Source organism: Pseudophryne corroboree, chromosome 3 (genome assembly GCF_028390025.1).
Source record: "Pseudophryne corroboree isolate aPseCor3 chromosome 3, aPseCor3.hap2, whole genome shotgun sequence".
Taxonomy (NCBI): domain Eukaryota; kingdom Metazoa; phylum Chordata; class Amphibia; order Anura; family Myobatrachidae; genus Pseudophryne; species Pseudophryne corroboree.
In genome coordinates this window covers 765,984,160-766,056,248 of record NC_086446.1, presented here as the reverse complement: position 1 = coordinate 766,056,248, position 72,089 = coordinate 765,984,160, and the positions used below count along the sequence as shown (strand labels likewise).

Below are 72,089 nucleotides of genomic sequence, written 5' to 3'. Positions count from 1 at the left end.
CAGTACGAGGAAAGGATTTTTGTTAATCCAAGGGCAAGATTCATACCAGTCACACCAATCACACCGTATAACATGGAATATATGAACCAGTTAACAGTATAAAAACAACATAGCTTCAGTTCAAGACCGATGCAACTATAACAACCCTTATTCAAGCAATAACTATATACAAGTATTGCAGAAGTAGTCCGCACTTGGGACGGGCGCCCAGCATCCTCTACGGACTACGAGAAAAAGATTTATCGGTAGGTTTAAAATCATATTTTCTCTTACGTCCTAGAGGATGCTGGGGACTCCGTAAGGATCATGGGGATTATACCAAAGCTCCCAAACGGGCGGGAGAGTGCGGATGACTCTGCAGCACCGATTGAGCAAACAGGAGGTACCCCTCAGCCAGGGTATCAAACTTATAGAACTTTGCAAAGGTGTTTGAACCCGACCAAGTAGCAGCTCGGCACAGCTGTAGTGCCGAGACCCGTCGGGCAGCCGCCCAAGAAGAGCCCACTTTCCTAGTGGAATGGGCCTTGACTGATTTAGGCAACGGCAAACCAGCCGTAGAATGCGCTTGCTGAATCGTGCTACAGATCCAGCGAGCAATAGTCTGCTTTTAAGCAGGGGCACCAATCTTGTTGGTCGCCTACAGGATAAACAGTGCTTCTGTTTTTCTGACTCTAGCCTTTCTGGCTACGTAAATTTTCTAAGCCCTGACCACATCAAGTGACTCGGAATCCTCCAAGTCACGCGTAGCCACAGGCACCCCAATAGGTTGGTTCATATGAAAGGATGAAACCACTTTTGGCAGGAATTGAGGACGGGTCCGCAATTCCGCTCTATCCATATGGAAAATCAGATAGGGGCTTTTATGTGACAAAGCCGCTAATTCCGACACTCGCCTAGCCGAAGCCAAGGCTAATAACATGACCACCTTCCAAGTGAGATATTTCAACTCCACCGTTTTAAGTGGTACAAACCAGTGTGACTTAAGGAACTTAACACCACGTTAAGGTCCCAAGGCTCCACCGGAGGTACAAAAGGAGGCTGAATATGCAGCACTCCCTTCACAAAAGTCTGAACTTCTGGGAGAGAAGCCAATTCTTTTTGAAAATGGATAGGGCCGAAATCTGAACCTTAATGGAGCCTAATTTTAGGCCCAAATCCACTCCAGTTTGTAGGAAGTGAAGGAAACGGCCCAGATGGAATTCTTCCGTAGGAGCATTCCTGGCCTCCTACCAAGAAACATATTTTCGCCATATACGGTGATAATGTTTAGATGTCATGTCCTTCCTAGCCTTTATCAGCGTAGGAATGACCTCATCCGGAATGCCCTTTTTTTTTTTTTGCTAGGATCCGGCGTTCAACCTCCATGCCGTCAAACGCAGCAGCGGTAAGTCTTGGAACAGACATGGGCCCTGTTGCAACAGGTCCTGCCTTAGAGGAAGAGGCCACGGATCTTCTGTAAGCATTTCCTGCAGATCCGGATACCAGGTCCTTGGCCAATCTGGAACAATGAGGATTGTTCTCACTCCTCTTTTTCTTATTATTCTCAACCCTTGGGTATGAGAGGACGAGGAGGAAATACATAGACTGACTGGAACACCCACGGTGTCACTAGGGCATCTACCGCTACTGGCTGAGGGTCTGTTGACCTGGCGCAATAACTCTGCAGCTTTTTGTTGAGGCGGGACGCCATCATGTCTATCTGTGGCAGTCCCCACCGAATTGCAATCTGTGCGAAGACTTCCTGATTAAGTCCCCACTCTCCAGGACGTAGGTCGTGTCTGCTGAGGAAGTCTGCTTCCCAGTTGTCCACTCCCGGAATGAACACTGTTGACAGTGCTCTTACATGATTCTCCGCCCAGCAAAGAATTCTGGTGGCTTCCGCCATCGCCACTCTGCTCCTTGTGCCGCCTTGGCGGTTTACATGAGCTACTGCGGTGACGTTGTCTGACTGGATCAGAACCGGTTGGTCGCGAAGTAAGGTCTCCGCTTGACGTAGGGCGTTGTATATGGCCCTTAGTTCCAAGATGTTGATGTGAAGACAAGTCTCTTGACTTGACCAAAGACCTTGGAAATTTCTTCCCTGTGTGACTGCTCCCCAACCTCGGAGGCTCGCGTCCGTGGTCACCAGGATCCAGTCCTGAATGCCGAACCTGCGGCCCTATAGAAGTTGAGCACTCTGCAGCCACCACAGGAGAGATACCCTGGCCCTGGGGGATAGGGTGATCAACTGATGAATCTGTAGATGTGACCCGGACCACTTGTCCAGTAGGTCCCATTTGAAGTCCTCGCATGGAACTTGCCGAAGGGAATGTTTTTCCCCGAGGACTCGATTGCAGTGATGCACTGACACCTGTCTTGGTCTCAATAGGTCCCTGACTAGAGTCATGAGTTGTTGGGCCTTCTCTATCTGAAGGTAAACCCATTTCTGGTCCATATCCAGAATCATACCCAAGAAGGGTAGACGAGACATAGGAACCAACTGTGACTTCGGGATATTGAGAATCCAGCCGAGTTGCTGTGACACCTTCAGCGAAAGTGACACGCTGTTCAACAACTGCTCTTTTGATCTCGCCCTTATTAGGAGATCGTCCAAGTATGGGATAACTGTGACTCCTTGCTTGCGTAGGAGCACCATTATTTCCGCCAATTACCCTGAAATTGGTAATGACAATACTGTACCGCAATTGTCAGGTACGCCTGATGGGGTGGATAAATGGGAACATGAAGGTATGCAGCCTTTATGTCTAGATACACCATCAAATCCCCCCCTTCCAGGCTGACGATGATCGCTCTGAGCGATTCCACTTTAAATTTGAACCTTTTCCCGTATAGGTTCAGAGATTTTAATTTTAAAATAGGTCTGACCGAACTGTACTGTTTCGGGACTACAGCCAAGGTTGAGTCATATCCCCTTCCTTGTTGAACGAGGGGAACCTTGAGCACCACCTGTTGGAGATACAATGTGTGAATTGTATTTAATATTATCTCCCTTTCTGTGGGAGAAGCCGGTAGGTCCGATAAGGAAAAACCGGCGAGGAGGCACCTTTCGAATTCCAGCTTGTAACCATGAGAAACAATTTTTATTGCCCTGGGATCCACCTGTGAGTGAACTCAGATGTGGCTGAAGAGTCGAAGACGTGCTCCCCCTGGGACGGACTCCCTTAGCGGAGCTCCAGCGTCATGCGGTGGATGTAGTAGAGGCCGGGGAGGACTTCTGTTCCTGGGAACTAGCTGTGCCCTGTGCCCTTACCTCTGGTAAGAAAGGACGCTCCTCGTACTTTCTTGTTATTCTGCGACCGAAAGGACTGCATTTGATAATGTCGTGCTTTCTTAGGCTGTGAGGGAATATAAGGCAAAAGATCAGAATTACCAGCTATAGCTGTGGAGACCAGGTGCGAGAGCCCTTCTCCACACAATTCCTCAGCCTTGTAAGGTAAACCCTCCATATGCCTCTTTTAGTCGGCATCACCTGTCCATTGCATGTTCCACAGGACACGTCTAGCAGAAATCGACATAGCGTTGACTCTAGAACCCAGTAGACTAATGTCTCTTTGGGCATGTCTTATATATAAGACAGCATCTTTTTTCTCTATCGTCCTAAGTGGATGCTGGGGTTCCTGAAAGGACCATGGGGAATAGCGGCTCCGCAGGAGACAGGGCACAAAAAAGTAAAGCTTTACTAGGTCAGGTGGTGTGCACTGGCTCCTCCCCCTATGACCCTCCTCCAGACTCCAGTTAGATTTTGTGCCCGAACGAGAAGGGTGCAATCTAGGTGGCTCTCCTAAAGAGCTGCTTAGAGAAAGTTTAGTTTAGGTTTTTTTCTTTACAGTGAGTCCTGCTGGCAACAGGATCACTGCAACGTGGGACTTAGGGGGAAAGTAGTAAACTCACCTGCATGCAGAGTGGATTTGCTGCTTGGCTACTGGACACCATTAGCTCCAGAGGGATCGAACACAGGCCCAGCCGTGGAGTCCGGTCCCGGAGCCGCGCCGCCGACCCCCTTGCAGATGCTGAAGCGTGAAGAGGTCCGGAAACCGGCGGCTGAAGACTCCTCAGTCTTCATAAGGTAGCGCACAGCACTGCAGCTGTGCGCCATTTTCCTCTCAGCACACTTCACTGGGCAGTCACTGAGGGTGCAGAGCGCTGGGGGGGGGCGCTCTGAGAGGCAAATATAAACCTTATACAAGGCTAAAAATACCTCACATATAGCCCATAGGGGCTATATGGAGATATTTAACCCCTGCCTGACTGGAAAAATAGCGGGAGAAGAACCCGCCGAAAAAGGGGCGGGGCCTATCTCCTCAGCACACGGCGCCATTTTCTGTCACAGCTCCGCTGGTCAGAACGGCTCCCAGGTCTCTCCCCTGCACTGCACTACAGAAACAGGGTAAAACAGAGAGGGGGGGCACATTAATGGCTATATATATATATATATTAAAGCAGCTATAAGGGAGCACTTAATATAAGGATATCCCTTGTATATATAGCGCTTTGTGGTGTGTGCTGGCAGACTCTCCCTCTGTCTCCCCAAAAGGGCTAGTGGGTCCTGTCTTCATTAGAGCATTCCCTGTGAGTTTGCGGTGTGTGTCGGTACGTGGTGTCGACATGTATGAGGACGATATTGGTGTGGAGGCGGAGCAATTGCCAAATATGCAGATGTCACCCCCCAGGGGGTCGACACCAGAATGGATGCCTTTATTTGTGGAATTACGTGATGGTTTATCTTCCCTTAAACAGTCAGTTGAGGACATGAGGCGGCCGGACAATCAATTAATGCCTGTCCAGGCGCCTCAAACACCGTCAGGGGCTGTAAAACGCCCTTTGCCTCAGTCGGTCGACACAGACCCAGACACGGGCACTGATTCCAGTGACGACGGTAGAAATTCAAACGTATTTTCCAGTAGGGCCACACGTTATATGATTTTGGCAATGAAGGAGACGTTACATTTAGCTGATACTACAGATACCGTAAAACAGGGTATTATGTATGGTGTGAAAAAACTACAAACAGTTTTTCCTGAATCAGAAGAATTAAATGACGTGTGTGATGAAGCGTGGGTTGCTCCTGATAAAAAGTTGATAATTTCAAAAAAGTTATTGGCATTATACCCTTTCCCGCCAGAGGTTAGGGCGCGCTGGGAAACACCCCCTAAGGTGGACAAGGCGCTCACACGCTTATCCAAACAAGTGGCGTTACCCTCTCCTGAGACGGCCGCACTTAAGGATCCATCAGATAGAAAGATGGAAGTTATTCAAAAGAATATATACACACATGCAGGTGTTATACTACGACCAGCTATAGCAACTGCCTGGATGTGCAGTGCTGGAGTAGTTTGGTCAGAATCCCTGATTGAAAATATTGATACCCTAGATAGGGACAATGTTTTACTGTCGTTAGAACAAATAAAGGATGCATTTATCTATATGCGTGATGCACAGAGGGATATTTGCACACTGGCATCTCGGGTGAGTGCTATGTCCATTTCAGCCAGAAGAGCCTTATGGACACGACAGTGGACAGGCGATGCGGATTCAAAACGTCACATGGAGGTTTTGCCGTATAAAGGGGAGGAGTTATTTGGAGTTGGTCTATCAGACTTGGTGGCCACGGCTACTGCCGGGAAATCCACTTTTTTACCTCAAGTCACTCCCCAACAGAGAAAGGCACCGACCTTTCAACCGCAGCCTTTTCGCTCCTACAAAAATAAGAGAGCAAAGGGCTTGTCGTACCTGCCACGAGGCAGAGGAAGAGGGAAGAGACACCAACAGGCAGCTCCTTCCCAGGAACAGAAGCCCTCCCCGGCTCCTGCAAAAACCTCAGCATGACGCTGGGGCCTCTCAAGCGGACTCGGGGACAGTGGGGGGCCGTCTCAAAAATTACAGCGCGCAGTGGGCTCACTCGCAGGTAGACCCCTGGATCCTGCAGATAATATCTCAGGGGTACAGGTTGGAATTAGAGACGGATCCTCCTCATCGTTTCCTGAAGTCTGCCTTACCAACCGTCTCTTCCGAAAGGGAGAGGGTGTTGGAAGCCATTCACAAGCTGTACGCTCAGCAGGTGATAGTCAAAGTACCCCTATTACAACAAGGAAAGGGGTATTATTCCACTCTATTTGTGGTACCGAAGCCGGATGGCTCGGTAAGGCCTATTCTAAATCTGAAGTCCTTGAACCTCTACATAAAAAAGTTCAAGTTCAAGATGGAGTCACTCAGAGCAGTGATAGCGAACCTGGAAGAAGGGGACTTTATGGTATCCTTGGACATCAAGGATGCGTATCTACACGTTCCGATTTACCCCGCACACCAGGGGTACCTCAGGTTCATTGTTCAAAACTGTCACTATCAGTTTCAGACGCTGCCGTTCGGATTGTCCACGGCGCCTCGGGTCTTTACCAAGGTAATGGCCGAGATGATGATTCTTCTTCGAAGAAAAGGCGTATTAGTTATCCCATACTTGGACGATCTCCTAATAAGGGCAAGGTCCAGAGAACAGCTGGAGACAGCTTTAGCACTATCTCAAGAGGTGCTAAGACAACACGGGTGGATTCTGAATATTCCAAAATCCCATTTAATCCCGACAACTCGTCTGCTGTTCCTAGGAATGATTCTGGACACGGTTCAGAAAAAGGTTTTCCTTCCAGAGGAAAAAGCCAAGGAGTTATCCGATCTGGTCAGGAACCTCCTAAAACCAGGAAAAGTGTCAGTACATCAATGCACAAGAGTCCTGGGAAAAATGGTGGCTTCTTACGAAGCAATTCCATTCGGCAGATTCCATGCAAGAATATTCCAAAGGGATCTGTTGGACAAATGGTCAGGGTCGCATCTGCAGATGCACCTGCGAATAACCCTGTCACCAAAGACAAGGGTGTCACTTCTGTGGTGGTTGCAGAAGGCTCACCTATTAGAAGGCCGCAGATTCGGCATTCAGGATTGGATCCTGGTGACCACGGACGCCAGCCTGAGAGGCTGGGGAGCAGTCACACAAGGAAGAAACTTCCAGGGAGTATGGACGAGTCTGGAAAAGTCTCTTCACATAAACATTCTGGAACTAAGAGCAATCTACAATGCTCTAAGCCAGGCGGAACTTCTCCTGCAAGGAAAGCCGGTGTTGATTCAGTCGGACAACATCACGGCGGTCGCCCATGTAAACAGGAAGGGCGGCACAAGAAGCAGGAGTGCAATGGCAGAAGCTGCCAAGATTCTTCGCTGGGCGGAGAATCACGTGATAGCACTGTCAGCAGTGTTCATCCCGGGCGTGGACAACTGGGAAGCAGACTTCCTCAGCAGACACGATCTTCATCCGGGAGAGTGGGGTCTACATCCAGAAGTCTTCAACATGTTAATAGACCGTTGGGAAAGACCAATTGTAGACATGATGGCGTCTCGCCTCAACAAGAAACTGGACAAATATTGCGCCAGGTCAAGAGATCCACAGGCAATAGCTGTGGACGCACTGGTAACTCCTTGGGTGTACCAGTCAGTGTATGTGTTTCCTCCTCTGCCGCTCATACCAAAGGTATTGAAGATCATACGGCAAAGAAGAGTAAGAACAATACTAGTGGTTCCGGATTGGCCGAGAAGGACTTGGTATCCGGAACTTCAAGAGATGCTCACGGACGAACCGTGGCCTCTACCTCTGAGAAGGGACCTGCTACAGCAGGGTCCCTGTCTTTTTCAAGACTTACCGCGGCTGCGTTTGACGGCATGGCGGTTGAACGCCAGATCCTAAAAGGGAAAGGCATTCCAGAAGAAGTCATTCCTACCTTGATTAAGGCACGGAAGGAAGTCACCGTGAAACATTATCACCGCATTTGGCGAAAATATGTAGCGTGGTGCGAGGATCGGAGGGTTCCGACGGAGGAATTCCAACTGGGTCGTTTCCTACATTTCCTGCAATCAGGATTATCTATGGGTCTCAAATTGGGATCCATTAAGGTTCAAATTTCGGCCCTGTCAATATTCTTCCAAAAAGAATTGGCCTCTGTCCCTGAGGTCCAGACTTTTGTCAAGGGAGTACTGCATATACAGCCTCCTGTGGTGCCTCCGGTGGCACCGTGGGATCTAAATGTAGTTTTAGATTTCCTCAAATCCCATTGGTTTGAACCATTGAAAAAGGTGGATTTGAAATATCTCACATTGAAAGTGACTATGTTACTAGCCCTGGCCTCTGCCAGGAGAGTATCTGAATTGGCGGCTTTATCTTATAAAAGTCCTTATCTAATCTTCCATTCGGATAGGGCAGAACTGCGGACTCGTCCGCATTTTCTCCCTAAAGTGGTATCAGCATTTCATCTGAACCAACCTATTGTGGTGCCTGCGGCCACTAGCGACTTGGAGGACTCCAAGTTGTTGGACGTTGTCAGAGCCTTAAAAATATACATTGCAAGGACGGCTGGAGTCAGAAAATCTGACTCGCTGTTTATATTGTATGCACCCAACAAGTTGGGCGCACCTGCTTCTAAGCAGTCGATTGCTCGTTGGATTTGTAACACAATTCAACTTGCACATTCTGTGGCAGGCCTGCCACAGCCTAAAACTGTAAAAGCCCACTCCACAAGGAAGGTGGGCTCATCTTGGGCGGCTGCCCGAGGGGTCTCGGCATTACAACTCTGCCGAGCAGCTACGTGGTCGGGGGAGAACACGTTTGTAAAATTTTACAAATTTGATACCCTGGCAAAGGAGGACCTGGAGTTCTCTCATTCGGTGCTGCAGAGTCATCCGCACTCTCCCGCCCGTTTGGGAGCTTTGGTATAATCCCCATGGTCCTTTCAGGAACCCCAGCATCCACTTAGGACGATAGAGAAAATAAGAATTTACTTACCGATAATTCTATTTCTCGGAGTCCGTAGTGGATGCTGGGCGCCCATCCCAAGTGCGGATTATCTGCAATACTTGTACATAGTTATTGTTAACTAATTCGGGTTATTGTTAAGGAGCCATCTTTAAGAGGCCCTTTCTGTTGTCATACTGTTAACTGGGTTTAGATCACAAGTTGTACGGTGTGATTGGTGTGGCTGGTATGAGTCTTACCCGGGATTCAAAATGCCTCCCTTATTGTGTATGCTCGTCCGGGCACAGTACCTAACTGGAGTCTGGAGGAGGGTCATAGGGGGAGGAGCCAGTGCACACCACCTGACCTAGTAAAGCTTTACTTTTTTGTGCCCTGTCTCCTGCGGAGCCGCTATTCCCCATGGTCCTTTCAGGAACCCCAGCATCCACTACGGACTCCGAGAAATAGAATTATCGGTAAGTAAATTCTTATTATTATATATACTAGGGTCAATAACATGGTATCCTTATCTAGGGTTTCAATCTCCACTGATAAGGTATCTGTCCACGCTGCTACAGTGCTATAAACCCATGCCGACACAATCGCCGGTCTGAGTAGTGTACCAGAATGTGTGTAAATGGACTTCAAAGTACTTTTACTGCATGCTATCTGCAGGATCCCTGAGGATAGCTGTTAAGTTAGCGCTACCTTTTGGGTAAACGTGACAATGCCTTGTCCATCCTAGGGGAAGATTCCCATCGTATCCTGGCCCTAGTAGGGAAAGGATACTCCCTGAGAATTCTTTTTGGAAATCTGCAGTTTCTTGTCTGGAGATTCCCGCTCTTTTTCTTCATGAGAGGAGGGAAATTTACCTCAGCTTTCTTCCCCTTAAACATGTGTACCCTCGTGTCAGGGACAGATGAGTCATCAGTGATATGCAAAACATCTTTTATTACAATAATCATATATTGAATACTTTTCTGCCAGTTTTGGCTGTACTTTGCATTATCGTAGTCGACACTGGAGTCAGACTCCGTGTCGATATCAGTGTCTATTATTTTGGATAGTGAGCGTTGTGAGACTCTGAAGGTCTCTGCGACATAGGGACAGACATGGGTAAATTCCCTGTCTGTTCTCTAATCTTTTGTGTAATAAATTTACCTTAGCACTTAATTTCACATATCCAATCAGGTGTCGGCGTTGTCGACGTCGACACCACTCACACACACATTTGCTCCATCTCCTCCTTAGGAGAGCCTTTTACCTCAGACATGTCGACACACACGTACCGACACACCACACACTCAGGGAATGCTCATCTGAAGATAATTCCCCCACAAGGCCCTTTGGAGAGACAGAGAGAGAGTATGCCAGCACACACTCCAGCGCTATATGACCCAGGAAAAAACACAGCAATTTAATGTTTACCCAGTAGCGCTGTTATTATCTGCGCCGAATTATGTGCCCCCCCCCCTCTTCTTTAAAACCCTCTCTTCTACCGTGGTATAAGCAGGGGAGAGTCCGGGGAGCTTCCTCTCAGCGGTGCTGTGGAGAAAAACATGGCGCTGGTGAGTGCTGAGGGAGAAGCCCCGCCCCCTCGATGGCGGGCTTCTGTCCCGCTAAAAGTGTAAAATTGGCGGGGGCTCATGCAGATATACAGTGTCCAGCTGTATATATGCTCTCTTTTGCCAAATAAGAGGTTTATATTGCTGCCCAGGGCGCCCCCCCTGCGTCCTGCACCCTTACAGTGACCGGAGTATGTGAGGTGTGTGAAGCAATGGCGCACAGCTGCCGTGCTGTGCGTTACCTCAGTGAAGATCATGAAGTCTTCTGCCGCATGTGAAGTCTTCTTTTCTTCTCATACTCACCCGGCTTCTATCTTCCGGCTCTGCGAGGGAGACGGCGGCGCGGCTCTGGGACGGACGGCTAGGGTGAGATCCTGCGTACCAATCCCTCTGGAGCTAATGGTGTCCAGTAGCCTAAGAAGCCGGACCTAGCTTCAGAGAGTAGGGCTGCTTCTCTCTCCTCAGTCCCTCGATGCAGGAAGTCTGTTGCCAGCAGAGCTCCCTGAAAATAAAAAACCTAACAAAATACTTTCTGTCAGAAAGCTCAGGAGAGCTCCTGAAAAGCACCCAGTCTCCACTGGGCATAGTATCAAACAACTGAGGTCTGGAGGAGGGGAATAGAGGGAGGAGCCAGTGCACACCCAGGATCTAAAGTCTTTCTTAAAGTGCCCATGTCTCCTGCGGAGCCCGTCTATCCCCATGGTCCTTACGGAGTCCCCAGCATCCTCTAGGACGTAAGAGAAATGAGAGGGATCCCTCCCAGCACCCCTCGCTGCATGCACGTCAGTAGATGCATGCGCAGATAGGACCCTGGGTCATAAACCCGCAAGTCCTTTGTGACTTTATTCATGCATACAGCGTTAGTAACCGCCGATATGCATGCGGTGAGTGGCGGATGCAGATTGATGCATCCCGCCCAATGTCTGGTATGAAAATGATCAATCTGCTGCTGTGCATGGATTGTCTGCCGATGCCTGAAACCTGGATGCACAGGAGGTCACCACTGGCCTTTAAGAACGCCTCCCTAGGACCTCTGCCGCCTGAAGTCCATTCCCACTGCAAGACGGCACTATGACATTCATGATCCATCTTCCCAAGGTATGTTTGGACAGATCATTCCCCTAACCAGGTCCTACAGGAAGGACAAAAAGTTAATCGGCCTTCCTGAATTCCTTTGTTCTGGAAAGGTAAAGTGTTCCGGACAAGTTCCAGGATATGTAATTGTTCTTCTTAGTTTGTTTCTTGCAGTCAGAGGGATGGAAGTGCGATTTCCTGACTGATATGAGAAGTGGAAGCTGCCCGAAATAGAAAAGTAGCATTAGGTCACAACACCACTTTCTCTGTATAAATGTTCAGTAAGGCTCCTTGCACCATGGGACATGTACTGTAAGTCTTAGACTTGACATCCCAACCTAACTGCTGCCAAAATCATCCCTTTCTGTGCGACACACCTGAGGAAGACAACTTGCAAAGTTTTAAAGCGACCAGATGCAAGATCATCCAGTAACAGATTTAGGTACCAAGGTGACACACGAGGCTTGATAAATAGTCTATTAATCTTTATGGCTTGAATACAGTTGAAAAATAGGTCAGATGTCAGTTCAGTGTCCAGATAAGCACTAAGGGGGTCATTCCGAGTTGTTCGCTCGGTAAAAATCTTCGCATCGCATCGATTTTCCGCTTAATGCGCATGCGCAATGTCCGCACTGCGACTGCGCCAAGTAAATTTGCTATGCAGTTAGGATTTTTACTCACGGCTTTTTCTTCGTTCTGGCGATCGTAATGTGATTGACAGGAAATGGGTGTTACTGGGCGGAAACAGGCCGTTTTATGGGCGTGTGGGAAAAAACGCTACCGTTTCCGGAAAAAACGCAGGAGTGGCCGGAGAAACGGGGGAGTGTCTGGGCGAACGCTGGGTGTGTTTGTGACGTCAAACCAGGAACGACAAGCACTAAAATGATCGCAGATGCCGAGTAAGTCTGGAGCTACTCAGAAACTGCTACAAGGTGTGTAATCGCAATATTGCGAATACATCGTTCGCAATTTTAAGATGCTAAGATTCACTCCCAGTAGGCGGCGGCTTAGCATGAGCAAATCTGCTAAAATCCGCTTGCGAGCGAACAACTCGGAATGACCCCCTAAATGCAGACGCATGCACAGTGGGTAATGAGAGCAAGGCCTTTGCTTAGCTAATCTACATAGAGCAGCCCTTCCGTCCTAACAGAGGCCCTCATTCCGAGTTGATCGCTCGCTAGCTGCTTTTAGCAGCAGTGCACACGCTAAGCTGCCGCCCTCTGGGAGTGTATCTTAGCATAGCAGAATTGCTAACGAAAGGTTAGCAGAACTGCTATTAAATATTTCCCTGCAGTTTCTGAGTAGCTCCAGACCTACTCCTAGATTGCGATCACTGCAGACTGTTTGGTTCCTGGTTTGATGTCACAAACACGCCCTGCGTTCGGTCAGCCACTCCCCCAGCCACTGCTGCATTTTCGGCTGACACGCCTGCGTTTTTTAGCACTCTCCCGGAAAACGCTCAATTACCACCCAGAAACACCCACTTCCTGTCAATCACTCACCGATCAACAGAGCAACTGAAAAGCGTTGCCCTGTGTAAAATTGCATAGTTTTGTGTGAAAGTACTTAGCGCGTGCGCCCTGCGGCCCATACGCATGCGCAGAACTGCTGGTTTTTAGCCTGATCGCAATTCTGCTAAAAACGTCAGCGAGCGAACAACTCGGAATGGCCCCCAGAGTTGGCCTGTTTCCCACAGGCCTCACACTTCCCAGCTGATGTGGATGGCACGATTTACATTGAAACGCATTATTGCAGCCCCCCGCTACAAACTGTCGCTTTGAAAAGAAGGGCCATAATGACATGTAGCCATGTCCACCGCTGTAAAATGCTGCCAATTGCCCCACGCCCCCATCACACATATCTGCCCTCTCTGGGACACACCCAGAAAGGGGGGGCATAAAAAGTCTGCAAGTATGGTCTACTCCACCCTGAAGAACTGCATACATAATAATAATAATAATAATAGTACCCAATATAAGGCCATTAACCGGTTTCTTATCTCTCTCCAGATAATACTCACCAACTATAATAATCGCCATGGCAACACAGATCAATCCAGTAACAATCAGCACCTGGGGAGAAATGGTTTTACGTCAGTCACGTAGTATTAGCCGTTATATCAATTGTCCAATAAATGCGCAAAACAATTCTATAACTGAGTCACAAGAACGGTTTTGAAGCCAACGTATGCGTATAGGCTCCAGCTACACATTAGAAACGTCCAAATCTAGGGATGCGTCAGCAATATGGCTTATTTACTAAAGCTCTTTAATCCTTGAACATTGGCCCTCATTCCGAGTTGTTCGCTCGGTAAAAATCTTCGCATCGCAGCGATTTTCCGCTTAATGCGCATGCGCAATGTCCGCACTGCGACTGCGCCAAGTAAATTTGCTATGTAGTTAGGAATTTTACTCACGGCTTTTTCATCGTTCTGGCGATCGTAATGTGATTGACAGGAAATGGGTGTTACTGGGCGGAAACAGGCCGTTTTATGGGCGTGTGGGAAAAAACGCTACCGTTTCCGGAAAAAACGCAGGAGTGGCCGGAGGAACGGAGGAGTGTCTGGGCGAACGCTGGGTGTGTTTGTGACGTCAAACCAGGAACGACAAGCAGTGAAATGATCGCAGATGCCGAGTAAGTCTGAAGCTACTCAGAAACTGCTACGAGGTGTGTAATCGCAATATTGCGAATACATCGTTCGCAATTTTAAGATGCTAAGATTCACTCCCAGTAGGCGGCGGCTTAGCATGAGCAAATCTGCTAAAATTCACTTGCGAGCGAACAACTCGGAATGAGGGCCATTATACACTGTCATTTATTACCTCATGCAATGTTGCTAATTTCCGTCTGTGTTTTTTCAGCAATACATATGCCTATCATTAGTTATCACATGTTATGGTGACTATGTATTAGAGGTGACTATGGCCCTCATTCCGAGTTGTTCGCTCGTTCTTTTTCATCGCATCGCAGTGAAAATCCGCTTAGTACGCATGCGCAATGTTCGCACTGCGACTGCGCCAAGTAACTTTACTATGAAGAAAGTATTTTTACTCACGGCTTTTTCTTCGCTCCGGCGATCGTAATGTGATTGACAGGAAATGGGTGTTACTGGGCAGAAACACGGCGTTTCAGGGGCGTGTGGCTGAAAACGCTACCGTTTCCGGAAAAAACGCAGGAGTGGCCGGGGAAACGGTGGGAGTGCCTGGGCGAACGCTGGGTGTGTTTGTGACGTCAACCAGGAACGACAAGCACTGAACTGATCGCACAGGCAGAGTAAGTCTGGAGCTACTCTGAAACTGCTAAGTAGTTAGTAATCGCAATATTGCGAATACATCGGTCGCAATTTTGCTAAGCTAAGATTCACTCCCAGTAGGCGGCGGCTTAGCGTGTGTAACTCTGCTAAATTCGCCTTGCGACCGATCAACTCGGAATGAGGGCCTATGTATTAGAACACAATTCTGGTACACTCGGAATTAAATAGAACACCCTGAGAGTACTGTAGTTTATGCATGTATCAGTGTCACAGAGGTACTCTGTCCGGTCCAGCGTTTATTCAGTCCCTGACCCAACCTGCTCTCCCCCAGTGATTTCCTATGCCCTGAAAACCGCGCTGTTGGCATGCAGAGGTCTCTGTTTAGAATTGTGCCTCATTTCTAACATGGTACCTCTGCCTCACTGCCGCAGATACAGGCGGTTTTCACACCACCAATGACCAGTCGGATTCTGGTGCAGCTCAGATTGTGACAGTGCTACCCCTACACGATGAGCCACCCTTTCATTTAATCTGTATAGACCTGCACAGAGGCAGATTGGGATGGAAAACCAGCCTGGGAAATTTATGGAAGCAGCCCTAATGGGGGTGCGGTCTGATGAGGGGGTGGGCTCTGTTGAGGGGATGGGATGCCTCCTCATAGGTCTTGACTGTATGCAGTTGAGGCCTTCCCTGCGCCTTTTGCTGCAGTTTTGTCCGAGACCAGGGGCGGATAGGGAACTAAAAGTGGCCCTGTAGCATTATATATTAGTGGCCCGACATAGGCAGCACAAGAGGTGTAACATAGCGTGTAGCCATGGCAACATCACTGGATGACAGAGCAGCTGTGCCGCAGTGATGGAATAACAGAATGAATGGGGACAATGCAGTGTACTGCGTGCGGTAGGCTGCCTGTCACATGTGTGGGCGGGGCCACATGACAACACACAACACAGGCCCCACAGACACGTCAGCCTACCAGGAATCTTCCTGGTGAGCCCTATGGCCAATCCGCCCCTGGACCAACGTCAGGAAACTCTCGGTATGTGGGTCCCAGGCCATTCTCTGGACTCGCTGTCATTGGACTTCTTAGACTCGTCCTCTGTACTTAATAGTGCAGTAAACCTTTTTTTTCTTTTATACCAAACACAGTTTTCTGCCATTGGAATCCCCCGACCCAGTACTGGCTACACTAGAATGGACGTCATGCGGTTAATACTTCAGGATGACATTTATCTTGCCTATCAGTCTGTACTTCGGTCTCACGTTTCTTTTGTGTTACAGACCTTCTTCAACCAGAAATTCCTGCAGCGCTCTGTCGTATTGGGGTAACACGTTCTATCACTACCGGAAACGTCTTCACTCCTGGTGCCGACTTCTACGACTTTGTCTATATTTTGCTTCATGATGCTTACCACCTGTCAGTGCGAGACGAGAGCGAGAATTACTGACATTAAATATGTCTATAATCCAAATCCGAGTAATTCACTGCTGCAGGTATGCAATGGAACTTCTGGTACCAACATGTACATACGTGCAGATGTTCAGGAAACCCTTATGCCACCAAGTCCAGCACTGTAACAAGGCTTTACTACTGCGCCCTCTGCTGGTCACGCCCCGAACCAGGACATCATGTGGAGGGGCGGTGCTGCCAGTTCCAGGAAGTACAGCACTTGCCGGAGCATCCGTGGAGGGGTGGGTGTGGGGGGGGGGGGGGTTTGTGAGGCGAGTTTTCATGGAGCGCTTGAAGGATTGGAGACTAGATACAAATAATAATAAGATACTAAATACAGGGGGAGATGTATAAGAGTCGCTGTGTGCCTCAGCGGTATCTGCGCACGTGCCGCAGATACTGCATCTCAGTATGTGTTACGCCATCATTGTGTGACAAATACCGGGTAGCGATATGTGCCCCCGTCTTTATTGGTGCTCCTTTCTGAAAGTGTGCCGGCAGATGTATGAACGGTCAGTGGCACTGGCCGTCCCCACACTGGGGTAAATTTACTATGGAGGAATTTTTTTTTTTTTAGAACTGGTGATGTTGCTTATAGCAACCAATCAGATTCTACTTAACATTTATCGAGCTGCTTCTAGAAGATAATGGATATAGGGGGTCATTCCAAGTTGTTCGCTCGTTATTTTTTTTCGCCACGGAGCGATTAGTCGCAAACTGCGCATGCGCAATGTACGCAGCGCGCCTACGCCAAGTACATTAGCACAAAAGTTTGGTATTTTACTCACGGCCTAACAAAGTTTTTTAATCGTTCTGCTGATCGTTGTGTGATTGACAGGAAGTGGGTGTTTCTGGGCGGAAACTGGCCGTTTTCTGGGAGTGTGCGGAAAAACGAACGCAGGCGTTTCATGGAAAAACGCGGGAGTGTCTGGAGAAACGGGGGAGTGGCTGGCCGAACGCTGGGCATGTGTGCGACGTCAAACCAGGAACGAAACTGACTGAGCTGATCGCAATCTGTGAGTGGGTCTGGAGCTACTCAGAAACTGCTTGAAAATATTTATTAGCAATTCTGCTAATCTTTCGTTTGCTATTCTGCTAAGATAAGATACACTCCCAGAGGACGGTGGCCTAGCGTGTGCAATGCTGCTAAAAGCAGCTAGCGAGCGAACAACTCGGAATCACCCCCATAATCTGATTGGTTGCTATGTACAAGTTCTAAAAAACTCCCACCTTAGTAAATTAACCCCACTGTCCCTGGCTGTGGTGGCTGCTGGGCTCTGGGCTGTGCACGGGAGATCTTGCGAGATCTTGTGCACATCAGGAATTGGCTGATGCGCTGCAGGGTCTGGCGGGGATAGCTGGATGGGGGTTTCACGCCGGCAGACAAGACGTTAATACATCTCATCAGCACTGCTTCACCTTGGTATGATCCGTGTCACTATAGTATATCTACTTTGATATAAGCGAAGTGATGTACGTTGGTGTAGTTTGGGTAATAGCCTTGTGTGTGAGTAAAGTATTTTATATTGAATGCGGTAGAATACAGGTAACCAATGGAGGGACTGACAGAGCGGATCTGCAGACGATGAACGTCTAGCGAGGAAGATTAGCCTCGCAGCTGCATTCACAATGGATTGTAGTGGTGAGAGTCTATGGGGGTCATTCCGACCTGATCGCACGTTAGCTATTTTTGCAGCGCTGCGATCAGGTCAAAACTCGGCAAATCTGCGCATGCACCACAATGCGCAGGCGCGTTGTACGGGTACAAAGCGGATCGTTGTTGTGCGATGGATTTTACGAAGAATCCATTCGCACAGCCGATCGCAAGGAGATTGACAGGAAGAGGGCGTTTATGGGTGTCTACTGACCGCTTTCTGGGAGTGTTTGGAAAAATGCAGGCGTGCCCAAGCGTTTGCAGGGCGGGTGTCTGACGTCAATTCCGGGACCAAAAAGACTGAAGTGATCGCAGCGGCTGAGTAAGTCCAGAGCCACTCAGAAACTGCACAAACTGTTTTTGTACCGTTCGGCTGCAAAAGCGTTATCACACTTGCAAAGCAAAAATACACTCCCATATAGGCGGCGACTATCTGATTGCAGCGCTGCAAAAAATAGCTAGCGAGCGATCAACTCGGAATGACCCCCTATGTTTGGTAAGACCAGTAAGGAGACCATTGCAATAATCAACGCGGGAGATAATGAGAGCATGTATTACAGAATTTGCATGATAGCTGATTGCTTGATTTGGGGAATTACTCTACTTTATCTCTCTCCAAGGCTTGATACATCCCGCCCAGTGTCTTTCCTCTGATTTTGCTCTTCTCCTTCTCCTCTTCCAGTTTCATACTTCCCTACTTTCTGTGAATGGAGAGTGGGACCCTGGTCCAAAAATGGGGTGTGGCTTCACAGCTAGGGTGTGTGGCTTGCAATTGCAGTATTTCCCCACTAAACCACGCCCCCTAGCTTTAAAGCCATGCCCCCTTTTCACCCCTGTTTTCACCACTGTGGGTGCATGCCCAGCACCCTGCTCCCAGTACCTCTCCACGGAATAGACGCTGTGCGCACAGCACTTATTCACTGCTACTCTACCAAGCTGCTAAACAGAGCAGCAAGTGACAGGGGGACCTCCCGACTGTGTCGCCTTACCCCCCCCTACAGCGGCCTACAGGTGGGAAGCGCGGACAGTCTCCGAAACACAGAACTGTTGCGTCTAAGTCAAGACAGTTGGGAGGTATGCAATTCTGCCCTCTTGGAGAGGAAAGGATTCTTACATGACTCTCCACTGAGCTCTGATTGCTGGACAACATCAGTAAATGTGAGTGTTGGTGAAAGTTCTAATCATTTTGTTGCTACTCTCTGCTCTCTACCAGTGGTGGCTCCAGGGGAGGGGCTGCAGCACAGTACAAAATTCAAATAGGGGAGTCACGCCAATTGTCAGTGAGTCAGTTTGGGACGACAGTTGGCGGCAGTTGGTGCGGCTCCCCTATTTGAATTTTGTACTGCGCTGCAGCCCCTCCCCTGGAGCCGCAACTGCTCTCCACTATTAAGTCCTTCCGCCACCTGCCAACCCAATCACCTCGTCTATTTGTGCCTGGGTAAGTTCGTTCCTGTGATTGCTGGTGACACTGGCGCTCGGATCGGTCGGGCCAGAACCAGAGACGTCCTCAGGAGCGGTATCGGGGGACCTGTGGGAAAGCGGAGAGAGAGGAACCTGAGTTACCGATGTTATATACCTCAAATCTAGGAACTGATTTTGGGAAGTGGCTATGTGAATTTTCGGGCCTGATTCCGAGTGGGACCCACGCAGGGGTAACTTTACTAAGGTGGGAGTTCTATTTAAGATGGGATGTTGCATAGCTACCAGATTCTCATTAATCTAGCACCTTCTAGAACAGGGATGGGAAACCTTTGGCCCTCCAGCTGTTGTTGAACTACATATCCCAGCATGCCCTGCAACAGTTTTAGCATGGCCAAATAGCAAAACCTTTTCAGGGCATGCTGGTATGTGTAGTTCAACAACAGCTTTAGGGCCAAAGGTTCCCCACCCCTGTTCTAGAAGATAATACCTGGAATCTGATTGGTTTACTCCCATCTTAGTAAATTTACCCCGTAGATTCCCGATTATACTGACTCTAAAGTAACGTACTAACTTACTCTGAATCAGGGCCTTAGTGCACAGGAGACTGCGAGCTCTTCCCAGTAATAAAGGGGAGAACAGAGATTAGCATTTGGGTCCTTCCTGCTGCATTTTAGTTCTGGTGTCATTTTATATTTGGATGGATCCTAAAGTAATAACGAATACAAACACACAGCACAAAATAGGTGTGAGACAGTGGCGTATCTGTAACGGGTGCAGCATGTGCAGTGGACACAGGCCAGCCGGGGTTCAGGGGTGGCCCACGCCGCACATCCTGCACCTATTTTTTTAAATACTCACCTCTCTAGAGTTCCCCGCCGGCGGTAGCATCTCTCCTCAAATCTCCGGTAAGTGGCGCTGAGTCCATTTTTCCAGCGATTTGCGCATGCACAGTAAGAAAATCTCGGGGGAAATATCCGCCGCGCCATTTCCCCGGATATTTGCGCATGCACAATAGAGTTTGCGCACCCTCTAGTGCTCAGACTCTATTACTCTGCCGGGCGTCTGCTGCAGAGGAGGGGGCCCCCGCCGGAGGAGGTTGGACACAGGCCTCCCCCTCTGTTAAGACGCCCGTGCTGCGAGAAAAACATTTAACGAGGAAGAATATGGCAAAGAAAGATAAATATTATCAATAATGATACAGAACAGTAAGACGTATGACGATGGGGTGAGGAAGGGGGATGCATGGGAAGGTAGGGGCTCTCCAGTGGCCCCTAGTGGATGAAGGAGAAACAGAAATATTCTATGCCCTGCAATGATAAGTGCACATGCAGTGTTACTGTAACTCAGGATGGTAACACATTTAATTAAAAAGTTTTCCTTTAAAAGTTGTCATTGAGGTCATAAAGTTCTACCAATCAATTAGAGATTAGCTTTCATTCATTTTAAGCGACAGAATTACATTGCTGATTGGATACTAGAGACTTGCTGTAAATTTGTATCTCAGTAATTAACTCGCAATTTTAGATCTGTATCATAGATTCCCAGGTTTTCATTGCTGCGGAGATCATAATGTGATTGTATTAGGACAGGAGGAAAGGTATCAAAGTTTGGAGAGAGATAAAGTACCAGCCAATCCGCTTCGGAGTCATTTTTCAAACACAGCCTGAAAAATGACAGGTGATTGGATAATATTTATCTCTCTCCAAGCGTTGGTACATCTCCCCCACCGCCTTACGACTCCAATGAATGCTTAAGCAACGTGTGATTTGCCAAGCGGTGTCGAACTACAAGTACCAGCATGATAGAACCAATGAGAGCATGACACCTGCAGAGATACCGGTTCCCTAAAGCAGTGGTTCTCAACAGCGATCCTCAAGTACCCCAACAGTTCATGTTTTCCAGGTCTCCTCACAGGATTGCACGTGAAATAATTTGCTCCACCTGTGGGTCTTTTATAATGTGTCAGTGAGTAATGAATACACCTGGTCAACTGCTAGGTGACCTGGAAAACATGAACTGTTGGGGGTACTTGAGGACCGAGGTTGAGAACCAGTGCTCTACAGTAGAACATGCATACCTCCCAACATGACCCTCTCCAGGAGGGACACAATGCTCTGCTTCTGGACTTCCCTCTTAAGTTGTAATTGCCCTCACCTGTGCTGGAACACCTTTCTTATCCATTAACCTGTTCAACACAGGTGCCGGCGATCATACATTAAGAGAAAATCCAGGAGCAGAGCATTGTGTCCCTCCTGGAGAGGGTCATGCTGGGAGGTATGGAACATGTAATAAATTACACAGCACCGCATGAGAAAAAGCCTGGTCAAGCTGGTAACAATGTATTTCTGCATCCCTGCCGCTGGATTGTGCTGTGTAGTGATGCTGTGCTATATGTAGCCGCACAATGTATAACTCACATATCTTCAGCTGTTCCTGCAGATTATCTCCACCTCTCTCTGCAGCAGTTTATATACAGTACCAGGACTTGGCACAGCCCCAACTGCAGCACCAGTGACGTCAGGAATCCAGCAGGGACAAGTGCATCAGAGATTCTCATCATCTCACCAGAGTGCAAGATTAAAGTACCGTGCTGCGGCCACTTCCCACCTTCTGTTGGGCCTGAAAAACTGATGTCACCGAGACCTGTTTTGACTCCTGCATTAATCATGTATATTATTACAAGCTGTAACGCTTTTTCAGAATCCACTTGTAGCCATCTAACTTCAACCTGCATGGGGCGCTGTAGCTTGCATCGAGGTTTACATGTCGGTCTATGCCTCTACATAGACCCACGCGTAAACCGCAGCATGCTTTTTATCCTGATTCTGAGTTGGGAGCAATTTTTTTTAAAAGACGGTGACTTTGTATCTGGAACCAGCCATGTTGCAATGCATGGGGTGCACATCCGTTTATTGATTTTGCACGCAGGGTAAATACTGGCTGCAGTAGGTTAAATGGACCCACAGAGGAATATTGGGGGTATACAAGACCAATTTATTGTCAAGCAATGACTATTCCAACCTCATTTACCAGCAGGAGTGGTACTTAGGGAACTCCAGGGCCTATTTCAGAGATGGACAGAAATGAATTGCTGATTATAAAGGAGGAACATGCAGGAGATGTCGCAGTAGAAGAGACACCGCCTGAATGCAGGTGCGATACCAGCACTGAGACCGACGTTGCAAGCTGGAATCCAACATGGCGACCATTAGATGCAGGCTTATGCAGCTGGCCCACAGAAGCGGAGGCTGCAAGGCCAGGAAGTCTGCATGGTGACACATAGACCCTGGGCTCTCCCCTCCCAGAAAATTGAGGTAACACATCCGTTTCCAGGAACGTCTAAAAAAACTGAAAAATAAGATTTTACTTACCGGTAAATCTATTTCTCGTAGTCCGTAGTGGATGCTGGGGACTCCGTAAGGACCATGGGGATAGACGGGCTCCGCAGGAGACATGGGCACTTTAAGAAAGAATTTAGGTTCTGGTGTGCTCTGGCTCCTCCCTCTATGCCCCTCCTCCAGACCTCAGTTAGAGAAACTGTGCCCAGAAGAGCTGACAGTACAAGATTCATACCAGCCACACCAATCACACCGTATAACTTGTGATAAACTTACCCAGTTAACAGTATGAACAACAACAGAGCATCAGGTCAACCCTGATGCAACCATAACATAACCCTTATTGAAGCAATAACTATATACAATTATTGCAGAAGAATTCCGCACTTGGGACGGGCGCCCAGTATCCACTACAAACTACGAGAAATAGATTTACCGGTAAGTAAAATCTTATTTTCTCTAACGTCCTAGTGGATGCTGGGGACTCCGTAAGGACCATGGGGATTATACCAAAGCTCCCAAACGGGCGGGAGAGTGCGGATGACTCTGCAGCACCGATTGAGCAAACACAAGGTCCTCCTCAGCCAGGGTATCAAACTTGTAGAACCTTGCAAAAGTGTTTGAACCTGACCAAGTAGCCACTCGGCAAAGCTGTAATGCCGAGACCCCTCGGGCAGCCGCCCAAGAAGAGCCCACCTTCCTAGTGGAATGGGCCTTAACTGATCTTGGCAGCGGCAATCCAGCCGCAGAATGAGCCTGCTGAATCGTGTTACAGATCCAGCGAGCAATAGTTTGCTTTGAAGCAGGAGCACCAAGCTTGTTGGAAGCATACAGGATAAACAAAGATTCTGTTTTCCTGACCCTAGCCGTTCTGGCTACATAAACCTTCAAAGCCCTGACCACATCAAGCGACTCGGAATCCTCCAAGTCACGAGTAGCCACAGGCACCACAATAGGTTGTTTATATGAAAGGATGAAACCACTTTCGGCAGAAATTGTGGACGGGTCCGCAATTCTGCTCTATCCGCATGGAAAACCAGATAGGGGCTTTTATGTGACAAAGCCGCCAACTCTGACACACGCCTAGCCGAAGCCAAGGCTAATAGCATGACCACCTTCCTCGTGAGATATTTCAACTCCACCGTTTTCAGTGGTTCAAACCAGTGGGATTTCAGGAAACTCAATACCACGTTAAGATCCCAAGGTGCCACTGGAGGCACAAAAGGGGGCTGAATATGCAGCACTCCCTTTACAACGTCTGAACTTCAGGTAGAGAAGCCAACTCCTTTTGAAAGAAAATGGATAGGGCCGAAATCTGGACCTTAATGGAACCCAATTTTAGACCCAAATTCACTCCTGATTGTAGGAAGTGAAGGAAACGGCCCAGCTGGAAATCCTCCGTAGGGGCATTCCTGGTCTCACACCAAGCAACATATTTTCGCCATATACGGTGATAATGTTGAGCTGTCACGTCCTTCCTAGCCTTTATCAGCTTAGGAATGACCTCATCCGGAATGCCTTTCTCTGCTAGGATCCGGCGTTCAACCGCCATGCCGTCAAACGCAGCAGCGGTAAGTCTTGGAACAGACAGGGCCCCTGTTGCAACAAGTCGTGTCTTAGAGGAAGAGGCCACGGATCCTCTGTGAGCATTTCTTGCAGATCTGGATACCAAGTCCTTCGTGGCCAATCTGGAACAATGAGTATTGTTTCACTCCTCTTTTTCTTATTATTCTCAGCACCTTGGGTATGAGAGGAAGAGGAGGGAATACATAGACCGACTGGAACACCCACGGTGTCACCAGGGCGTCTACAGCTATCGCCTGAGGGTCTCTTGACCTGGCGCAATACCTCTGTAGCTTTTTGTTGAGGCGGGATGCCATCATGTCCACCTGTGGCAGTTCCCACCGACTTGTAATCTGTGCGAAGACTTCCTGATGAAGTCCCCACTCTCCCGGGTGGAGGTCGTGTCTGCTGAGGAAGTCTGCTTCCCAGTTGTCCACTCCCGGGATGAACACTGCTGACAGTGCGCTTACGTGATTTTCCGCCCAGCGAAGAATTCTGGTGGCTTCCGCCATCGCCACCCTGCTCCTTGTGCCGCCTTGTCGGTTTACATGAGCCACTGCGGTGATGTTGTCTGACTGAATCAGAACCGGTTGGTCGCGAAGCAGGGTCTCCGCTTGACGTAGGGCGTTGTATATGGCCCTTAGTTCCAGGATGTTGATGTGAAGGCAAGTCTCCTGACTTGACCACAGACCCTGGAAATTTCTTCCCTGTGTGACTGCTCCCCACCCTCAGAGGCTTGCATCCGTGGTCACCAGGACCCAGTCCTGAATGTCGAATCTGCGGCCCTCGAGAAGGTGAGCACTCTGCAGCCACCACAGAAGAGACACCCTGGCCCCCTGGGGGATAGGGTTATTAACCGATGCATCTGAAGATGTGATCCGGACCACTTGTCCAGTAAGTCCCATTGAAAGGTCCTCGCATGGAACCTGCCGAAGGGAATGGCCTCGTATGATGCCACCATCTTTCCCAGGACTCGAGTGCAGTGATGCACTGACACCTGTTTTGGTTTTAATAGGTTCCTGACCAGTGTCATGAGTTCCTGAGCTTTCTCCATCGGGAGATAAACCCTTTTCTGGTCTGTGTCTAGAATCATGCCTAGGAAAGGCAGACGAGTCGTAGGAACCAACTGCGACTTTGGAATATTTAGAATCCAGCCGTGTTGCCGACACACTTCCAGAGAAAGTGCTATGCTGACCAGCAACTGCTCTCTTGATCTCGCTTTTATGATGAGATCGTCCAAGTATGGGATAATTGTGACCCCTTGCTTCCGCAGGAGCACCATCATTTCCGCCATTACCTTGGTAAATATTCTCGGAGCCGTGGAGAGACCAAACGGCAACGTCTGAAATTGGTAATGACAATCCTGTACCATAAATCTGAGGTACGCCTGATGAGGTGGATAAATGGGGACATGAAGGTATGCATCCTTTATGTCCAGAGACACCATAAAATCCCCCCCTTCCAGGCTTGCGATGACCGCTCTCAGCGATTCCATCTTGAACTTGAACCTTTTCAGGTACATGTTCAGGGATTTTAAATTCAATATGGGTCTGACCGAACCGTCCGGTTTCAGGACTACAAACATGGTCGAATAATAACCCCTTCCTTGTTGAAGGAGGGGAACCTTGACCACCACCTGTTGAAGATACAATTTGTGAATTGCAGTTAACACTATTTCCCTCTCGTGGGGGGAAGCTGGCAGGGCCGATTTGAGGTATCGGTGAGGGGGCATCTCCTCGAATTCCAGCTTGTATCCCTGAGACACAATATCTATTGCCCAGGGATCCAACTGGGAGTGAACCCACTTGTGGCTGAAATATCGAAGACGTGCCCCCACCGGGCCTAGCTCCGCCTGTGGAGCCCCAGCGTCATGCGGTGGATTTTGTGGAAGCAGGGGGGGACTTCTGTTCCTGGGAACTAGCTGTGTTGTGCAGCTTCTTTCCTCTGCCCCTGCCTCTGGCAAGAAAGGACGCACCTCGGACTTTCTTGTTTTTCTGTGATCGAAAGGACTGCATTTGATAATACGGTGCTCTCTTAGGCTGTGAGGAAACATATGGCAAAAATTTTTACTTTCCAGCAGTAGCTGTGGAGACCAGGTCCGAGAGACCCTCCCCAAACAATTCCTCACCCGTGTAAGGTAAAACCTCCATATGCCTTTTTGAGTCGGCATCACCTGTCCATTGCCGAGTCCACATGACCCTTCTGGCAGAAATTGACATAGCATTTATTCTAGAACCCAGTAGACTAATGTCTCTTTGAGCATCTCTCATATATAGGACAGCGTCTTTAATATGCCCCAAGGTCAACAATATAGTATCCTTGTCTAAGGTATCAATTTCCTCAGATAAGGTATCCATCCATGCTGCTACAGCACTACACACCCAGGCCGACGCGATCGCCGGCCTCAGCAAGGTACCCGAATGTGTATAAATGGACTTCAGGGTAACCTCCTGTTTGCGATCCGCAGCATCTTTGAGGGTAGCCGTATCCTGTGACGGCAGGGCTACCTTCTTGGATAAGCGTGTTAAAGCTTTGTCCACCTTAGGGGAGGATTCCCAGCGTAACCTGTCCGTTGGCGGGAAAGGATACGCCATAAGAATCCTTTTGGAGATCTGCAGTTTTTTATCTGGAGATTCCCAAGCCTTTTCACATAACTCATTTAGTTCGTGTGAGGGGGGAAAGGTTACCTCCGGCTTCTTTTCCCCATACATATGAACCCTCTTGTCAGGGACTGGGGTTTCCTCTGTGATGTGCAACACATCCTTAATTGCTATAATCATATAACGGATGGATTTAGCCAATTTAGGCTGTAACTTTACATCATCATAATCGACACTGGAGTCAGAATCCATGTCGGTACCTGTGTCAACAATTTGGGATAGTGGGCGCTTCTGAGACCCTGACGGCCTCTGCGACATAGGATCAGGCACGGGTTGAGACCCTGACTGTCCTGAGGCTTCAGCTTTTTCTAACCTTTTATGCAAGGAATTAACATTATCATTTAAAACCTTCCACATATCCATCCAATCAGGTGTCGGCGCCGTCGGCGGAGACACCACATTCATTTGCTCCCGCTCTGCTTCCACATAGCCTTCCTCGTCAAACATGTCGACACAAGCGTACGGACACACCACACACACAGGGAATGCCCTTTTTGAAGACAGTTCCCCCACAAGGCCCTTTGGAGAGACAGAGAGAGAGTATGCCAGCACACACCCCAGCGCTATAAACCCAGGAATAACACAGTAACTTAATGCTAACCCAGTAGCCGCTGTTTATATTGATTTTTGCGCCTAATTATGTGCCCCCCCTCTCTTTTTACCCTCTTCTACCGTGTATCTGCAGGGGAGAGCCTGGGGAGCTTCCTCTCAGCGGAGCTGTGGAGAAAAAATGGCGCTGGTGAGTGCTGAGGAAGAAGACCTGCCCCCTCGACGTCCCGCTTAAATATGCATTTTCTTGGCGGGGGCTCATACATATATACAGTGCCCAACTGTATATATGTTTACTTTTGCCAAAAAGAGGTCCAAATGCTGCCCAGGGCGCCCCCCCCTGCGCCCTGCACCCTTACAGTGACCGGAGTATGTGAGGTGTGTGGGAGCAATGGCGCATAGCTCCAGTGCTGTGCGTTACCTCAGTGAAGAACGGAGTCTTCTGCCGCCGATTTGAAGTCTTCTTGCTTCTCATACTCACCCGGCTCTGCGAGGGGGACGGCGGCGCGGCTCTGGGATCGGACGGCGAGGGTGAGATCCTGCGTACGATCCCTCTGGAGCTAATGGTGTCCAGTAGCCTAAGAAGCAGGACCTAGCTTCAGAGAGTAGGGCTGCTTCTCTCCCATGATGCAGGGAGTCTGTTGCCAGCAGAGCTCCCTGAAAATAAAAAACCTAACAAAATACTTTCTCTCAGCAAACTCAGGAGAGCTCACTGAAAAGCACCCAGCTCGTCTGGGCACAGTATCAAACTGAGGTCTGGAGGAGGGGCATAGAGGGAGGAGCCAGAGCACACCAGAACCTAAATTCTTTCTTAAAGTGCCCATGTCTCCTGCGGAGCCCGTCTATCCCCATGGTCCTTACGGAGTCCCCAGCATCCACTAGGACGTTAGAGAAAATCACTTTACAGGCATTTTTCTGTAGCCCAAAATACTGGAAAGTCTTTAATTTGTTGAAATACACTATTCTTCTACCATATTTAAAATATGCAAAAATCAACCATTTGACACCTTTGAAGTACATCTGGTACTTTGCTTGACGCTACAAACAGACTTCTAATAATGTTCTGCTACCTTATTTGCCATTTTTCGGGGGTTTAGGATGACTTTGCCAATCTTTCCTGCACTTCTCCCAGGTTGCGCACTGTAGAATGTGCTACATCGCCGCAATCCTCGTGAATGGCCATTTACAATTGAATTACAAAAACCGCAAGTGAACGTCATGAAAATGAGTTGCAATGTTAAGGTGCGTAACTGCGCTTCCAAACTCCCGCAACACTGAATTGACCCCCTTGGGTGTCTCCTGGTTTCTGTAGCTTCATACATTTGCTTCTGTTGTCTTTCTACCAATTCAAGGTAGTCTACTGTTCTCCATAAGCCCTCTATCTCAACGGACACCTGTCCATCTTCTGGTTGGCATCCTCAACGTCCCAACATCAGAAACGACACCGTATATCCTGGTTGATTTATGTACGATATTGTTGTACAAACCAATGAGCTCCAGCAACAACAGCCGTCCATGGTTTTGTTACCATTCGTAACGGGGCTGGGTTAGAGCTCTCACATACTCCCATTGCTTTGGGGATGAAAGTGGTTCTGATTGTGTGTTTTAGACAATTGTTGAAGAATTGGCCAGAAAAACAGTTCCCTTGATCGGGCAATACTTTTTGGACAAAACACTCCAGGAATCGGTCAGCAGCAGCGGAGACACTTAAGCTTCTCACTTGGACGTCCACCAGCTACTACAGTAGGTGTCGTGAACGGTCACCAGGAGACACTTATACAGGTAGCACATAGACCTCCAACTACAAAGATATAACGGAGCACTTTTCTACCAACTAAGGCTACTTTGAAAAGAAAGACAGTAACCGAGGACGAAATGAGGTTTTAAGTGCCATGAATTTTGGAGGAAACATTCCCCGGCGTTGTCAATTTCCCTGGTGGCCTTCTAAAGGATGGAAACCAACGGAGAAGGCCAGTGAGCTGCTGATGGAACAATTACTCATGAGGCTCCATGAGTTCTATAAAAAAAAAAAAAAAAGAAAGGATTGTGTGGATTGGAGCAATAAAGGTCCCCAAGGTATTATGAGGCCATGGTCCGTTCCATCAAAGAAAAAAAAAAAAAAAGACATTATGAGGTGTATTTTTGTGGCCAGACCGCCTTTATCTGTATGCTTGGTTTCGTAGCCGTCATTATCAGTGCGCACTTCCACAAGCCCTATTCCTGATGCAAATGTTACATCTGAAAGCTGGTCTATATTTAGGTTTCTGGGCCAACCAGGGATGGACTGGGATGTATTAGATCCCTGGCATTTATTACGGGGTGTGGTCACAGCTCACGGCACACAACCATGTCACTGTATGGGGTGTGGCCAGCCCTAAAGAACAGATAACTGCCTCTCTAACAGAGTATTTATTATTATTAATAAGTTTCTCATATAGCGCGTAACAATGTATAAATTGAGTGCACAGTCTGGAACCTTCCATTAGAGGAAAGGGAGGGGCCCTCAGGCAGTGGGGCCAAATGGAGATTTCCGCTATTTTCCTGTGGGCCAAACTGACCCTGCCCTTACATTTATTAGAGCATGGCGTCATAAGGAGTCGGAAAAACCCATGTAAGGAATCTCCATGCAGGGGGGGACGTGGTCGGGATCCCAACAGTCAGAATGCAGACAGATCCTGACGGTAAGTACTGAAAATAAAGTTAGGCAGTGGGAGGGGACAGTTAGGGTTGGGCTGCGGGGAGGGGTGAGGTGGGTTTGGGATACGGCTGTCCGCCAGGATAAAATATATGATATAGAGAGATTATATATATATATATATATATATATATATATATATATATATATATATATATATAGATACACACTGCTCAAAAAAACAAAGGGAACACTTAAACAACACAATGTAACTCCAAGTCAATCCCACTTCTGTGATATCAAACTGTCCACTTAGGAAGCAACACTGATTGACAATCAATTTCACATGCTGTTGTGCAAATGGAATAGACAACAGGTGGAAATTATAGGCAATTAGCAAGACACCCCCAATAAAGGAGTTGTTCTGCAGGTGGTGACCACAGACCACTTCTCAGTTCCTATGCTTTCTGGCTGATGTTTTGGTCACTTTTGAAAGCTGGCGGTGCTTTCACTCTAGTGGTAGCATGAGACGGAGTCTACAACCCACGCAAGTGGCTCAGGTAGTGCAGCTCATCCAGGATGGCACATCAATGCGAGCTGTGGCAAGAAGGTTTGCTGTGTCTGTCAGCGTAGTGTCCAGAGCATGGAGGCACTACCAGGAGACAGGCCAGTACATCAGGAGACGTGGAGGAGGCCGTAGGAGGGCAACAACCCAGCAGCAGGACCGCTACCTCCGCCTTTGTGCAAGGAGGAACAGGAGGAGCACTGCCAGAGCCCTGCAAAATGACCTCCAGCAAGCCACAAATGTGCATGTGTCTACTCAAACGATCAGAAACAGACTCCATGAGGGTGGTATGAGGGCCCGACGTCCACAGGTGGGGGTTGGGCTTACAACCCAACACCGTGCAGGACGTTTGGCATTTGCCAGAAAACACCAAGATTGGCAAATTCGCCACTGGCGCCCTGTGCTCTTCACAGATGAATGCAGGTTCTCACTGAGCACGTGACAGACGTGACAGAGTCTGGAGACGCCGAGAACATTCTGCTGCCTGCAACATCCTCCAGCATGACCGATTTGGCAGTGGGTCAGTAATGGTGTGGGGTGGCATTTCTTTGGGGGGCCGCACAGCCCTCCATGTGCTCGCCAGAGGTAGCCTGACTGCAATTAGGTACCGAGATGAGATCCTCAGACCCCTTGTGAGACCATATGCTGGTGCGGTTGGCCCTAGGTTCCTCCTAATGCAAGACAATGCTAGACCTCATGTGGCTGGAGTGTGTCAGCAGTTCCTGCAAGACGAAGGCATTGATGCTATGGACTGGCCCGCCCGTTCCCCAGACCTGAATCCAATTGAGCACATCTGGGACATCATGTCTCGCTCCATCCACTAACGCCACGTTGCACCACAGACTGTCCAGGAGTTGGCGGATGCTTTAGTCCAGGTCTGGGAGGAGATCCCTCAGGAGACCATCTGCCACCTCATCAGGAGCATGCCAAGGCGTTGTGGGAAGGTCATACAGGCACGTGGAGGCCACACACACTACTGAGCCTCATTTTGACTTGTTTTAAGGACATTACATCAAAGTTGGATCAGCCTGTAGTGTGTTTTTCCACTTTAATTTTGAGTGTGACTCCAAATCCAGACCTCCATGGGTTAATAAATTTGATTTCCATTGATCATTTTTGTGTGATTTTGTTGTCAGCACATTCAACTATGTAAAGAACAAAGTATTTAATAAGAATATTTCATTCATTCAGATCTAGGATGTGTTAATTTAGTGTTCCCTTTATTTTTTTTGAGATATATATATATATATAGATAGATATACATATATATATATATATATTGTAACACTGTAGGGGTGCAAGGTGCCTTTTCCTGGGGAATATGGCAGCACGCAGCAGCTGAGGAACAACACAAGTCCAGTTTCTGGTACAACTGACCCCGGCCAGTTTTATTGAATCAGAAAATAAAACAAACCCCAAAATAAAAATACCTTGCCTGTCCGGCACTAACTAAATATAAGATGTTCCTAACTGTCACTAAACAAAACACAGAGTTCTTCAGTACATACTGTATAGCTTACTTGCATCAGAAAGCGTGTCTCTCACACACAGATCCTGCAGCCTTCCCAGGCAGTCTGCCCATACTAATCAGGTTAGAAGCACTATATCACTCTTACACAGCTGAAACCCTGATTAGCCCTCTGTGAGGCCAAAGACCCGAACTGGGCCCAATGTCTAGAACTCGCCTTATCTCTCTCTCAGAGCCTTTACCCAGCTTTTACAGCAAACTGAAAAGGTTCAGACAAAACAAAAAGCATTTTTCCTAGAAGTTAACATTTTCTAAAACATGTAAGACAAGAACCTGGGACAAATATACCTGCCCTCAAACACTATCCCAGTGTTCTTGTCACATATCCCCCTCCCCTGTTTCGACCTAGGGGCCGGAACACTTGTAGCCCCCAAACAGAAGATGCGAGACAATGCATCTGCGTTGGCCAATTGTGTTCCCGGTCTATGTTCGACAGTAAACTTAAAGTCCTGCAACGCTAGAAACCATCTAGTTACACGAGCATTCTTGCCTCTATTTACATACATCCATTTTAAAGGGGCATGGTCTGTCACTAGTCTGAATTGTCTACCCAAGAGGTAATATCTCAAGGTATCTAGTGCCCACTTAATGGCCAAAGCCTCCTTTTCCACAATGGCATACCTTTTTTCATGCTCATTGAGTTTCCTACTCAAATAAATGATAGGGTGTTCGTCCCCATCTCTGGTTTGGGACAGCACAGCACCTATCCCAACCTCTGAGGCATCTGTCTGTACCACAAATTCTTTTGAAAAATCTGGTGTTATCAACACCGGTTGTGAACACAAAGCCACTTTTAACGCTTGGAACGCCTTTTCTGCATCAGGGTTCCATTTCACCACATTTGACTGCTTCCCTTTGGTAAGGTCTGACAACGGCACCGCTGTTGTCGCAAAATTAGGAATAAACCGTCTATAGTACCCAGTAATTCCCAAAAAAGCCCTTACCTGTTTTTTATTCACTGGACGAGGCCAGTTTTGAATAGCATCAACTTTATTCAATTGGGGCCTAATCAGACCTCTGCCTATGGTGAAGCCCAAGTATTTGACCTCCTCCATTGCGAGGCAGCACTTCTTTGGGTTAGCAGTTAACCCTGCCTCTCTGATTGAGTCCAGTACTGCTTGTACTTTAACCAAATGTGACCCCCAGTCTGTACTGTGAATTACCACATCATCCAAATAGGCAGCTGCATATTTTCTATGGGGCCTCAAAATTTTATCCATCGCCCGTTGAAAGGTTGCTGGAGCCCCATGCAACCCAAAGGGTAACATCTTATACTGGTACAGCCCCTCCGGAACCGAAAAGGCTGTTTTTTCTTTGGCGCTATCAGATAAAGGTATTTGCCAGTAACCTTTGGTCAGGTCCAATGTGGTGAGAAACCTGGCTGTTCCCAGCCTTTCTACAAGCTCATCCACACGGGGCATGGGGTATGCGTCAAACTTGGACACCTCATTTAACTTACGAAAGTCATTACAGAAGCGTATGCTACCGTCGGGCTTCGGGATGAGCACTTTGGGACTGGACCACTCACTGTTAGACTCCTCTATGACTCCAAGTTCTAACATGGTTTTAACTTCCTTAGAAATAGCTTCTCGCTGAGCTTCAGGAATCCTATATGGCTTTAAATGAACCCTGACCCCTGGTTCTGTGACAATGTCATGTTTTATTATGGTCGTTCGGCCAGGCAGCTCTGAAAATACCTCCCTATTTTGGATGAGAAATTCTTTAACCTGATTGTTCTGATCAGCTGATAATGTCTCTGACACCTTCACTGCGGGAAGCAACCGGGGTGAAGACACCGAAGGGCAAGGCTCCGCTGACAGAGACAACCTATCTTTCCAGGGTTTGATTAAGTTAACATGGTAGATCTGTTCGGGTTTTCTCTTTCCCGGCTGGTATACTTTGTAATTAACCGCATTCACTTTTTCCCTAATCTCAAATGGACCCTGCCATTTAGCTAGGAATTTGCTTTCCACAGTGGGTACCAAAACAAGAACTCTATCTCCAGGAGCAAATTCCCGTATCTTGGCACTCCGGTTATAGACCCTCTGTTGAGCACTTTGGGCCTGTTCCATGTGCTCTCTGACAACAGGTACCACGGCTGCAATCCTATCCTGCATTTGTGTTACATGCTCAATAACGCTTCTATAAGGAGTGGGCTGTCCTTCCCACGTCTCTTTGGCAACATCCAACAGCCCTCTGGGGTGTCTACCATACAACAAATCAAATGGAGAAAACCCCGTAGAGGACTGAGGAACTTCTCTGATGGCCATTAACAAGTAGGGCAACAAACAATCCCAGTTTTTCCCATCTCTCTCAACAACCTTTTTTAACATACTTTTTAATGTTTTATTAAACCTTTCCACCAACCCGTCAGTTTGGGGATGGTAGATGGACGTCCTGAGGTGAGTGACCTTAAATAACTTGCACAATTCTTTCATGATCCTTGACATAAATGGAGTACCTTGGTCAGTCAAAATTTCTTTTGGTATTCCCACTCTACTAAATACCTGCACCAGCTCCCTAGCTATCGCCTTGGTTGTGATCGTGCGTAAAGGGACAGCCTCAGGATATCGAGTGGCATAGTCCATAATTACCAGGATATACTGATGGCCCCGAGCAGACTTTAACAAGGGCCCCACGAGATCCATGGCTATTCTGTCAAACGGGACCTCTATAATAGGCATGGGAACTAGTGGGCTCCTGAAATGGGGTCTAGGGGCATGATACTGGCATTCAGGACAGGAAGAACAATATTCAGACACTTCTTTATAAACCCCTGGCCAAAAGAACCTTTGTAAAACTCTTTCAGTGGTTTTTTCTGCCCCTAAATGTCCTGCGGTAACGTGACTATGAGCTAAATCTAGTACCGTTCTCCGATAAGGCTGGGGAACTACCAGCTGTTCCACCACATCCTCACCCCTTTTGACAATGTGGTACAAGAGCTCATTACAGATGGCCATGTGGGGATACGTAACCCTGTCACCTGGTACCACAGGTTCCCCATTAACAATCTTAACATTCTCTCTAGCCTTTATTAAGGTAGGATCCTTTAACTGTTCAGACGCAAACAGATCCTTCTTTACCTCCAGGTCAGGCACGCTTTCAGTTCTAACTACTATGTCTCTGTTCCCGGCAAGAGGGTCCTCACTGGACTCCCCATCTGTCACTTCCCCAGCCAAACTAGCAAAAGGCAAAGGGCCAGAAAGTTCCGAAGACCCACGTACATCCATAAAATCACCGGTATTATCAACTGGCTTTTTACTTCTCACATCTGTTGATAACCGTGATTCCCACAGTTTCCAAAAATGAGGAAAATCCCTCCCTATTATGGCCTCATGCACCAAGGTAGGGACCAGTCCCACTTTAACCATTGCTGACCCACAACAAGTTTCTATATTCACCTCAGCAGTGGCATAATATTGGGTATCCCCATGTATGCAAGTTACCCCAATAGGTATTTGCTGGACCTTTAAGGGGTTCACTAACCCAGCTTTCACGAGGGTAACTAAACTTCCTGAATCTAGCAAGGCCTCTACCCGGTTACCTTCTAAGAACACATCACACATTTGTTTTTCCAGCTCAGGTGAAGGTACCACAGTACAGGCTAACCTAGCAAAGAAAGACATTCTGCGACATTCAAAGGCAGCATCACATTGCATGGGTTCTTGCGTGACTGGGCAATTGGCAATAACATGACCTGGCATACCACACCTAAAACATTTAACCACACGATTATCAACCCATTTGGGCAGCATAGACCGTTCTAGCCCCATTGGCCTGTTTCCAGGGCCAGTGTTTACAGTCTCTCCAGCCTTGCGTTCTCTTAACCGCCCAGCAACGTTTTCCCACGGAACAGTCTTACCAGTCTTTACTGAAGGGCGCTGTCGAGGATCTATGGGTTGCTGGGTGGTCATCAGTAGTTCCTCTGCTGCCAAATACCTCTCTACCATGTCCACTAATTGGTCAGCAGTACCCGGGTTTCCATGGCTCACCCACTTGCGCAGGACCATGGGCAAAGATCTCAAGTAGCGGTCCATGACGACTCTTTCCACCATCTGGGGACCAGTTAATGTCTCTGGCTGCAGCCATTTTTTTGTTAGCTGAATAAGGTCGTGCATCTGGGAGCGCGGAGGCTTCTCCATGGCGTACAGCCAACGGTGCACCCGTTGTGCTCGTACTGACAGCGTGACTCCCAGGCGGGTCAGGATCTCAGTCTTTAGTTTATCATAGTCCCGAGCCTCAGCAGGGCTTAAATCAAAGTAAGCTTTTTGGGGCTCACCTGACAGGAAAGGTGCCAGCAGACTGGCCCACTGTGCTTTCGGCCAGTTCTCACGCTCGGCAGTCCTTTCAAACGTGGTCAGATAGGCCTCCACATCATCAGCCTCTGTCATTTTCTGCAGGAAGTGACTGGCTCGTATAGAACTAGAGCTGGTTGGAGCACTGACGGCCACATCTCCAACCCGAGCTGCAAGTCTCTGCACCACTTCTGCTAAGGCCTCTCTATCCTGACGCTGTTGCCTGTAAAGTTCATCAACAACTGCCTGCTGTTGTCTCTTATTTTCCTCCATTGCCACCTGCTGCTGTCTGTTGGCCTCCTGCTGTAGTCTCCAATTTTCCTCCATTGCCACCTGCTGTTGTCTCCTATTTTCCTCCATTGCCACCTGCTGCTGTCGGTTGGCCTCCTGCTGAGCCGCTGTAGCTTGCAGCTAGGCTTTAAGCAGATCCTCCATGTCAACAGATTTTTCAGGTGGCTTTGCAGCTGCTTTCACCCAGGACATATATCAAACCCTCAGGGGTGAGTCTCAGTAACTTCACACTGGGCTGTATCTGCATAAACCACCGTTTTCTGCAGGCCTCACAAAGCTGCTGCTTTCACTTATGCGCAGAACGGCCTGCTCGCATTTTCCACCAAGTTGTAACACTGTAGGGGTGCAAGGTGCCTTTTCCTGGGGAATATGGCAGCACGCAGCAGCTGAGGAACAACACAAGTCCAGTTTCTGGTACAACTGACCCCGGCCAGTTTTATTGAAACAGAAAATAAAACAAACCCCAAAATAAAAATACCTTGCCTGTCCGGCACTAACTAAACATAAGATGTTCCTAACTGTCACTAAACAAAACACAGAGTTCTTCAGTACATACTGTATAGCTTACTTGCATCAGAAAGCGTGTCTCTCACACACAGATCCTGCAGCCTTCCCAGGCAGTCTGCCCATACTAATCAGGTTAGAAGCACTATATCATTCTTACACAGCTGAAACCCTGATTAGCCCTCTGTGAGGCCAAAGACCCGAACTGGGCCCAATGTCTAGAACTCGCCTTATCTCTCTCTCAGAGCCTTTACCCAGCTTTTACAGCAAACTGAAAAGGTTCAGACAAAACAAAAAGCATTTTTCCTAGAAGTTAACATTTTCTAAAACATGTAAGACAAGAACCTGGGACAAATATACCTGCCCTCAAACACTATCCCAGTGTTCTTGTCACAATATACATACATATATATATATATACATACATATATATAATAAGAATTTACTCACCGGTAATTCTATTTCTCGTAGTCCGTAGTGGATGCTGGGAACTCCGTAAGGACCATGGGGAATAGACGGGCTCCGCAGGAGACTGGGCACTCTAAAAGAAAGATTAGGTACTATCTGGTGTGCACTGGCTCCTCCCTCTATGCCCCTCCTCCAGACCTCAGTTAAGGAAACTGTGCCCGGAAGAGCTGTTACAACAAGGAAAGGATTTGGAATCCAGGGTAAGACTCATACCAGCCACACCAATCACACCGTACAACTTGTGATAACCATACCCAGTTAACAGTATGAACAACAACTGAGCCTCAGTAATAGATGGCTCATAACAATAACCCTTTAGTTAAGCAATAACTATATACATGTATTGCAGAGAGTCCGCACTTGGGACGGGCGCCCAGCATCCACTACGGACTACGAGAAATAGAATTACCGGTGAGTAAATTCTTATTTTCTCTGACGTCCTAGTGGATGCTGGGAACTCCGTAAGGACCATGGGGATTATACCAAAGCTCCCAAACGGGCGGGAGAGTGCGGATGACTCTGCAGCACCGCATGAGCAAACTCAAGGTCCTCCTCAGCCAGGGTATCAAACTTGTAGAACTTAGCAAACTTGTTTGACCCCGACCAAGTAGCAGCTCGGCAAAGCTGTAAAGCCGAGACCCCTCGGGCGGCCGCCCAAGAAGAGCCCACCTTCCTTGTGGAATGGGCTTTCACCATTTTGGATGCGGCAATCCAGCCGCAGAGTGAACCAGCTGAATCGTGCTATAGATCCAGCGAACAATAGTCTGCTTCGAAGCAGGAGCGCCAACCTCGTTGGCTGCATACAGAATAAACAGCGAGTCAGACTTTCTGACTCCCGCCGTTCTGGAAACATAAATTTTCAAAGGCCGGACTACGTCCAGCAACTTGGAATCCTCCAAGTCCCTAGTAGCCGCAGGCACCACAATAGGCTGGTTCAAATGAAACGATGATACCACCCTAGGAAGAAATTGGGGACGAGTCCTCAATTCTGCCCTGTCCATATGGAAGATCAGATAAGGGTTTTTACATGACAAAACCGCCAATACTGACACACGCCTAGCCGAAGCTAAGGCCAATAGCATGACCACTTTCCATGTGAGATATTTTAGCTCCATGGTCTTAAGTGGCTCAAACCAGTGGCATTTCAGGAAATCCAACACAACGTTAAGATCCCAAGGTGCCACCGATGGCACAAAAGGAGTCTGAATATGCAGCACCCCCGGAACAACGTCTGAACTTCAGGCAGTGAAGCCAGTTCATTTATTAGAGAAAATGTATAGGGCCGAAATCTTGACCTTTATGGATCCTAATTTTAGGCCCATAGCCACTCCTGACTGTAGGAAGTGCAGGAATCGACCCCGCTGGAATTCCTCTGTAGGGCCTTCCCGGCCTCACACCAAGCAACCTATTTTCGCCATATACAGTGAAAAAGTCTTGCTGTCACGTCTTTCCTAGCCTTTATCAGCGTAGGAATAACTGCATCCGGAATGCCCTTTTCCGCTAGGATCCGGTGTTCAACCGCCATGCCGTCAAATACAGCCGCGGTAAATTTTGGAACAGGTAGGGCCCCTGTTGCAACATGTCCTGTCTGAGAGGCAGAAGCCCTGAGTCCTCTGAGAGCATTTCCTGCAGCTCCGGGTACCGAGTCATTCTTGGCCAATTCGGAGCAAAGAATATTGTTTTCACTCCTCCTTTTATTACAATTCTCAGCCCTTGGGTATGAGACGAAGAGGAGGGAATACAGAGACCGACTGGAACACCCACGGTGTTACTAGTGCGACCACAGCTATCACCTGAGGGTCCCTTGACCCGGCGTAAAACCTTTTTTAGCTTTTTATTGAGGTGGGACGCCATCTAGTCCACCTTAGGCAGTTCCCATCAATTTGCAAACTGCGTGAAGACTTCCTGATGAAGTCCCCACTTTTCTGGGTGGAGGTCGTGCCTGCTGAGGAAGTTTGCTTCCCAGATGTCCACTCCCGGAACGAACACTGCTGACAGTGCGCTTACTTGATTCTCCGCCCAGCGAAGAATTCTGGTGGCTTCTACCCTCGCCACTCTGCTCCTTGTTCCGCCTTGGCGGTTTACATGAACCCCTGCGGTCTGACTGGATCAGAACCGGTTGGTCGCGAAGCAGGATCTCCGCTTGACTTAGGGCGTTGTATATGGCCCTTAGTTCCAGGATATTGATGTGAAGGCAAGTCAGTTGACTTGAGAAGGTGAGCACTCTGCAGCCACCACAGGAGAGACACCCTGGCCCTGGGTGATAGGGTGATTAACCGATGCATCTGAAGAGGTGATCCGGACCACTTGTCCAGTAAGTCCTCGCATGGAACCTGCCTAAGGGGATGGCCTCGTATGATGTCACCATCCTTCCCAGGACTTGAGTGCAGTGATGCACTGACACCTGTTTTGGTTTTAATAGATTCCTGACCAGTGTCATGAGCTCCTGAGCTCTCTCTATCGGGAGATAAACCCTTTTCTGGTCTGTGTCTAGGATCGTGCCTAGGAGAGGCAGATGAGCTGTAAGAACCAACTGCGACTTTGGAATATATAGAATCCAGCCGTGTTGCCGTTACACTTCCAGAGAAAGTGATACGATGTTCAGCAACTGCTCTCTTGATCTCGCTTTTATGAGATCGTCCAAGTACGTGATAATAGTGACACCTTGCTTCCGCAGGAGCACAATCATATCCGCCATTACCATGGTGAATATTCTCGGGGCCATGGAGAGACCAAACGGCAACATCTGAAATTGGTAATGACAATCCCATACTGCAATTCTGAGGTACGCCTAATGAGGTGGATAAATGGGGACCTGAAGGTATGCATCCCTTATGTCCCGATTCACAATAAAGTCTCCCCCTTTTTAGGCTTGCACTGACCGCTCTTAGCGATTCGATCTTGAACTTGAACCTTCTCAGGTATATGTTCAGGGATTTTTAATTCAATATGGGTCTGACCGAACCATCTGGTTTCGGGATTACAACATGGTCTAATAATAACACCCTCTTGAAGGAGGGGACCCTTGACCACCACCTGTTAAAGATACAATTTGTGAATTGCAGTTAACACTGGCTCCCTCTCTTGGGGGGGAAGCCCGCAGGGCCGTCGGTGAGGGGGGCATCTTCTCACAGTCCAGCTTGTATCCCTGAGACACAATATCTATTGCCCAGGGATCGAACAGGGAGTGAACCCACTTGTGGCTGAACTTACGAAGGCGTGTCCCCACTGGGCCTAGCTCCGCCTGTGGAGCCCCAGCGACATTGGTGGATTTTTGTAGGGGCCGGGGAGGACTTCTGTTCCTGGGAACTAGCTGCCCGGCTCTGACAAGAAAGGACGCACCTCAGACTTTCTTGTTTCTTTATACGAAAGGCTGCATTTAATAATGTCGTGCTTTCTTAGGTTGTGCAGGAATATAAGGCAAACTAGCAGAATTACCAGCTATAGCTGTGGAGACCAGGCTCGAGAACCCTTCTCCACACAATCCTCAGCCTTCCATATGCCTCTTAAGTCGGCATCATCTGTCCAATGCATATTCTACAGGACACGTCAAGCAGAGATCGACATAGCTTTGACTCTAGGACCCAGTATACTCATGTCTCTTTGGGCATGCTTTATAACTATATATCTATCACTTAAGACAGCATTTTTTATATATATATATATATATATATATATATCACTATATATACATATATATATATATCTATATGCATACTAGGGTCTCATCTCTGCTGATAAGGTACCTGTCCACACTGCCACAGCGCTATAAACCCATGCCGACACAATCGCCGGTCTGGGTAGTATACTATAATGTGCACGCTATCTGCAGGATCCGAGAATAGCAAGTGCTACCGTCTGTGCAAACAGGACACCCCAGGGGAAGATTCTCAACATATACTGGCCCTAGTGGGGAAAGGATACAGCCTGAGAATTCTCTTGTGGGAAGCTGCAGTCTCTTGTCTGGAGATTCCCGCTCTTTATCCTCATGAGAGGAGGGAAATTTACCTCAGCATTCTTCCCCTTAAACATGTGTACTCTCGTGTCAGGGACAGATGAGTCATCAGTGATATGCAAATCATCTTTTATTTCAATAATCATATATTGAATACCTTCTAGCCATCTTGGTTGTAACTTTGCATTATCGTAGTCGACAGTGGAGTCAAACTCCATGTCGATACCAGTGTTTGTTATTATGGATAGTGAGCATTGAGAGACTCTGAAAGTCTCTGTGACATAGGGACAGACCTGGGTAGATTTCCAGTCTGTTCCCTAATCTTTTGTGCAATAAATTCACCTTAGCACTTACACATATCCAAACAGGTGTCGGCGTTGTCGACGGAGACACCCTCTCACACACATATCCGCTCTATCACCTCCTTAGAGGAGCCTTTTACCTCAGACATGTCGACACACGCGTACCGACACACCACACACACAGGGGATGCTCTATTTGAGGACAGTTCCCCCACAAGGCCCTTTGGAGAGACAGAGAGAGAGTATGCCAGCACACACCCCAGCGCTATATAACCCAGGGATTACACTACAACTCAGTGTTTACCCAGTAGCTGCTGTATATACAAATTTTGCGCCTACATTTATGTGCCCCCCCCCCTCTCTTTTCACCCTTTGTGTACCAGGATACTGCCGGGGAGAGCCTGGGGAGCTTCCTTCCAGCGGAGCTGTGAAGAGAAAATGGCGCTGGTGTGCTGAGGAAGAAGGCCCGGCCCCCTCAGCGGCGGGCTTCTGTCCTGTTTGACTAAAATTGGCGGGTTTTTACACATATACAGTCACAGACTGTATTATGTGTATATATTGCCAAAAGGTTTTCTTATTGCTGCCCAGGGCGCCCCCCCCCCCAGCGCCCTGCACCCTACAGTGACCGGAGTGTGTGGTGTGCAGTGGGAGCAATGGCGCACAGCTGCAGTGCTGTGCGCAACCTTAATGAAGACCGGAGTCTTCTGCCGCCGATTTCATCTCCTTCTCTTCTGTCTTTGCAAGGGGGACGGCGGCGCGGCTCCGGGAACGGACGATCGAGGTCAGGCCCTGTGTTCGAACCCTCTGGAGCTAATGGTGTCCAGTAGCCTAAGAAGCACAAGCTAGCTGCACGCAGGTAGGTTTGCTTCTCTCCCCTCAGTCCCACGTAGCAGTGAGTCTGTTGCCAGCAGATCTCACTGAAAATAAAAAACCTAACAAATACTTTCTTTCTAGCAAGCTCAGGAGAGCCCACTAGGTGCATCCAGCTCTGGCCGGGCACATATTCTAACTGAGGTCTGGAGGAGGGGCATAGAGGGAGGAGCCAGTGCACACCAGATATAGTACCTAATCTTTCTTTTAGAGTGCCCAGTCTCCTGCGGAGCCCGTCTATTCCCCATGGTCCTTACGGAGTTCCCAGCATCCACTAGGACGTCAGAGAAATATATACATACATACACATATATATATATATATATATATACATACACACACACACACATACATATACACACACACACACACATATATATATATATATATACATATACAAACACACATACGATTCACTGACTGGACAGAAACAGAATTTGATTACATAAGAACCACTTGGCCCTTCTAGTCTTCCCATGTACACAGTCACTTACATACTAGGGTGTGCGAGGACACTCAAGCAAGTACGGGGAGAACATACAAACTCCACACAGTTAGGGCCACGGTGAGAATCAAACTCATAACCTCAGTGCTATGAGGCCGTAACCATTACACCAGCCCTTCTACATACAGAAATGCTGTACCGCCCCCATAAAGAAAGTGTACAATCAATGACAAAAGTAATATGAAATAATTTATTTGGTGCCTGCAGAAAAACCAGGCGGCCATGGAGGCCTCAGCGATGTTTTCCATAGCGGTTAAATCTTCTGTACAGGAAACTGATCCTCTTGTTCAAGTTATGTCTCTCCTTATAGAACATCCTGTTTCCAATCATCCTCTTCTTCCTAATGCACCTCTCCAACTCATTCCCCTTCCAGCCTCTCAGCCAGGAGGGGCCGACGATCAACTGTTTGGGGTGCGCTTTGAAGTCACCTGCAATGAGAATAAGAACATAAGGATGGACAGGCCAGGCTGGCGGCAGCCAGATATTACTATATTCTCTGTGGTAAGAACACAAGGTCGCTTCGGTAAAGTGCAGTAAAAATCTCCCGTCGGGAGTACCAATGGCTAAATAATAATAATAATAATAATAATAATAAATTGAAACAAAAATTGTAAAAAATTTAATAGTAGAACATGAAAGGCTCGTGTGGGTAACCCCAATACAATAGTGCACCATTATATTGCGGTTACCCACCTACATTTTTGGAAATCTCCATTAAATTCTACAATCACTTTTAATTATTTTTTTCAGAATACAATGTATGTGCATTTGTATCTAAAACCTGAATTCGTCTAGTATATTATTGTATATTTTATCTATTCCTATTTTTATTAAATAAATCCACATATTTGATATCTCCATACGTTGGGAGTTCTTTTGGGTTATACCTCCTTCCATCAGAGTATGGTACAACACAGAATTTTTCTGGCAAATAATAATTGTAGCTCTTCAATGAAAATAAACCGGTGGACTCTGAGTGTCCGAGGTGCATTGCTTTACTTTGCCAACGTACACAGGGGGTCATTCCGAGTTGATCGCTAGCTAGAACCGGCAGTTCTGCGCATGCGGCGCAATGCGCACGCGAGACGTGCGGGCACAACGAACGATGCAGTTTTGCACAGGGTCTAGCGATGCATTTCAGTCGCACAGGTTGCCGCAGAGTGATTGACATGAAGTGGGCGTTTCTGGGTGGCAACGGACCATTTTCAGGGAGTGTTCGGAAAAACGCAGGCGTGCCAGGGAAAACGCAGGTGTGGCTGGGCGAATGCTGGGCGGGTGTGTGACGTCAAATCTGGAACTGAATAGTCTGAAGTGATCGCAAGCGCTGAGTAGGTTTTGAGCTAATCTGAAACTACACAAATTTTTTGCAGGCGCTCTGCGATAAAAACGTTCGCACTTCTGGTAAGCTAAAATACACTCCCAGTGGGCGGCGGCATAGCGTTTGCACGGCTGCTAAAACCACTCGGAATGACCCCCACAGCCACCCTGGTTATAAAAGTACTGACATGACAACAGTGGACACGAAGTTCCTCTTTCTGTAACCTTTCTCCTATAGCCGTCACCATTATAAAGGAGGCACTGCCCCACATCGCTGCCACCGTTCTGTAACAGGGGGCGAGATTACCCCCTACCCGATTCCACATTACAAATGATAAGCATACAGCACCCATTTGATCCCTCTGATACACAGTGTACACTATGTTAGTCTCTCGGTACACTATCCTGGATCTTTACACACGACACACGTCACCAACTTCTGCATCACTGGTTAGTGAGAATTGTGTGTGTAACAATACCACAGCCCCACACAGTATGTACAGACACAGCGGATAGGTGTCGGTGTGCAGGCTATGAATCGGATATAGGATATATAATCTTAGATGTTCTTCTGCTGCTCCGCTGTCACTCCCTAAATCAGATGTCTGTATTTACCAACCCAAATACTGTATACAAACACCTCTAACATAGGACATTAACTAAGCTGCAGCAACATAGATTATCTCCAAGTACCCCCAAAACTGTCTCTCCTGTTCTAGCCAATATCTGCACCTCTCGTCCACACCCATTACCGGCTCTCTTTCCCGGTTACAGTTCTTCCCTCCCTCGTACAACAAGACTTCAGTCTCTCAATTTTGAAGCATTCCCGAAAATATCCCGTCTTCATGCAGCTTATCAAATTCCTAACCTACCCTACTAAGGGCGGGATGTACTAAAGGGAAAATGCGATAAAACCCCCGTTTTGGGGCGTCTTATCGCATTTTCGTATGTACCAACACCCGGCTGCCGCGTTTTCGCCCATGAGGGTATCGCCATCTTTGGATGGAGATACCCTATAGAAGCCTATGGGCCTCTTATCGTCAGCCGCCGCCCCCTGCCGCAGACACCTCCCCCCCTCCCCACCAGGAAGCCTGGACCCGGAAGGAAAATTCCTCCTCTCCCTAGCAACGCAGCAGGAGGTCATGCCGGCTGCAGGGAGGAGGAGGCAGCGCCGGGGACAGCCTGCTGCTGCTTCCCGGCAGCTGAGGAGAAGAGACCAGGGAGGTGACGGAGACCCCCCGCACACCACCTCACTGATATCGTCGGGGGCCTCCGTCACTGCATTGCGATGTTGATCGCATATGTTAGTACATATGCGATCAACATCTCTGCGATGGGGGCAATATATGTTAATACATCCCACCCTAAGCCCCTATTCTATCCAGTTATCACCCTTTATTCTTTTGTACCCAATTACCATCCCTCTACAGAACATTTATTTTCCGCCTACACTCCTACAACCCTCCGACCGCATCATGGATAATTTTCTATGTACTTTTCCCTTTGGTTTGGCCGATATTCCAGAAATCGCTCAATCCTTCATGTTAATCGACAGTAGGCCAGTGCACAGTGTGTCTCTTCATTACATGTTCTACGCTGTGGGTGACATGCTGGCACTACAAAAATAAATGTTAATAATAGTAATACCAAAAGGACTACAAAAATCACACACTTACCCAAAATTCCGATGTTATCATATACACCAAACAGCGACCTCTTGTGGTCCCAGCGATCAATGTTTTTGGGCTGTGGAACAGGGTCCCGGAATAGACTGCAGCGTCCTGCAAGACACATAGCACCCTAAGTTGTAGTCTGAGGCAATTGCCCTTACTATGTCCTAGCAGCGTGGCTCACAGTCACTGTGGTACGCGGTGACAGATGTTACGCAGATGAAGGGAGAAGGGGGGCGGGAGAACATTACCAGCGCAAATTGTTTCTAGTTGCATCACGTCCCAAATGTTCAGGGGAAAAATAAAGTTTTTGAAATATTCTAGGGTATAAATGAACCCACTTAAAAAAAAAATATAAGATTTTAAACCTACCGGTAAATCTTTTTCTCCTAGTCCTTAGAGGATGCTGGGGACTCCGTAAGGACCATGGGGGTATAGACGGCTCCGCAGGAGACATTGGCACTTTAAGACTTTAGAATGGGTGTGCACTGGCTCCTCCCTCTATGCCCCTCCTCCAGACCTCAGGACTGTGCCCAGAGGAGACTGACAGTATGAGGAAAGGATTTTTGTTAATCTAAGGGCGAGATACATACCAGCCCACACCATACACACCGTACAACATGGTATATACTAAACCAGTTAACAGCATGAACAACAGCATCAGCCAAAGACTGATCTCAACTGTAACATAACCCTTATGTAAGCAACAACTATATACAAGCCTTGCAGATTTTTTTCCGCACTGGGACGGGCGTCCAGCATCCTCTACGGACTAGGAGAAAAAGATTTACCGGTAGGTTTAAAATCTTATTTTCTCTTACGTCCTAGAGGATGCTGCGGACTCCGTAAGGACCATGGGGATTATACCAAAGCTCCAGACCGGGCGGGAGAGTGCGGATGACTCTGCAGCACCGATTGAGCAAACATGAGGTCCTCATCAGCCAGGGTATCAAACTTGTAGAATCTTGCAAAAGTGTTTGAACCCGATCAAGTAGCAGCTCGGCAAAGCTGTAATGCCAAAACGCCTCGGGCAGCTGCCCAAGAGAAGCCCACCTTCCTAGTGGAATGGGCCTTTATCAAATTTTGGAACCGGCAATCCAGCCGTAGAATAAGCCTGCGGAATCGTGTTACAGATCCAGAGAGCAGTAGTCTGTTTAGACGCAGGATCGCCAACCTTGTTGGCTGCATACAGGACAAACAGAGCTTCTGTTTTCCTAACCCTAGCCGTTCTGGCGATATAAATCTTTAAGGCCCTGACTACATTAAGGGACTTGGAATCCTCCAAGGCACCCGTAGCCACAGGCACCACCATAGGTTGGTTCATATGAAATGTCGAAACCACCTTAGGCAGAAAATGAGGAGGAGTCCTCGACTCTGCTCTATCCGCATGGAAAATCAGATAGGGGCTCTTGTAAGACAAAGCCGCCAATTCGGACACCCGCCTTGCAGATGCCAAGGCCAATACCATGACCACTTTCCAAGTGCGAAACTTCAATTCAACTGTTTGAAGAGGTTCAAACCAGTGTGATTTAAGGAACTGTAACACCACGTTAAGGTCCCACGGTGCCACTGGAGGCACAAAAGGAGGTTGGATGAGCCACACTCCCTTTACAAAGTCTGGACTTCTGGGAGAGAAGCCAATTCCTTCTGAAAGAATATAGATAAACCCGAAATCTGCACCTTAATGGAGCCTAATTTCAGGCCCATATCCACTCCTGACTGCAGAAAATGGAGACAACTACCCAGTTGAGAATCATCCTTAGGGAATTCTTGGCTTCACACCAAGACACATTTTTTCTCGATACGGTGATAGTGTTTCGCCGTTACCTCCTTCCTAGCTGTAATAAGAGTAGGGACAACTTCATCTGGAATACCTTTCCCAGCTAGGATTTGGTGTTCAACCGCCATGCCGTCAAACGTAACCGCGGTAAGTCTTGGAACACACAGGGCCCCTGTAGTAACAGGTCCTCCCTGAGAGGAAGAGGCCACAGATCTTCTGTGATCATTTCCTGAAGATCTGAAATCCAGGCCCTTCGAGGCCAATCTGGAACAATGAATATTGTCTGCACTCTTGTTCATCTTATGATTCTCAATATCCTTGAGATGCGAGGAAGTGGAGGGAACACAGAGACCGACTGAAACACCCACAGTGTCACCAGGGCGTCCACTACCACTGCCTGAGGGTCCCTTGACCTGGACCAATACGTCCGAAGCTTTCTGTTGAGGCGTGACGCCCTCATGTCTATTTGAGGAAGTCCCCTACGACTTGTCACCTCTGCAAAGACTTCTTGATGACGTCCCCACTCTCCTGGATGGAGATCGTGTCTGCTGAGGAAGTCTGCTTCTCAGTTGTCTACTCCTGGAATGAAGACCACTGACAGAGCGCTTACATGATTTTCCGCCCAGCGAAGAATCTTGGTGGCTTCTGCCATTGCTGCTCTGCTTCTTGTCAGCCTTGGCGGTTTACATGCGCCCCGGCTGTGACGTTGTCTGACTGTAACAGAACAGGTAGGTTGCGAAGAAGATTCTCCGCCTGTCGGGGCCGTTGTATATGGCCCTTAATTCCAGCATATTGATGTGTAGACAAGCCTCCTGGCTTAACCATATTCCCTGAAAATTGTTTCCCTGTGTGACTGCTCCCCATCCTCGGAGGCTCGCGTCCGTGGTCACAAGAACCCAATCTTGAATGCCGAACCTGCGACCCTCTAGAAGGGGAGAACTCTGGAGCCACCACAGGAGAGAGAGAGAGCGAGAGAGAGAGAGAGAGAGAGAGAGAGAGAGAGAGAGACCTTGGCCCTTGGGGACAGGGTATCTTCCGATGTATCTGCAGATGGGACCCTGACCACTTGTCCAGAAGGACCCACTGAAAAGTCCTTGCATGGAACCTGCTGAATGGAATGGCCTCGTAGGCCGCCACCATCTTTCCCAATACTCGAGTGCATCGATGAACTGACACTCCTTTTGGCTTTAATAGGTCTTTGATTATGTTCTGGAGTTCCTGGGCTTTTTCCACCGGGAGAAAAACCCCTTTGTTTTCCCGTATCCAGAATCATGCCCAAAAAAAGACAGACGAGTCGTCGGAACCAACTGCGACTTAGGTAGATTTAGAATCCAGCTGTGCTGTTGTAGTACTCTCAGGGAGACACGGTTTTTAATAACTGTTCCCTTGAACTCGCATTTATCAGGAGATCGTCCAAGTATGTGATACTTGTGACCCCTTGCTTGCGCAGGAGCACCATAATTTCCGCCATTACCTTGGTGAAAATTCTCGGGGCCGTGGAAAGCCCAAACGGCAACGTCTGAAACTGGCAATGACAATCCTGTACAGCGAATCTTAGGTACGCCCGATGAGGAGGATATATGGGGACATGAAGGTATGCATCCTTTATGTCTAGCGACACCATAAAATCCCCCCCTTCCAGGCTGGAGATCACTGCCCGGAGAGATTCCATCATGAATTTTAACCTCTTTAAATATAGGTTTAGGGATTTTAGATTCAGAATTGGTCTGACCGAGCCATCCGGTTTTGGGACCACAAATAGGGTTGAATAAAACCCCTTTCCCTGTTGCACTAGGGGAACCATGATAATCACTTGCTGTTGACACAGCTTTAGTATGGCAGCCAAAACTATTTTCCTCTCCGGGGAAGTAGCTGGCAAGGCCAATTAGAAAATCGGTGTGGAAGCACCTCTTTGATGGATTTGGTAGAGGCCGGGGAGGACATTTTTCCTGTGAACTAGCCGTAGCCGGTATTCTTTTCCCTCTACCTCTACCGAGGAAAGAAAGCCACGCCCCTTTCTGAACTTATGCGACCGAAAGGACTGCATCTGTTATTAGGGTGTTTCCTTTTGCTGTGGAGGAACGTAAGGCAAAAAAGACGACTTACCCACGGTAGCTGTGAAAACCAGGTCCGCGAGGCTCTCCCCAAATAAAACTTCACCCTTGCAAGGTAAAGCCTCCATATGACTCTTTGAGCCAGCATCACCTGTCCATTGACGGGTCCGTAGGGACCTACTAGCAGAACCTGCCATGGCATTAGCTCTTGAACCCAAAAGCCCAATATCTCTCGCAGCCTCTCTCATATATAGTGCTGCGTCCTTGATGTGACCTAAGGTCAACACTATACTATCTTTATCTAGGGTGTCAATGTCATAAGACAAGTTATCAGCCCAAGCTGTAATTGCGCTACCTACCCATGCCGACGCTACTGCAGGTCTAAATAGGGCTCCCGTAGTCGCATAAATTGATTTTAAGGTAGATTCCTGCCTACGATCCTCAGGATCCTATAGGGCCGCCGTATCAGGGGACGGTAATGCTACCTTTTTGGACCAGCGCGTTAAGGCCTTGTCCAACGTGGGGCGAGGATTCCCACCGTAACCTGTCCTTTGAGGGGAAAGGATACGCCATAATAATTCCCTTGGGAACCTGCAGTCTAATGTCAGGAGTCTCCCAAGCTTTTTTTTTTTTTTTAAATAAAACGGTCAGCTCATGAGATGAATTATTTTTCATTAAACATGCCGACCCTCGTGTCAGGGACAGAGGAATCCTCTGTGATATGCAAAACATCTTTTATTGCAATAATCATATATTGAATACTTTCGCGACCCATGGGTGCAACCTTGCATCATCCTAGTCGACACTGGAGTCGGAATCCGTGTCGGTATAAGTGTCTGCTAACTGGGTAAAGGGACGTTTATGTGACCCTGAAGGTTCCTGGGACACAGTAAAAGCCATGGGTTAATTCCCTGCTTGTCTTTGGACTCTGCTTTGTCCAATCTGTAATAAAGCCACATTAGCATTCAAAACATTCCACATGTCCACCCAATCAAGTGTCGGCTGTGCCGACGGAGACACCACCACCATCTGCTCTGCATCCTCCCTAGACGAGCCTTCCGCTACAGACATGTCGACACACACGTACTGACACCCCCACACACACTGGGATAAATAAATATGGGGACTGACCCACAATAAGGCCCTTTGGAGAGATAGAGAGAGAGTATGCCAGCACACACCCAGCGCCATAATAAACTGAAACCAAGGTCCCAGCTTAAAATAGCGCTATATATCTTGAAGAGAACTGGCACTCACCCCAAAAGAATAATGCTCCGGTGCCCTCTGGAGTAATAAACATGCAGCAATAGGAATCATACAGCGGCACTCAGAGACTAGATCCCAGTAGGTAACGTGAAAAAAATAAGATTTTACTTACCGATAAATCTATTTCTCGTAGTCCGTAGTGGATGCTGGGACTCCGTAAGGACCATGGGGATATAGCGGCTCCGCAGGAGACAGGGCACAAAATAAAAGCTTAAGGATCAGGTGGTGTGCACTGGCTCCTCCCCCTATGACCCTCCTCCAAGCCTCAGTTAGGATACTGTGCCCGGACGAGCGTACATAATAATAAGAATTTACTTACCGATAATTCTATTTCTCATAGTCCGTAGTGGATGCTGGGCCTCCGTCAGGACCATGGGGAATAGCGGGCTCCGCAGGAGACAGGGCACATCTAAATAAAGCTTTTAGGATCACATGGTGCGTACTGGCTCCTCCCCCTATGACCCTCCTCCAAGCCTCAGTTAGGTACTGTGCCCGGACGAGCGTACACAATAAGGAAGGATCTTGAATCCCGGGTAAGACTCATACCAGCCACACCAATCACACCGTACAACTTGTGATCTGAACCCAGTTAACAGTATGATAACAAAAAACGAAGTAGCCTCTGAAAAGATGGCTCACAACAATAGTAATAACCCGATCTTTGTAACAATAACTATGTACAAGTATTGCAGACAATCCGCACTTGGGATGGGCGCCCAGCATCCACTACGGACTATGAGAAATAGAATTATCGGTAAGTAAATTCTTATTTTCTCTAACGTCCTAGTGGATGCTGGGACTCCGTCAGGACCATGGGGATTATACCAAAGCTCCCAAACGGGCGGGAGAGTGCGGATGACTCTGCAGCACCGAATGAGAGAACTCCAGGTCCTCCTTAGCCAGAGTATCAAATTTGTAAAATTTTACAAACGTGTTCTCCCCTGACCACGTAGCTGCTCGGCAAAGTTGTAATGCCGAGACCCCTCGGGCAGCCGCCCAAGATGAGCCCACTTTCCTTGTGGAGTGGGCCTTTACAGATTTAGGCTGTGGCAGGCCTGCCACAGAATGTGCAAGTTGGATTGTACTACAGATCCAACGTGCAATCGTCTGTTTAGACGCAGGAGCACCCATCTTGTTGGGTGCATACAATATAAACAACGAGTCAGATTTTCTGACTCCAGCTGTCCTTGAAATATATATTTTTAATGCTCTGACAACGTCCAGTAACTTGGAGTCCTCCAAGTCGCTAGTAGCCGCAGGCACCACAATAGGCTGGTTCAAGTGAAAAGCCGAAACCACCTTAGGGAGAAAATGAGGACGTGTCCGCAGTTCTGCCCTGTCCGAATGGAAAATCAGATATGGGCTTTTGTATGATAAAGCCGCCAACTCTGAAACTCTCCTGGCTGAAGCCAGGGCCAATAGCATGGTTACCTTCCATGTAAGGTATTTTAAATCTACCGATTTTAGAGGCTCAAACCAATGAGATTTGAGAAAATTCAAAACTACGTTCAAATCCCACGGTGCCACTGGAGGCACTATTGGGGGTTGTATATGTAGTACACCTTTGACAAAAGTTTGTACTTCAGGCACTGATGCCAATTCCTTCTGGAAGAAGATTGATAAGGCCGAAATTTGAACTTTAATGGACCCCAATTTTAGGCCCATAGACAATCCTGCTTGCAGGAAATGTAAGAATCGACCCAATTGAAATTCTTCCGTTGGAGCCTTCTTGGCCTCACACCACGCAACATATTTCCGCCAAATGCGGTGATAATGTTGTACAGTCACTTCCTTCCTAGCCTTAATCAAGGTAGGAATAACTTCCTCTGGAATGCCCTTTTCTTTTAGAATCCGGCGTTCAACCGCCATGCCGTCAAACGCAGACGCGGTAAGTCTTGGAACATACAAGGTCCCTGCTGAAGCAGATCCCTTCTTAGAGGTAGAAGCCACGGATCCTCCGTGAGCATCTCTTGAAGTTCCGGATACCAAGTTCTTCTTGGCCAGTCCGGAGCCACCAGTATTGTTCTTACTCCTCTTTTCCGTATAATTCTCAGTACCTATGGTATGAGAGGCAGAGGAGGGAACACATACACTGACTGGTACACCCACGGTGTTACCAGAGCGTCCACAGCTATTGCCTGAGGGTCTCTTGACCTGGCGCAATATCTGTCCAATTTTTTGTTGAGGCGAGACGCCATCATGTCCACCTTTGGTTTTTCCCAACGGTTCACAATCATGTGGAAGACTTCTGGATGAAGTCCCCACTCTCCCGGGTGAAGGTCGTGTCTGCTGAGGAAGTCTGCTTCCCAGTTGTCCACTCCCGGGATGAACACTGCTGACAGTGCTATGACATGATTCTCCGCCCAGCGCAGAATCCTTGCAGCTTCTGTCATTGCTCTTCTGCTTCTCGTGCCGCCTTGTCGGTTTACGTGGGCGACTGCCGTGATGTTGTCCGACTGGATCAACACCGGCTGACCCTGAAGCAGCGATTTTGCCAGGCTTAGAGCATTGTAGATCGCTCTTAGCTCCAGTATATTTATGAGAAGGGACGTCTCCAGGTTTGACCACACGCCCTGGAAGTTTCTTCCCTGTGTGACTGCTCCCCAGCCTCGTAGGCTGGCATCCGTAGTCACCAGGACCCAGTCCTGTATGCCGAATCTGCGGCCCTCTAACAGATGGGCACTCTGCAACCACCACAGGAGAGACAACCTTGTTCTTGGTGACAGTGTTATCCGCTGATGCATGTGCAGATGCGATCCGGACCATTTGTCCAGCAGATCCCACTGAAATGTCCGTGCATGGAATCTGCCGAATGGAATCGCTTCGTAAGAAGCCACCATCTTTCCCAGGACTCTTGTGCATTGATGTACTGACACAGTTCCTGGTTTTAGGAGGTTCCTGACAAGTTCGGATAACTCCCTTGCTTTCTCCTCCGGGAGAAACACCTTTTTCTGAACCGTGTCCAGAATCATTCCCAGGAACAGCAGACGAGTTGTCGGGGTCAATTGAGATTTTGGAAGATTCAGAATCCACCCGTGTTGCTGAAGCACTACCTGGGTTAGTGCTACACCGACTTCCAGCTGTTCTCTGGACTTTGCCCTTATCAGGAGATCGTCCAAGTAAGGGATAATTAATACGCCTTTTCTTCGTAGAAGAACCATCATTTCGGTCATTACCTTGGTAAAGACCCGAGGGGCCGTGGACAAACCAAACGGCAGCGTTTGAAACTGATAATGACAGTCTTGTATCACGAACCTGAGATACCCTTGGTGTGAGGGGTAAAATAAGAATTTACTTACCGATAATTCTATTTCTCGTAGTCCGTAGTGGATGCTGGGGACTCCGTCAGGACCATGGGGAATAGCGGGCTCCGCAGGAGACAGGGCACATCTAAAAAGCTTTTTAGGTCACATGGTGTGTACTGGCTCCTCCCCCCATGACCCTCCTCCAAGCCTCAGTTAGGTACTGTGCCCGGACGAGCGTACACAATAAGGAAGGATCTTGAATCCCGGGTAAGACTCATACCAGCCACACCAATCACACCGTACAACTTGTGATCTGAACCCAGTTAACAGTATGATAACAAAACGAAGTAGCCTCTGAAAAAATGGCTCACAACAATAGTAATAACCCGATTTTTGTAACAATAACTATGTACAAGCATTGCAGACAATCCGCACTTGGGATGGGCGCCCAGCATCCACTACGGACTACGAGAAATAGAATTATCGGTAAGTAAATTCTTATTTTCTCTAACGTCCTAGTGGATGCTGGGGACTCCGTCAGGACCATGGGGATTATACCAAAGCTCCCAAACGGGCGGGAGAGTGCGGATGACTCTGCAGCACCGAATGAGAGAACTCCAGGTCCTCTTTAGCCAGAGTATCAAATTTGTAAAATTTTACAAACGTGTTCTCCCCTGACCACGTAGCTGCTCGGCAAAGTTATAATGCCGAGACTCCTCGGGCAGCCGCCCAGGATGAGGCCACCTTCCTTGTGGAATGGGCATCTACATATTTCGGCTGTGGCAGGCCTGCCACAGAATGTGCAAGCTGAATTGTACTACAAATCTAGCGTGCAATAGACTGCTTAGAAGCAGGAGCACCCAGCTTGTTGGGTGCATACAATATAAACAGCAAGTCAGACTTTCTGACTCCAGCCGTCCTAACTATATATATATATATATATATATATATATATATATATATATATATATATATATATATATATATATATATATATATATATATATATATATATATATATATATATATATATATATATATATAGGGCCCTGACAACGTCTAGTAACTTGGAGTCCTCCAAGTCCCCAGTAGCCGCAGGCACCACAATAGGTTGTTTCAGGTGACAACGCTGACACCCCTTTAGGAAGAAACTGGAGACGAGTCCCAGTTCTGCCCTGTTCAAATGGAAAATTCTAATATGGGCTTTTGTAAAACAAAACCGCCCATTCTTTTTGACAATCGCCTGGCCGAGGCCAGGACTAACAACATGGTCACTTTCCATGTGAGATATTGGTCAACAGCATGGTCACTTTCCATGTGAGATATTTCAAATCCACAGATTTGAGCGGTTCAAACCAATATGATTTTAAGGAATCCCAACACTATGTTGAGATCTCACGGTGCCCCTAGAGGCACAAAAGAACTGTATATGGAATACACCCTTTACAATCTGGACTTCAGGAACTGAAGTCAATTTTTTCTGGAAGAAAATCTACAGGGACGAAATTTAAATCTTAATGAACCCCAATTTGAGGCTCAAAACACTCCTGTTTTCAGGAAGTGCAGAATCGACCTAGTTGAATTTCCTTCGTGGAGCCTTCCTGGCCTTACCCACGCAACATATTTTCACCACATGTGGTGATGACGTTGTGCGGTCACCTCCTTCCTGGCTTTGACCAAGGTAGGTATGACCTCTTATGGAATGCCTTTTTCCCTTCAGAATCCGGTATTCAACCGCCATGCCGTCAAACGCAGCCGCGGTAATTCTTGGAAAAGACATGGTACTTGCTGAAGCAAGTCCCTTCTTAGCTCCCCAGGCCCTTAGTCCTCTGTGAGCATCTCTTGAAGCTCCGGGTACCAAGTCCCTCTTGGCCCATCCGGAGCCACTAGTATAGTTCATACTCCTCTATGTCTTATAATTCTCAATACCTTGGTTATGAGAAACAGAGGAGGGAACCCATACACTGACTGGTACACCCACGGTGTTACCAGAACATCCACAGCTATCGCCTGAAGGTCTCATGACCTGGCGGAATACCTGTCCCGTTTTTCGGGCGGGACGCTATCATGTCCACCTTTGGTCTTTGCCAACGATCCACAATCATGCTGAAAAACTTCCCTATGAAGTTTCCACTCTCCCGGGTGGAGGTCATGCCTGCTGAGGAAGTCTGCTTCCCAGTCGTCCACTCCCGGAAAGAACACTGCTGACAGTGCTATCACATGATTTTCCGCCTAGCGAAAAATCCTTGCAGTTTTGTCACTGCCCTCCCGCTTCTTGTGCCGCCCTTTCTGTTTACGTGGGCGACTGCCGTGATGTTATCCCACTGGATCAATACCGGCTGACCTTGAAGCAGAGGTCTTGCTAAGTTTAGAGCCTTATAAATTTGCTCTAAGCTTATTTATGCAGAGAGAATTCTCCAGACTTAATCACACTTCCCTGGAAATTTTTTCCCTGTGTGACTGTTCTCCAGCCTCTCAGGCTGGCCTCCGTGGTCACCGGCATCCAATCCTGAATGCCAAATCTGCGGCCCTCTAGAAGATGAGCACTCTGTAATCACCACAGGAGAGACACCCTTGTCCTTGGATATAGGGTTATCCGCTGATGCATCTGAGGATGCGATCCGGACCATTTGTCCAGCAGATCCCATCGAAGAGTTCTTGCGGGAAATCTGCCGAATGGAATTGCTTCGTAATAAGCCACCATTTTTACCAGGACTCTTGTGCAATGATGCACTGACACTTTTCCTGGTTTTAGGAGGATCCCGATTAGCTCGGATAACTCCCTGGCTTTCTCCACTGGGAGAAACACGTTTTTCTGGACTGTGTCCAGAATCATCCCTATGAACAGTAGACGTGTCATCGGAAAAAGCTGCGATTTTGGAATATTTAGAATCCACTCGTGCTGACGTAGAACTACTTAAGATAGTGCTACTCCGACCTCCAACTGTTCTCTGGACCTTGCCCTTATCAGGAAAGCGTCCATGTTTCCTTTTAAGAAAAATCATCATTCCGGCCATTACCTTGGTAAAGACCCGGGGCGCCGTGGACAACCCAAACGGCAGCGTCTGAACTGATAGTGACAGTTCTGTACCAGGAACCTGAAGTACCCTTGGAGAGAAGGGCAAATTTGGACCTGTAGGTAAGCGTCCCTGATATCCAGTGACACCATATCGTCCCCTTCTTCCTGGTTCGCTATCACTGCTCTGAGTGACTCCATCTTGATTTGAACGCTTGTATGTAAGTGTTCAAATATTTCAGATCTCACCGAGCCGGTTGGCTTCAGTACCACAATATAGTGTGGAATACTACCCCCTTCCATGTTGTAAGAGGGGTACTTTGATTATCACCTGCTGGGAATACAGCCTGTGAATTGTGTGAGGGGGAGATGTCTCGAATTTCCAATGTACACCTGGGATACTACATGTAGGATCCCGGAGTTCCCTTGCGAGTGAGCCCCCTGCGTACTGAAACTCTTGAGATGACCCCCTACCGCACCTGAGTCCGCTTGTACGGCCCCAGCGTTATGCTGCGGACTTGGCAGAAGCTGTGAGGGGCTTCTGTTCCTGGGAATGGGCTGCTTGCTGCAGTCTTCTTCCCTTTCCTCTACCCCTGGGCAGATATGACTGGCCTTTGCCCGCCTGCCCCTATGGGGACGAAAGGACTGAGACTGAAAAGACTGTGTCCTTTTTTGCCGATATGTGATTCGGGGTAACAAAAAGTGGATTTTTCAGCTGTTGCCATGGCCACCAGGTCCGATGGACCGCCCCTTTATACGGCAATACTTCCACATGCCGTCTGGAATCTGCCTCACCTGACCACTGTCGTGTCTTCGTCTGGCAGATATGTAAATCACATTTACTCTTGATGCCAGAATGCAAATATCCCTCTGCGCATCACGCATATATAGAAATGCATCCTTAAAATGCTCTATAGTCAATAAAATCTTGTCCCTGTCAAGGGTATCAAAATTTTCAGTCAGGAAATCCGACCAAGCCCCCTCAGCGCTGCACATCCAGGCTGAGGCGATTGCTGGTCGTAGTATAACACCAGTATGTGTGTATATACTGTCATGATATTTTTCAGCTTCCTATCAGCTGGCTTCTTGAGGGCGGCCGTATCTAGAGACGGTAACGCCATGTTTTTATAAGCGTGTGAGCGCCTTATCCACCCTAAGGTGTGTTTCCCAACTCGCCCTTACTTCTGGCGGGAAAGGGTATACCGCCCATAACTTTCTATCGGAGGAACCCCACGTATCATCACACACTTCATTTAATTTATCTGATTCAGGCAAAACTACAAGTAGTTTATTCACACCCTACAAAATACCCTTATTTGTGGTACTTGTAGTATCAGAAATATGTAACAGCTCCTTCATTGCCCTTAACATGTAACTCGTGGCCCTAAAGGAAAATTACGTATGTTTCTTCACCGTCGACACTGGGGTCAGTGTCCATGTCTGTGTCTGTCGACCGACTGAGGTAAATGGGCGTTTTTACAAGCCCCTGACGGTGTCTGAGACGCCTGGACCGGTACTAATTTGTCCGCCGGCCATCTCATGTCGTCAACCGTCTTGCAGCGTGTTGACATTATCACGTAATTCCATAAGTAGACCATCCATTCCGGTGTCGACTCCCTAGAGAGTGACATCAACATTACAGGCAATTTGCTCCGCCTCCTCACCAACATTTTCCTCATACATGTCGACACACACGTACCGACATACAGCACACACACAGGGAATGCTCTGATAGAGGACAGGACCCACTAGCCCTTTGGGGAGACAGAGGGAGAGTTTGCCAGCACACACCAAAAGCGCTATAATGTATATAACAACCCTAGAAGGTGTTGTTTCTATATATGCGCTCTTAATATATCATTATATCGCCAATTTATGCCCCCCTTCTCTTTTAACCCTGTTTCTGTAGTGCAGTGCAGGGGAGAGTGGGAGCCTTCCTCACCAGCGGAGCTGATCAGGAAAATGGCGCTGAGTGCTGAGGAGAATAAGCTCCGCCCCCTTTTCGGCGGGCTTTTCCTCCCGGTTTTTTAATAACTGGCCTGGGTTAAAATACATACATATAGCCTTAATGGCTATATGTGATGTATTTATTTGCCAAATAGGTATTTATATTGCTGCCCAGGGCGCCCCCAGCAGCGCCCTGCACCCTCCGTGACCGTGTCAGTGAGCCGTGTGACAACAATGGCGCACAGCTGCAGTGCTGTGCGCTACCTCTCTGAAGACTGTGAAGTCTTCTGCCGCCTGTTTCCGGACCTCCGTTCCGCCGTCTTTCTTCAGCGTCTGTAAGGGGGATCGGCGGCGCGGCTCCGGGACGAACCCCAGGCTGACCTGTGCTCCGACTCCCTTTGGAGCTCAGTGTCCAGTAGCCTAAGACTTCAATCCTCCTGCACGCAGGTGAGTTGCCAGTCTCTCCCCTAAGTCCCTCGTTGCAGTGATCCTGTCGCCAGCAGGAATCACTGATTAGAAACCTAAAAAAAAACTTTACTAAATAGCTCCTTAAGAGAGCCATCCAGTTTGCACCCTTCTCGGACGGGCACAAAAACCTAACTGAGGCTTGGAGGAGGGTCATGGGGGGAGGAGCCAGTACACACCATGTGACCTAAAAAGCTTTTTAGATGTGCCCTGTCTCCTGCGGAGCCCGCTATTCCCCATGGTCCTGACGGAGTCCCCAGCATCCACTAGGACGTTAGAGAAATTGGGACATGCAGATAAGCATCTTTTATGTCCAGGGACACCATGAAGTCCCCTTCTTCCAGATTCGCTATCACTGCTCTGAGTGACTCCATCTTGAACTTGAATTTCTGTATGTACAGGTTCAAGGATTTCAGGTTTAGAATAGGTCTTACCGAACCGTCCGGCTTCGGTACCACAAATAGTGTGGAATAATACCCCTTCCCCTGTTGTAGGAGGGGTACCTTGACTATCACCTGCTGAGAATACAGCTTGTGAATGGCTTCCGAAACCGACGTCCTTTCTGAGGGAGACGTTGGTAAAGCAGACTTTAGGAACCGGCGAGGGGGAGACCTTTCGAACTCCAACATGTAACCCTGAGATATTATCTGCAGGATCCACGGGTCCACTTGTGAGCGAGCCCACTGATTGCTGAAAATCTTGAGTCGACCCCCCACCGCTCCTGAGTCCGCTTGTAAAGCCCCAGCGTCATGCTGATGGCTTTGTAGAACCCAGGGCGGGTTTCTGGTCCTGGGCAGGGGCTGCTTGCTGCCCTCTCTTACCCTTTCCTCTGCCTCGCGGCAGATAAGACTGTCCTTTTGGTCGCTTGCTTTTATAGGAGCGAAAGGACTGCGGCTGAAAAGACGGTGTCTTTTTCTGTTGGGAGGGGGTCTGAGGTAAAAAAGTGGATTTGCCGGCAGTTGCCGTGGCCACCAGGTCCGAAAGACCGACCCCAAATAATTCCTCTCCTTTATATGGCAATACTTCCATATGCCTTTTGGAATCCGCATCACCTGACCACTGTCGCGTCCATAAACTTCTTCTGGCAGATATGGACATCGCGCTTACTCTTGATGCTAGAGTACAAATATCTCTCTGAGCATCTCGCATATAAAGAAAAGCATCCTTTAATTGCTCTAGAGTCAATAAAATACTGTCCCTATCCAGGGTATCAATATTTTCAGTCAGAGAATCCAACCACACTACCCCAGCACTGCACATCCAGGCTGAGGCTATTGCCGGTCGCAGTATAACACCAGTATGTGTGTATATACTCTTCAGTGTAGTTTCCAGCCTCCTATCTGCTGGATCCTTGAGGGCGGCCGTATCAGGAGACGGCAACGCCACTTGCTTTGATAAACGTGTGAGCGCCTTATCCACCCTAGGGGGTGTTTCCCAGCGCGCCCTAACCTCTGGTGGGAAAGGGTATAATGCCAATAACTTCTTGGAAATTAGCAGTTTTCTATCTGGGTTAACCCACGCTTCGTCACACACGTCATTCAATTCCTCTGATTCTGGAAAAGCTACAGGTAGTTTTTTCACCCCCCACATAATACCCCTTTTTGAGGTACCAGCAGTATCAGAGATCTGCAAAGCCTCCTTCATTGCCGTGATCATATAACGTGTGGCCCTATTGGAAAATACGTTTGTTTCTTCACCGTCGACACTAGATTCATCTGTGTCGGTACCCGTGTCGACTGACTGAGGTAAGGGACGTTTTACAGCCCCTGACGGGGTCTGAGACGCCTGAGCCGGTACTAACTGGTTTTCCGGCCGTCTCATTTCGTCAACTGACTTTTGTAATGTGCTAACATTATCACGTAATTCCATAACTAAAGCCATCCATTCCGGTGTCGACTCCCTAGGGGGTGACATCACCATTACCGGCAATTGCTCTGCCTCCACACCAACATCGTCCTCATACATGTCGACACACAGCAGCCACACAGGGAATGCTCTAATCGAAGACAGGACCCTCTTAGCCCTTTGGGGAGACAGAGGGAGAGTTTGCCAGCACACACCAAAAACGCTATAAATGTATATAAACAACCCTAGAAGGTGTTGTTTTTGATATAAGCGCTTTTAATATATCAATATCGCCAAATTATGCCCCCCTTCTCTTTGTTACCCTGTTTCTGTAGTGCAGTGCAGGGGAGAGTCCTGGGAGCCTTCCTCACCAGCGGAGCTGAGCAGGAAAATGGCGCTGAGTGCTGAGGAGAATAAGCTCCGCCCCTTTTTCGGCGGCTTTTCTCCCGGGTTTTAAGAAAACTGGCCTGGGTTAAATACATACATATAGCCTTAATGGCTATATGTGATGTATTTATTTTGCCACTAAAGGTATTTAATATTGCTGCCCAGGGCGCCCCCAGCAGCGCCCTGCACCCTCCGTGACTGAATCAGTGAGACGTGTAGCAACAATGGCGCACAGCTGCAGTGCTGTGCGCTACCTTCATGAAGACTGAGGAGTCTTCTGCCGCCTGCTTTCCGGACCTCCGTCTTCAGCGTCTGTAAGGGGGATCGGCGGCGCGGCTCCGGGACGAACCCCAGGAGGACCTGTGTTCCGACTCCCTCTGGAGCTAAGTGTCCAGTAACCTAAGACTCCAATCCATCCTGCACGCAGGTGAGTTGGAAATCTCTCCCCTAAGTCCCTCGATGCAGTGATCCTGTTGCCAGCAGGACTCACTGAGATTTAAACCTAAAAAAAACTTTGTCTAAGCAGCTCTTTAGGAGAGCCACCTAGATTGCACCCTTCTCGGACGGGCACAAAAACCTAACTGAGGCTTGGAGGAGGGTCATAGGGGGAGGAGCCAGTACGCACCATGTGATCCTAAAAGCTTTATTTAGATGTGCCCTGTCTCCTGCGGAGCCCGCTATTCCCCATGGTCCTGACGGAGGCCCAGCATCCACTAGGACGTTAGAGAAAAGGAAGGATATTGAATCCCGGGTAAGACTCATACCAGCCACACCAATCACACCGTACAACTTGTGATCTGAACCCAGTTAACAGTATGATAAACGCAAAGGAGCCTCTGAAAAGATGGCTCACAACAATAATAACCCGAATTTTTGTAACAATAACTATATACAAGTATTGCAGACAATCCGCACTAGGGATGGGCGCCCAGCATCCACTACGGACTACGAGAAATAGATTTATCGGTAAGTAAAATCTTATTTTCTCTGACGTCCTAGTGGATGCTGGGACTCCGTAAGGACCATGGGGATTATACCAAAGCTCCCAAACGGGCGGGAGAGTGCGGATGACTCTGCAGCACCGAATGAGAGAACTCCAGGTCCTCCTCAGCCAGGGTATCAAATTTGTAGAATTTAGCAAACGTGTTTGCCCCTGACCAAGTAGCTGCTCGGCAAAGTTGTAAAGCCGAGACCCCTCGGGCAGCCGCCCAAGATGAGCCCACCTTCCTTGTGGAATGGGCTTTTACTGATTTTGGCTGTGGCAATCCTGCCACAGAATGTGCAAGCTGAATTGTACTACAAATCCAACGAGCAATCGTCTGCTTAGAAGCAGGAGCACCCAGCTTGTTGGGTGCATACAGGATAAACAGCGAGTCAGATTTTCTGACTCCAGTCGTCCTGGAAACATATATTTTCAAGGCCCTGACAACGTCAAGCAACTTAGAGTCCTCTAAGTCCCTGGTAGCCGCAGGTACCACAATAGGTTGGTTCATGTGAAATGCAGAAACCACCTTAGGTAGAAATTGAGGACGAGTCCTCAATTCCGCCCTGTCAGAATGAAATATCAAGTAAGGGCTTTTATATGATAAAGCCGCCCATTCTGACACACGCCTGGCTGAAGCCAAGGCTAACAGCATCGACACCTTCCATGTGAGATATTTTAAGTCCACAGTGGAAAGTGGTTCAAACCAATGTGACTTTAGAAAACTCAACACCACATTGAGATCCCAAGGTGCCACTGGAGGCACAAAAGGAGGCTGTATGTGCAGCACCCCTTTTACAAATGTCTGAACTTCAGGTACTGAAGCCAGTTCTTTCTGGAAGAAAATCGACAGGGCCGAAATTTGAACCTTAATGGACCCTAATTTTAGGCCCATAGACAGTCCTGTTTGCAGGAAATGAAGGAAACGACCCAGTTGAAATTCCTCTGTAGGGGCCTTCTTGGCCTCACACCACGCAACATATTTACGCCAAATGCGGTGATAATGTTTTGCGGTTACGTCCTTCCTGGCTTTGACCAGAGTAGGGATGACTTCTTCTGGAATGCCTTTTTCCCTCAGGATCCGGCGTTCAACCGCCATGCCGTCAAACGCAGCCGCGGTAAGTCTTGGAACAGACAAGGCCCCTGCAGTAGCAGGTCCTTTCTTAGAGGTAGAGGCCACGGTTCGTCCGTGAGCATCTCTTTAAGTTCCGGGTACCAAGTCCGTCTTGGCCAATCCGGAACCACGAGTATAGTTCTTACTCCTCTCCTTCTTATGATTCTCAGTACTTTTGGTATGAGAGGCAGAGGAGGGAACACATACACTGACTGGTACACCCACGGCGTTACCAGAGCGTCCACTGCTATTGCCTGAGGGTCCCTTGACCTGGCGCAATATCTGTCCAGTTTTTTGTTTAGACGTGACGCCATCATGTCCACCTTTGGTTTTTCCCAACGGTTTACAATCAGGTGGAAGACTTCTGGGTGAAGTCCCCACTCTCCCGGGTGAAGGTCGTGTCTGCTGAGGAAGTCTGCTTCCCAGTTGTCCACTCCCGGAATGAATACTGCTGACAGTGCTATCACATGATTTTCCGCCCAGCGAAGAATCCTTGCAGCTTCTGCCATTGTCCTCCTGCTTCTCGTGCCGCCCTGTCTGTTTACGTGGGCGACTGACGTGATGTTGTCCGATTGGATCAACACCGCCTGACCCTGAAGCAGAGGTTTTGCTTGACTTAGGGCATTGTAAATGGCCCTTAGTTCCAGAATGTTTATATGAAGAGACGTTTCCAAGCTTGACCACAGGCCCTGGAAATTCCTTCCCTGTGTGACTGCTCCCCAGCCTCTCAGGCTGGCATCCGTGGTTACCAGGATCCAATCCTGAATGCCAAATCTGCGGCCCTCTAGTAGATGAGCACTCTGCAGCCACCACAGGAGAGACACCCTTGTCCTTGGCGACAGGGTTATCCGCTGATGCATCTGCAGATGCGATCCGGACCATTTGTCCAGTAGATCCCACTGAAATGTTCTTGCATGGAATCTTCCGAATGGAATCGCTTCGTAAGAAGCCACCATTTTCCCCAGGACCCTCGTGCACTGATGCACTGAGACCTGTCCTGGTTTTAGGAGGTTCCTGACTAGCTCGGATAACTCCCTGGCCTTCTCCTCCGCGAGAAACACCTTCTTCTGGACTGTGTCCAGAATCATTCCTAGGAACAGTAGACGTGTCGTTGGAATCAGCTGCGATTTTGGAATATTTAGAATCCACCCGTGCTGACGTAACACTACCTGAGATAGTGCTACTCCGACTTCTAACTGTTCCCTGGATCTTGCCCTTATCAGGAGATCGTCCAAGTAAGGGATAATTGAAATGCCTTTTCTTCGTAGAAGAATCATCATTTCGGCCATTACCTTGGTAAAGACCCGAGGTGCCGTGGACAATCCAAACGGCAGCGTCTGAAACTGATAATGACAGTTTAGTACTACAAACCTGAGGTACCCTTGGTGAGAAGGGTATATCGGGACGTGGAGATAAGCATCTTTGATGTCCAGAGACACCATATAGTCCCCTTCTTCCAGGTTCGCTATCACTGCTCTGAGTGACTCCATCTTGAATTTGAACCTTTTTATGTAAGTGTACAAGGATTTCAGATTTAAAATTGGTCTCACCGAGCCGTCCGGCTTCGGTACCACAAACAGCGTGGAATAATACCCCTTTCCTTGTTGCAGGAGGGGTACCTTGATTATCACCTGCTGGGAATACAGCTTGTGAATGGCTTCTAGAACTGCCTCCCTGTCGGAGGGAGACTTTGGTAAAGCAGACTTCAGGAAACGATGAGGGGGAAACGCCTCGAATTCCAGTTTGTACCCCTGCGATACTACCTGTAGAATCCAGGGATCCACTTGCGAGTGAGCCCACTGCGCGTTGAAATTTTTGAGACGGGCCCCCACCATATCTGAGTCTGCTTGTAAAGCCCCAGCGTCATGCTGAAGACTTGGCAGAAGCAGGGGAGGGCTTCTGCTCTTGGGAAGCGGCTGCATGGTGCAGTCTTTTTCCTCTTCCTCTGCCCCGGGGCAGAAAGGAGTGGCCTTTTGCTCGCTTGTACTTATGGGAACGAAAGGACTGAGATTGAAAAGACGGTGTCTTTTTCTGCTGATGTGGAGTGACCTGGGGTAAAAAGGTGGATTTTCCAGCCGTTGCCGTGGCCACCAGGTCCGATAGACCAGCCCCAAATAACTCCTCCCCTTTATACGGCAATACTTCCATGTGCCGTTTGGAATCCGCATCCCCTGACCACTGTCGCGTCCACAACGCTCTTCTGGCAGAGATGGACATAGCACTTACTCTTGATGCCAGGGTGCAAATATCCCTCTGTGCATCACGCATATATAATAATGCATCCTTTAAATGTTCTATAGTTAACAAAATATTGTCCCTATCCAGGGTATCAATATTCTCAGTCAGGGAATCCGACCATGCGACTCCAGCACTGCACATCCAGGCTGAGGCGATTGCTGGTCGCAGTATAACACCAGTATGTGTGTATATACTTTTTAGGATATTTTCCAGCATTCTATCAGCTGGTTCTTTGAGGGTAGCCGTATCAGGAGACGGTAACGCTACTTGTTTAGATAAACGTGTGAGCGCCTTATCTACCCTAGGGGGTGTTTCCCAACGCGCCCTAACCTCTGGCGGGAAAGGATATAATGCTAATAATTTTTTAGAAATTAGCTGTTTTTTTACACACCTCATTTATTTCCTCTGACTCAGGAAAAAATATTGGTAGTTTTTTCTCACCCCACATAATACCCTTCTTTGTGGTACTTGTAGTGTCAGAAAGGTTCAATGCCTCTTTCATTGCCGTGATCATGTAACGTGTGGCCCTACTGGACATTACGTTTGTCTCGTCACCGTCGACACTATACTCAGTATCTGTGTCAGGGTCTGTGTCGACCCACTGAGGTAACGGGCGTTTTAGCGCCCCTGACGGTGTCTGAGACGCCTGGACAGGCACTAACTGATTTGCCGGCTGTCTCATGTCGTCAACAGTTTTTTGCAAATTGCTGACATTATCACTTAATTGTTTAAATACAATCATCCAGTCAGGTGTCGACTCCCTAGGGGGTGACATCACCAACGCAGGCAACTGCTCCGCCTCCACATAATTTTCCTCCTCATACATGTCGACACACGCGTACCGACACACAGCACACACACACCGGGAATGCTCTGATAGAGGACAGGACCCCACTTAGCCCTTTGGAGAGACAGAGGGAGAGTCTGCCAGCACACACCCAGCGCTATATATATATACAGGGATAACCTTATATAAGTGTTATTCCCTTATAGCTGCTGTTAATTATTGTTATTTGCTGACAACAATGCCCCCCCTTCTCTTTTTTACCCTGATTCTGAAGCAGGACTGCAGGGGAGAGTCAGGGAGCCGTCCTTCCAGCGGAGCTGTGAGGGAAAATGGCGCTTGTGTGCTGAGGAGATAGGCTCCGCCCCTTCACGACGTCCTTATCTCCCGCTTTTTTGTGTAAAATGGCAGGGGATTAAAATACATCCATATAGCCCAGGAGCTATATGTGATGTATTCTGTTTTGCCACCTAAGGTATTCTGTTATATTGCGTCTCAGGGCGCTCCCCCCCCAGCGCCCTGCACCCTCAGTGACCGGAGTGTGAAGTGTGCTGAGAGCAATGGCGCACAGCTGCGGTGCTGTGCGCTACCTTAGTCTCACCGGACCTCTTCGTCTCTTCTGGCTCTGTAAGGGGGACGGCGGCGCGGCTCCGGTGACCCATCCAGGCTGAACCTGTGATCGTCCCTCTGGAGCTAGTGTCCAGTAGCCTAAGAAACCCGATCCACTCTGCACTCAGGTGAGTCCGTTTCTTCTCCCCTTAGTCCCACGATGCAGTGAGCCTGTTGCCAGCAGGACTCACTGAAAATAAAAAAAAACCTAACTAAACTTTTATTCTAAGCAGCTCAGGAGAGCCACCTAGATTGCACCCTTCTCGGCCGGGCACAAAAATCTAACTGAGGCTTGGAGGAGGGTCATAGGGGGAGGAGCCAGTGCACACCACCTGATCCTTAAGCTTTTATTTTGTGCCCTGTCTCCTGCGGAGCCGCTATATCCCCATGGTCCTTACGGAGTCCCAGCATCCACTAGGACGTCAGAGAAAAGGACTTTTAATCCATAACAGCAAATAAGGTGACCAACGTTTCGGGGCGCTGGGGCCCCTTTGTCACCTTGACAAAGGGGCCCCAGCGCCCCGAAACGTTGGTCACCTTATTTGCTGTTATGGATTAAAAGTCCTTTTTTTCACGTTACCTACTGGGATCTAGTCTCTGAGTGCCGCTGTATGATTCCTATTGCTGTGTATATATATATATATATATATATATATATATATATATATATATATACATATACACACATATACACATATATACACACACATATATACACACATATACACATATATACACACACATATATACACACATACACATATATACACACACATATACATATATACACACACACACACACACACACACACACACATGTACAATCTGCACCAAATAAATGTGCCCCACCCCCCTCGTTTTTGCCCCCTGTTATTGTTCAGCAGGGGAGAGTCCGGGAGCACTTCTCTGCAGCATGCTGTGGAGAAAATGGCGCTGGTTAGTGCTGGAGGATCAAGCCCCGCCCCCTCGACGGCGGGCTTCGGTCCCGCTCAATTTCTTTATACTGGCGGGGGTTTTATACTATACTGCCTCCGCAGTATCTGAGACCTGTGCCAGTGCTGTTTTTGAGGTAATAATTGCTGCCCAGGGCGCCCCCCCTGTGCCCTGCACCCGTACAGTGCCGTGTGTGTGTGTGTGTGTGTGTGTGTGTGTGTGTGTGTGTGTGTGTGTGTGTGTGTGTGTGTGTGTTAGCAATGGCGCGCAGCGTTACCTCATTGAAGATCTGAAGTCTTCTTTCTTCTCATACTCACCCGGCTTCTATCTTCCGGCTCTGTGAGGAGGACGGCGGCGCGGCTCCGGGACGAACGGCGAGGGTGAGACCTGCGTTCCAACCCTCTGGAGCTAATGGTGTCCAGTAGCCTAAGAAGCAGAGCCCATCAGTCCAGGAAAGTGGTTCTGCTTCTCTTCCCTCAGTCCCACGAGGCAGGGAGCCTGTTGCCAGCCGTGCTCCCTGAAAATAAAAAACCTAACAAAAGTCTTTTCAGAGAAACTCAGTAGAGCTCCCCTGCAGTGCATCCAGTCTCCACTGGGCACAGGATCTAACTGAGGTCTGGAGGAGGGGCATAGAGGGAGGAGCCAGTGCACACCCATTCTAAAGTCTTAAAGTGCCCATGTCTCCTGCGGAGCAGTCTATACCCCCATGGTCCTTACGGAGTCCCCAGCATCCTCTAGGACGTAAGAAAAAAAAAAAGTTTTGTTCACTTTTTAAATAGCCACAAAATGTGCACTTATGATCTGAGCAGTAGGGTGTGCACGCCCACACAGGGGGAGATGTGTCAAACCTTGGAGATTCAGTCATTTTACAAACCCAGCCTGTAAAACGACACTTGTACCCTGTTCACACAGAACGGCAAATTCCCGGGTGAAGAAGTTCTACCCGCTAATTTGCCTATAAACATGGGTCCATTTTCTGTGTTAAAGGGTCAACCCGGGAATTTCTACCCGGGTTGGCTCTTTTGCACAGACGAAATACCCGTGTTGATCCGCAAATTACCGGGTAGAAATTCTTGACCCGTTAATTTGCTTCTCTGTGTGAACAGGGGGTCAGGCCGAGACCGGCAAACTACCCGGCACTGACATGCCGGGATTTCTGTCTGAAAGTGGTATGAGAAGCTGATCTGTTGATACTTTATGTCTCTCCAAGGTTTTATACTTCTCCCCGAGTCTCTACAAGGATCCTGCACAGCAGCCAGGCTTTACAGAATGATATCTCAGCATAGCGACATTCAGCGTTCATGAGAAAGCTGAAGGCAGACAGCTCAGCAGTGACGAGGAAAGCATTGCTGCACATAGCGCAGTTTGATCCGGTGAATTCTATGCGTAGGCTCGCACCAGAGGGACCTCACGGGTGACGCAGCGCCAAAAATCACCCAATCAATACACAATAGTATACCCCAAACTGTTCTCTGAAACGGCTGCACGCATGAGGGGGGGGAGGTCTTAAACATTTTACACACAACCTGAGTCTATCGGACCTAAAAATAATCCTGTATCACAAAGATAAACCAGAGCTCAACGTCTTATTTGCAGAGAAACTCACCGAGAGAAAACGAGCGGGAGACTTGGGCCAGCAGGGGGCCCAGAGGGCGGCTCCCCCACAGCAACTGCGTCACACCCCACATCTGCAACAACACACAACAGTCCAGTTACAGATGAAGGCCTGCAGACAGGAGGAATCAGATTGCGCAGATGAAATAAAGATACATATTATATACAAGAACCTGTGTGAGAATATTTTTATATTACATGCTTTCAAAAATAGAAGTGTTAATAGTTTATTTTGATCAATTAACAAAATGCAAAGTGAACGAACAGAAATCTAAATCAAAGCAATACTTGGCGTGACCACCACTTGCCTTCAAAACGGCGTCAATTCTTCTAGGTACACTTGCACAAAGTCAGGGATTTTGTAGGATTATAGTCAGGTGTGTGATTAACCAAACAGGTGATAATGATCATCATTTTCATATGTAGGTTGAAACAGTCATTAACTAAAACAGAAACAGCTGTGTAGGAGACATAAAATAAGAATTTACTTACCGATAATTCTATTTCTCGTAGTCCGTAGTGGATGCTGGGGACTCCGTCAGGACCATGGGGTTTAGCGGCTCCGCAGGAGACAGGGCACAATAATAAAAGCTTTAGGATCAGGTGGTGTGCACTGGCTCCTCCCCCTATGACCCTCCTCCAAGCCTCAGTTAGGATACTGTGCCCGGACGAGCGTGCATAATAAGGAAGGATATTGAATCCCGGGTAAGACTCATACCAGCCACACCAATCACACTGTACAACCTGTGATCTGAACCCAGTTAACAGTATGATAACAACGAAGGAGCCTCTGAAAAGATGGCTCACAACAACAATAACCCGATTTTTGTAACAATAACTATGTACAAGTAATGCAGACAATCCGCACTTGGGATGGGCGCCCAGCATCCACTACGGACTACGAGAAATAGATTTATCGGTAAGTAAATTCTTATTTTCTCTAACGTCCTAAGTGGATGCTGGGGACTCCGTCAGGACCATGGGGATTATACCAAAGCTCCCAAACGGGCGGGAGAGTGCGGATGACTCTGCAGCACCGAATGAGAGAACTCCAGGTCCTCCTCAGTCAGGGTGTGCCCCTGACCAAGTAGCAGCTCGGCAAAGTTGTAAAGCCGAGACCCCTCGGGCAGCCGCCCCAAGATGAGCCCACTTCCTTGTGGAATGGGCTTTTACTGATTTTGGCTGTGGCAAGTCTGCCACAGAATGTGCAAGCTGAATTGTACTACAAATCCAGAGAGCAATCGTCTGCTTAGAAGCAGGAACACCCATCTTGTTGGGTGCATACAGGCTAAACAGCGAGTCAGATTTTCTGACTCCAGTCGTCCTGGAAACATATATTTTCAGGGCCCTGACAACGTCAAGTAACTTGGAGTCCTCCAAGTCCCTAGTAACCGCAGGTACCACAATAGGTTGGTTCATGTGAAAAACAGAAAACACCTTAAGGAGAAATTGAGGACGAGTCCTCAATTCTGCCCTGTCAGAATAAAAAATTAAGTAAGGGCTTTTATATGATAAAGCCGCCCATTCTGACACACGCCTGGCTGAAGCCAGGGCTAATAGAATCTTCACCTTCCATGTGAAATATTTTAATTCCACAGTGGTGAGTG

The 72,089-nt window shown here is 48.2% G+C and overlaps 1 protein-coding gene across 1 annotated transcript; it reads right to left on the bottom strand.

Annotated features, from left to right (window-relative positions):
• Positions 1–43,392: 43,392 nt before the first annotated feature.
• On the bottom strand, positions 43,393–70,598 carry MRPL51 (mitochondrial ribosomal protein L51). Its single transcript, XM_063962420.1, has 3 exons — positions 70,475–70,598; positions 46,210–46,314; positions 43,393–43,644 (listed from the first exon to the last, which is right to left on the bottom strand). Exons 1-3 carry the CDS (start codon positions 70,554–70,556, stop codon positions 43,448–43,450), a joined length of 384 nt encoding a protein of 127 aa, XP_063818490.1. The 5' UTR covers positions 70,557–70,598; the 3' UTR covers positions 43,393–43,447.
• Positions 70,599–72,089: the final 1,491 nt, after the last annotated feature.

Excerpts from the sequence above, each read along its gene's own strand:
- MRPL51 (XM_063962420.1), bottom strand. The coding sequence starts at position 70,556 with ATGTGGGGTGTGACGCAGTTGCTGTGGGGGAGCCGCCCTCTGGGCCCC. Across the intron at positions 46,315-70,474 it reads CTCCCGCTCGTTTTCTCTCG|GACGCTGCAGTCTATTCCGG; the intron begins GTGAGTTTCTCT and ends TGTGTCTTGCAG. Across the intron at positions 43,645-46,209 it reads TGATAACATCGGAATTTTGG|GTGACTTCAAAGCGCACCCC; the intron begins GTAAGTGTGTGA and ends TTCTCATTGCAG.